Raw genomic sequence first — 60,948 nt, 5'->3', positions numbered from 1 at the left:
ATCTACTTTAGTCCATATTTGCTGTAGTTGATTACTAGAAGTTAGGAAAGTGTGAATTTGTCAATGAAATCCTCAATTCATAGGCATTTGGTTTATGAACAGAAATATTAGAACTATCTTAGATGCTGTACAGTGATGTTGTTATAAAGAAAGCAAAAATAAATTCTGGTTGATTTACCTGTCTTGGCAAGATTCTGCTCCAACTGAAGTCGGTAAGATTTTTTCCAACTTAATTAGGGACAGAATGGAATTGTATTCAGAGAAAAGCATACAAGAGAGAAAAATTAAAGCAAAGAACAATGCACCTGCTCTACTTTCAAATTCCAAATTTTTAAAAGCCTTTTTCAACTAATATTAGCGCACAGTAGACAATTGTGGTTAGAGATTTTAATTATGTTGACCCGCACTTTAAATCTTTTGTTTGTGGTTAAGAGAAAAATGGCTTCTCAACAAGAAATTACATCATATTCTACTTGGCCCAAAGGTGGGTTAAACTGTAAGGGAACAGCTGAGATTAAGTGTCAGTGTTGCTAAGCATGGCATTCACAATACTGGCACTATAAAGAAAAATAAATAAAAATAATTTATTGGACAGTTTTTCTACTGCCATTCAATTTGACGTGAGTGCCTTGAAAACTGATCTTCCTATTTGAGTCTCTTGAGACAAATGCAAAATGTTTTTGTGAAATGGAAAGACTTTAAAAAAAAAAAGTAAAACAAGAAAAGTACATTCTTTAGAAAAAAAAGAGCCACATTTACTTAAAAAAAAAAATACTGGTTGAAGATAGTGGACATGAAAATGCCATAAGACCCAATCAAATGAAGATGTATACCCAGCACAACTTCGGACATACATTAGCTGAATTATTCTCAGCCTTTTTTTTTTTTCAGGACAACGCTGCTTAGAAAATGGAATGGAAATGATTTACTGCTGAATTAAAACTCAAATGACACAAATTACAAGTTGCTATCATTGAATGAGAAAAACAATTCAGGAACAACGGCTAATTTTTTTTAAAAGTTAAATTTAGTGCACTCTGTCTTAAAATACGTTTACAGTATTGAATACATACAAGGGTAAAAAAGAAATTGTGTGTATGTGTGTTTGAGCAATCTTTTTTTTTTCAAAGTTTGCTTAATAGGTTATTAAAAAAATGCCATAATGGCCATGTGTATATTGTTTTCTTTTGGTGACGGGGTTTTAGTATATATTATATATATTAAAATTTCTTGATTACTGTAAAAGTGGACCAGTATTTGTAATAATGGAGAATGCCTGGGCATTTTACAAAACCAGAAAGAAAAAAAAAAAATTCTTTTTTCCTTGAAAATGTTGCAGTAAAATTTAAATGGTGGGTCTATAAATTTGTTCTTGTCACTGTAACTGTAAAGTCTTGAGTTTTAGTAAATTTTTTTCTGCCTTGGGTGTTGAATTTTTATTTCAAAAATGTATAGAATCTTGTATTCGGGGATTAAAAGGTGATTGCTACACCATGTAGAAAAAGTATGTAGAAAAAAGTGCTTAATATTGTTCTTGCTTTGCAGAAAAAAAAAAAAAAATCACGTTTCTGACCTGTACCTATTTTTCTCTTTTTTTTCTCCCCTTACCCCCTTCCCTTCCCCTTCTGGAATGGATATTGATATTGGTTGATTCATATGATGTAGGCACTTGCTGTATTTTTACTGAAGCTTGTAATTTTTTAACTGTACGCTTGTCCTTTTAAAGGGATTTAATGTACCTTTTTGTTAGTGAATTTGGAAATAAAAATAAAAACAAACAAACAGGCTGCCATAATATATTTTTTTAATTTGGCAGGATAAAATATTTCAAAAATAAAAAAAAAATTTGTATGTGAAGTCCTTATTGTACAGGAAAAAAGGGGGTTGTTAGACGACCTTTGAGTAAAAGAAACAAAACAAAATAATTAAGTGCTTTTTTATTTTACTTTTTTTTCTTGTTGTTGTTCACAAATAATTTTAGTTGTATATATATTTTTTTTGTCAGAAATGGCCTACAAAAAAGTGCTGTTCCCACAGGGCTCTAAATAACTTCAAAGTTGCCTGGACCCCTTGCATCAAGGTTTTACCAGGTATGGTTGAACCAGGCTGGATGGATATTGCCTGTTTGTGTGAAAAGAAATTCCGTTCCTGGAAAGGTGTCTGGGGTGACATTCCACAGCTTCCCTGCAGATTTGAGAGAGAGAGAGGAGATTTCTTCCCCTCCTTCCAAACAAGAAGATGTCCAATACATCTTCCTTCTCCTGGCCAACCCCCACTCATTGCTCCTCACACCCTGCCACCACCCTCTTGAAGAAAGTCTTTTTATAGCAAAAAGTGAGAGCTGCTGCATCCGCTTTGACATAAAATGGTGAAATGGCCTGCTGTTGGTACAGCTGTAATCGGATTGAAGTAAAATTAGTCCAGGCACAGCCCTCCTCTTCCCTGTCAGAACAGGACCAACTCCATGTACAGGTCTTGCCAGTCCGTGTTATTAGCTGCTTTGCTGCTGTTCACTTCTAATTGTACATTCCATAAATTTCTGAATGTTTGAGGACTGGGATGAAATCCTGTACCTTTTGATGTCTCTCTTCATTGTAGTTCTTTTTCTCTCTCTCTCTCTCACACTTTCTCCCTTTTGGGTCAAGGGGAAGACGTGGCAGAAGAGGCACTAATGTTTAGTGAAGGGGAAGAGAAAACAATCATGGCTCTTGCAGAAAATGATGGTAAAACTTAAAACAAAAACAAGAAAAAAAAATATTGCCATGCCAAATTATTCTGCTGTCATTGGTGCAGAACTGCTGGAGCAATTGGAGAGGCATGGGTGTGACATTAGGGAGAAGTTGGTCCACCAATTTATCAGATAGATATATGCCTTCCTGGCTTGAACGTCACACCCTTAAGTCTTCTGAACAAATTCTATATCTCAATTAAACTGATATAGATCAGGAATTATTCATCACTCTTAGTCCTGGATAATTCCAGCATAACTGAGGTTGGAATGCGGTCCCTTAAAGGCACATTTTCCCTTTTTGGTGAAAATTCAGATCTCTGGCTTTTGTATAAATCCAGTAATGCCACAGAACTCAGAAGAATCTCTTGGACTTGCATCAGTGCAACGAAGATCAGAAGTTAACTGCATGCTTTCAGTCCACAAATCATTGGTTTAAGAAAGAATTTCACTTTTCATTTTATTGTAAGTTGTTTAGGAGTTTCAGTCTCCCTGTAGTTTTTAATTATTCAGGATAGCTAACACCAGCAGTTGTCTAATTTTGTGACTTAGATCAGTGAAATTAACAAAAAGTCACCCAAAAGCACAAGGGTTGTGTTTCTGCAGACTGTAGTGATACTGAAATGGCCCTCCTTTTCTTCTTGCTTAGAAGAGCAGTAGTTTACTAGGCCATAAGCACAATATAACATGGACATAGCTAGAATGCTGTTGTAGTTCTTTTCACACTTTAAGTAGTTTGACATTTTTTTAAGGTTGAATTTATTTCTTTCATTGTATCCTGCTGCCACTGAAGTCCAGAGCAATACTCCAGTCGACTCCCTGGCAACAGGACAGGTGCAGGAACCTGGTTTTGGCAAGAAAAATAGAAATTTTTAAGGAAAGGGTCAAAAAAAGCAGCATTTCATCCCAGTCCTATGTAAAAGACAGTCCAAGGTTTTGTTTATCACAGGCAAACTCATTTTTATGGTGCTCTTTGTATTTTAGAACTGCAAAGCAAAGTAAAGTTGATTTAAGTTGTTTGCATTTGTACCGGCAAGGCAAAATATTTTTATTACCTTTTTCTATTACTTATTGTATGAGCTTTTGTTGTTTACTTGGAGGTTTTGTCTTTTACTACAAGTTTGGAACTATTTATTATTGCTTGGTATTTGTGCTCTGTTTAAAAAACGAGAGCACTTTTTTTTTTTTATTATGGATAAAATGTTGAGATGGCTGGAGGTCATTTCAATATGGCTTAGTGAAATATTTATTGTTCCTTTTATTCTCTGTACAAGATTTTTGGCCTCTTTTTTTTCCCCTTATTGTCACAATGTTGAGTTCAGCATGTGTCTACCATTTCATTTGTACGCTCGTTCAAAACAACGTTTGTTCCAGTTTCAAGTTATAAAAATAAATTGGACATTTGACTTGATCTCCAAATCTTGTCTTTCCTGTTTTTTTAACATTGTGGGGTGGGAAGGGGAAAAAAGAAGGGAGCAAGGGGTTGAAGCCTCAGTACAGATGACAGAACTCCTGCCATTTCTTCTGTCAGTTTTCATGGGAGTCCATCAGGAGATAAATCTTGTTTGAGACGGATACGTGAGAACCTTAATGGTGCTAAGCAGATGATCAAGTCCTGCCTACATCTCTTGGACTTAAATAAAATGAAAGGTATTTCCTGAATCAGGGTCTTGAGAGAAAGTGGTAGAATAATGCTTGAAACCGTCACATTTCTCATACAAAATTATGTTATGTTTTGGGGCCATTATCTCAGTTTTCTGAAGGTGCTGCGAAGTGCTTTGCTCATGTTTTTTTTCATCCCTCCCCATAAATGTAACGGTGTGGTGTATGCACTCAAGTTTGTTACCATGTTCTGCTTTCTGGATGCCAATGCAAATAGGGAGAACACTTACCAATTCAACCAGGACCTGCATTTGGGCCACAGACTGTATTATGTGAGAAGCACCAACATGTAACTGCAGCTAATCATCTGCTCCTCCTCCTCAGCTAGGGACAAAGACATGCGCATTTAAAGGCAGAATTTTGCACAATTTGCAGTTTGAGAATAAGAGCTGACAGCTACAGGGAGTTCACTGTCCTGATACTCTTTATCAAGCCAACATGTTAGCTAATGCATGGAAATCTTAAATAAGAGAATTTTTATTCAAACCATCCTTGGAAAGCATAGGAAAGATTTGGAGTGTTGGAGACCAGATTCTGGTTTCCTGGAGGCCCTGATCCAACAAACCATGCAACAGGCTTTTGATTCAAAGCAGGCGGGTAATTGAAATTCATTTCAAAGGAACTGGTCCTGGACTTTAAAGTATTTGGCTCAATTCAGAAGTCAGGAGGGGAAGCTAAGTGGTGTGTGCTACAGAAGAGCTCCTACAGATGGTCCCTTCCTGATCTCAGGCTCCCTGAATCTACAGTCTAAATTTAGGTATGTGTGTAAGCGCTTTGCTGGATCAAGGTTTCAGAGTGATATAAAAGTTACAGGCTTTGAAAAGTTGCACTCATGAAAAAACAGTGAAAATGAAATCGGAACCCAACGCTGACAATTATATTGGGCAAAAGTTCACGCTATAATTTCCAAAATGCCATGTTCATTTTGGATGCCTTCTGAAGCGAGCTGTAAAGGCTGTTACATTTTACTTCTAAGTTTTTGTACAGTTTGCATTTGAATGGGGTGTTTTTGACACCCCATAAACATGACTTCACTCCAGCTGAGCTTTACACCACCATGTCATTTTGTCAGCTGTAAAGACGCTGCAGGCCTTGCAGATGTTGATGTGGTGTTAGAAGGTTTAGTGGCAGCAGCCACTGCTGTGCATGGCAGCTTGTGGCTTGGATGGTTTGGAGGTACAAGGGGTCTCTGTCTACTGCCTCTGCTAGGGAAAGTGATATTTGCCTGGCAAGGAGAATTCTGGACCTCCTGGAAGTTGTAATGCCTTAACTCATCACCATTGGATCTGCTAGAGCTAGCCTGTCAGAGCCCTGATTACCCACACACATTGGCATGAGGGAAAAAGTAGAATTAGGCCCTTTTGACTGAGAAAATGTGAGAAATCACACAAATAAAGCTGCAAACAACTAAATCCAAATGAGTGTCTTTGTGACGTCCTTGGGTTGGATACTCCTGTTTCACACATGCTTGTGTAATCCAAGAACTACTGCATTATAATTGATAAAAGAAGAAGGCTTAGAAAAATCTTTGTGAAATCCAAGTGAAACCAATGGAAATCAAACTTTGGTATGAAAGGAGAGGTAATTAAACCCAGCATTGTAATTATAATGAAAAACTTTTATAAAGGAAATTTGATTTCTCAAGGTCCTTATCCTTCACACTGGTTGTACACCATATTACTTCTTTGGATTCAATACATTTACTCCTGATTTGGATAAGTATTCCATGGACTTGTATCTGGTTTAGTGGTTTTATGTACATGAAACTTAACGTAAACAATAGGAACATATAACAGAACAGCAGTGGCCATTGAACTCCAAGACAATAACTGAGATTTTTCCATAAGAAAGTAGAGTCCAAGAGTTACATTTAGCCTAGCAAAGGACACAGAAATGCCATGTGATCTGTACACCCAATTAAAACAGCTTGAAAACCAAGCACCCAAAATGAAAGGCTTGTGAACAGACCAATAATTACACACAAAAATCATTCAGGAAATAATTCTGAATAATGAATATATTTGAGAAAATTGTGATCTATTTGCAGACAACTTGTAAGCAAAAAAGAAGCAACATTTGCCTAATAGTTGATTTGCTCTGAATTATTCTCCTAGCTCAGCTAAACACTGACCTTTAGCTACTCAATGACAACATGCATTTCATTGTCTGGCAGATGACAGACCATTCTCTGGGATCACACATGTTAGAGATGGAAAAGGACAGTTAACTCCATTTGCCAATGCTTTACCAATGCAAGACTCTTTCTTTCAGTACATTTCCTAAACAAGCTGTTATGTAGAACAGAATCAAATGTAATTCTACACTGAAAGAAAAATGGCTGGTAAGAAAAGATTCTTCCTCCAGTTTTGTCACTGTCCATTTCCCTGTGTCTTTAACCACAGGTACTAAATTTACTGGAAGTGGACACACACTTCAGGGCTTTGTTGGACTGCAGCTTGAGTGTGAGACTAGTTTAAAAATTTGTTCTGATTCTTCAGCTTCCCAAACTAATGTCTGCGTTATGCAGTCAAGGTATTTATTCATAGATTACTTCCTCTGTACAAAAGTTACATGCAGGTTTCCATCTATGTGTATCTTTTAAATTATTTCTTATTCCGTCAGAATATTTGTGACAAACCTCCGGTGCAAGTGAAGATCACTTGCATATTTTCAGATACAGTTGGCAAGTGGCTGTGCTGATTATGGTAGAAATCATAGGTAACATCAGAGAACATAAAATCTAATGAGAATGTGAAAGAAAACAAGGATGGTTTAATTGTTCCGGAAAACTGACTAGGAATTGCAATAGTGCAAAAAAACCCCATTGATCTTCAAAAATGTTTTAAGCATAAAGAATAGATGTCCAACGAGCAGCATGTTACATGTGTGTAAGTGTGCAAAAACAATGTATACATCTCTCTGTACCTAACTTAGGTATTTGTGTACCTGTAGAAAGCTAGAGTATAATAGTGGTTTCATTTGAATTTCTCCTAATTAACAGACAAGTATAACAGCTCATTTTAGTCCACCACACTATGTTCTTAAGATTGCCAGTAACTTTAGCAAAGCTGATTTAAAATGGATATTACAATGATAAATAAAGACCCCTTGCTTCCCCTCTAGAAATCACAATTGGAGCACCCATTGCATGTGGGCAATGTCCATATAACATTCTACCAGGCACTATTAAAATATCTAAAATGCTATTTTTCACTAGAAACCAATAGATTATAAAGCAAAGTTCAATGATGAGCCAAGATAATCTGGTACATTCTAAATTTCCACAGTAACAAAGTTGATCACACTTTCCCCCTCTGTATTTATTAATTCACATGTGAAAATGGATAAAACTACGTAAAACTACATGTGGAACTTCACTCGCCCAACAGGGTGGGATGTAGAGAGACAAAGCGAAACTAAGATAAATTAGGAAAGCCAAGTAGACATGAAGCACAGAACAAAGAACTCAGGACAAACCCTCCTTTTTTAACTCTCCGTGATGTGATGGTGAGAATTGTTGGAGTGAGAAAGGAGGCCAAAAGAGTGGAGTCTTTGTATAATATATTTCCAGTGTGAACCAGAAGCAAAACCAAAGAAAATTGATACTGATAGCAATAGTAGTTTCTATTCAGGATGTGGCTGAAGCAATCTAATCAGAATCCAGACACTTATTACAGAATACTTTGAATTCTTAGCCATGATGTAACATAATGCAGCTTCACAGAGAAAAACATCATTCCAGCAAAATACTCCCAAATGACTGACAGAATGAAATGACACAATTACAGAATTAGAAGAGGAGAGGTAAGGAGATGCTAAGAGATATAAACAAGGGAGAAAATCATGTTTCACATGGTAATCATGTTCAGATGAAAGGAATGTGTTGGAGGATCATTGATGAATCAGGACTGCTAGACATTTCAAAATATCTAAGAGAAATGGGATTTCAAATCGCATTTTAAAGGTAACTTGAGTTCTAAGACCCACTGATTTTTAACAAGCTTTGCATTTCCAAATGAATATTGAAAAGAAGGCAGTGGTCCAAGGCTATTTTAGAAAAAAATTCTTGTCATAGATATTGTTCTGCTCTTATTCCAATGGCTTAAATTATTGCTTTTAATGTCTGAACATTTTAGAGAAATTGAAATGCCAGATCCATCCTGTTTCAGTTTGTGGCTTAACCTCATCTTTACTAAAGAGACACATAACTCCTAGCTCCCCATGTTTCTGGTGGAGAAACCCATCGCTGTACCCAACAGATAATGCAAATTCAGGGTAAGCAGCATGTGGCCAAGACAGTGTTTTAACCATTTCACTAGAAATGAAAGGCTGCAGAATTATCTTCAGACCAATGTGGCTTGTAAGTGTTCCAATAGTCCTATGAAACTCTTGGAATGACATCCTTGTGGATACTTCTCTCTACCTGCAGGAGGCTGAAATTTAGATGTGCAATTTGGCTTATTGCAGAGCCTTGAAGTAATTGTATGAAACTGTAGCTATTTAAAATGCCCAATCTACAAGTGATAAAAAACATGAACTTTCTTGTTAAGGGAAACACATTTTTAGTCAAAAATTCATGTCTCTGCATGAAAAATGTTCTCTGATGTAAATGTTGCTATGTATGCACCAGTTTTGAAGCTTGATATGTGAAATATTTGCCGTTTATTCCTCTGCCATAGTTTATTCTTTCTATAAAAGAGTGGCAGTATAGCATAGGTGCCCCTTGTCCCCTCTAGTGCAAAGTCAGGTAGATTAACCAGTTCTCTGCTGACAGATCAAGCTAATTAGAGACAAATAGAGAACTTCAGCAGTACAGTTTCTATTGGCGCCTTGTTCTACAATGTATGTGTGATGATGGCTGTAGAATGTCTTGTCCATCCATCACACTGGGATACTCCACAGCAGATGTATCCAGAACAGTGGGCTGTGTCTATGAAGATGGATTGTCTTCCCAGATGTGGATTTCAAAAGCTGATTTTTTTTTTCCTTTTTTAGTAGTAAGTTAGAGAGATAAATTTTCTAATTCCGCTTTGTGGGGGAGCAAACTAAATCATGTTTTACTGATGTAAATCTGCATCGCTCTCTTGTGCCAAGGCAGAGAGGCATATTTACTTAACAACTGAGAATTATTTTCCAAGTTGTGCTATCCAACTCAGCTTGGTAAATGGTTTTAATATTGGATATATTTTTTTAAAAGGGTGCCATGTTTTTCAGACTCTTTAAAGCAAGAGGTGTTTTAAACCAAATTACCTGATTGCTTTGTGATACTGAGTGTCAGTTCCCAATAAGTCAACCCTCAAAAAGAGTCGTGGAAAGCAGTAACTCTTGGCAAATTAAGTCTACTGTGCATGTCAGTAGGAACTTCTGTGAGGTATGTGAATGATCAGCCAGCAGAATGAAGTAACTTTTTTGTCATTTCAGTCTGATGTAATCTCTCAACCAATTTTTCCCAGAAGTATATACTTGTCTTGATATGCAAAAATCTTGGCCAGAGAGTTCACATGATTTTCCATACTCAGACTGCTTCTTTTGTAAGCTGATATTCCAATGTGATTTCATGTTACCTCTTTAACCTAGTGATGAATGATTCCTCAATGTAAAACCAGCATATTTCTCTTCACCATGCTGTTTTCCCACAGGTGAAGTTTCAGTCCTTCTTTCTCTGGCCCAGCAAGACTGGACATTGATTTTTCCCTAAACTGCTAATGTGAAGTAATTTGTACAGGTAATTGCGCCTCAAGTGAAGCTTCTTGATCTGTGAAACACTTCTGGCCCAGGAGTCTGGTGATCTGCTTCTGCAGTTGTCCCATATAATAGCTGCTTAAGTGAAATAGAAGCTTAAAGAAAAACGAATTCAGATCCTCTGAGCACAAAGGACACAAGCACAACCTGCAAACCTACAAGTAAAGTGTTGTTCAGTATGCCTCTGTGTCTACCAGCCAAATATCATATCTCAGTTTGCTTGTATTACTACACGCTCCCAATTTTCTTTTCAAGGCATGTTTTCTGTTCAGGAAGAGAGAGACACATACAGCTTGAAGGGAACAAAGTCATCTTGGAGGAGCCACTCTCAAAATAGAGCAGATTTTAAGAGTTCAGTACTAGGGCCAGTTCTGTGCAATTAAATTTAATTTCATGACATCCTTAGGTGATAGACTGAAGACAATTTATTATATTTGCACACCAAGCCAGGTTGTGAAAAGATCAACACTGTGTTGAAGGCTAATAGTGGTGTTCAAAGTGATCTTAATATTTGACTAATTTACTTAACAGCCATTGGTCAGAGAAGAAAAAAGAGTATGAAGGATTGTAAGTCACAGGGAGACAGCAATATGCTCTTGCAAAAAAGACAGATACCACCATGGTGTGCATCAACGAGGGTAGCCTGTACATGGTGTGATGTGCACTCTGCCCAGCAGTGGTGAGGGCTTTGGACATCCAGCTATGGGTTCATCTTATATGAATCAAGACAAATGCAGTCCAGTTGGAAGGCTGACCTAAAGGGAGCAAAGGAAACTGTGTACATTTGATGCGGAAATATTGAAATAATTTGGATCGTTTATCCAAATATGAGCAGAAGGAGCCAAAGTAGGGAGGAAGATAACTCTTCTCAAGTAGGAAAAAGAATGTTGTAAAGGTATTCTCCCCTTCTGTGGTTCCGTTTGATTCCATGATATCTGGAAGAAGAAACAAATCCACTGGATCCTCACAAGGAATTTCACCTTAAGCCACTCTCAGAACCTTTCCTTGGCAAACCTTTCCTTTTTTCACAAATCTGTGATCATGGCTCCCTTGAGTGGCATCTTAAAAGAGCAAGGTTGGTGTTGGTTTTTTTTTGCTTTTTTTTTACTGTTTACTAACCAAGAAAATTCAATGGCAACCTTGCCTTCACCCAGGCTTCATCAAACATAAGACCAGATTCAGACCTGGTGTAAGCTAATACTACATAACCTTTGAAGGAATGCTCCCTTCTTTCACCAGACCTGATTTTAGCCCTTAACCTGACACAGAGAAAAATGCAAATTAGCCTAATTAAACATACAGTTCAAGCAATCAAGATACTGGGTTTTACTATATTGATCTATTTTAAAATATCAACATAGGACAGTTAAAAGCAAAGGGGGCAATTAATGTCTTTCCTTGGAAAGGTGTGAAAGGTACCTGTCAGGTTTCATTAAGTCTATTTATTCTTTTCTTTCAAATTGTCTCTGCTTTGAGCAGACCACTCTTCTGGGTTAATGGTGACAGAAGACATCAGCACTGCTGTAAGGATTCTATACAGCAAATGTAGCCTATTAGTGAAAAATGGAGAATCTTGAAAATTAATTACTTCATAGCTGATGCCTCTGAAATGCCCCATATGCTTATAACTGTCCCAGAAAAGCAGTGCTGGAACTTGCTGCCTCTGATTCTGTGAGAGACCTAATATCTTTGGGCAGCAGGTATAAACAGTAAGAGAAAAACCTACTATAACAGCTTTATAAATGGGGTCTGAAGCACAAAAAGATTAACTTATTTGTTGAAGGTCATACAAAAAATTCTATGAAGCAACCAGAAATTTTGTACAGCTCTTCTGAGTTCAGCTCTTTGATATTATTCCTTTGGGACATCCTTTGGGAGACATGTTTTTATGGCATGGTTTTTATGTCTCAAGGTGTAAGAAATCAGGTTTTTGCACCAAGGAAAAAAAGTTTGCCTAAATCAGTGAAACATGTCCCGTTGGTTTCAGAGGGCCAGCTAAAAACTTCAGGGGGCAAGGCCATTCTCCACTTTTGGTGTGAGCACGGAGTGCCTGCATTGGACCACAGGGATCAGCCTGACCTTGGCCAACTAAGGCACCTGCCCTTAACCAGGAGAAGCTGACCTGCTGTGGAGAGGGCGGAGATGAGGGGAGTTTTCTAACTGGACATGCTGCAGTGGAAGATATGGGGCAGGCTAAAAAGGAAGGGAGAAGAGGCAATGGGCAAAGAGGAGGGTCTTTTCACTTCCCAGTGAAACCTGCGCTGTGTCTTGTGTGTGTTTCTGTCCGTTCCTCTGGAGCAAGAACTGTAGGGCTGTGATCACAGCCATACAGTTTGCAAATAACCAACAAATGTGAGCAGCCATAGGTCTCTGAGTTGTGACCTTTGATGGTGGAATAGAATTCCCTTGTGATGCTGAGATTCTTTGACAGCTGAGCCTGACTCTGAGTTTACATGTTTTGTCAGGCCAGCATCTCTCAGGGTTTGTGGTTAGGGTGGCCTTGGTGACAGTTACTGTTTTCAGTTCAAGATGTGAAAGGGATGCTGGGCTATAGCAGTAATTCTTTGGATATTTCTCCAGCTGAAAATCTGCACATCTCTGAGAACATTTCCTTCTCAGTAGCCTTTAATGTTATATGGATTTTTAAGAAGTATAATTTATGTCAGTGCCATTTAATGATGCACCTTTAACCAAAGATAAAACACTACCCACGTTACTTCTGATTTAGCCTTTTTGGCCTGGTTACTGCAGATCATTTTAGCAAGGGAAAGGTTGTCTGCAGTATGAATCCCCCAACCAGTGAAACTACTTTGTCTTAATTACCTCAGGACGAGAGAGTGCCCCTGAAGCAATCATCTTTGTTTGTTAACACACCCTATCTGCTGCGCTACTTCCCATAAATAAAACATGACCAAGATTACAATGTCATGTGCCCGTGGACTCTAGACCCTGGTAACTGCTCAAGTAGAATGCACAAAAACATCCCACAGCAACCCTGTGCATATTGGAGGGCATAGCAAAAGGATGTTTCTCATTCCTAAGCAACCACATGCATACCGGCTTCTAATATTAAACACGATGTTAGCTCGAATGCTAACAGGATGCATAAGGCATATTCTTTCTCGCGTTTGTCGCGGGAAAACAGCAGATCTCAGGCCAGATCTGTAGGTGGTAAAAATCGGCAGAAACTCCGAGATCCAGCCCGAGTGTTTATCCCTTGCAGATTGCCTAACTGGAGCCCATACCTACTGTGTTAACAATCATCCCGGAGCTGGTGGCAGAGGGTTGTAGGTGATGTTGAAGAAGATTAAAGGATTTGCAAGTGTTTTGTCTTGGTTTTCTTTGTAAGCGTTTGTCCATTAGTGCTCTGCCACTGTTGGTGCTCTCCCCAGGCAGGATAGTACTTGACTGCTCAGGCTGGGATAAATGAATAGTATAAATAGATTGGACTCTTAAGTATCTGTGAAGGCGTGGTAACAGGTACCAGCTGTTAAATACCTGTGAAATACTTCCCAGGCTTTGATTCTTAGAGGCGAAAGTGGAGAGTAGGGTCACTTCTGCACTGAATAGTGTCTTAATCTATGGTTGATCTCACTAAAATTAAGGGGCACTGTGGGGTTGAAGATGGTTTAATGGAGGTTAAGATAAGGGCAGTGCGAAATCGCCTCTTACCAAGATAGAGTAAGAGGGGAATGAAGCTACCCAAGCAGCTCAGAGGAAGGCAGATCTTGCTGCTATCCCCTAAGGGGCTTTGACTTTTGGTGCAGTGGCAACCTGGGCCGGTGTGATAAGACAGTTGGGAAGATGGGTTGGTCGGAGATCTGGCATCTTCTGCCTGTTCTGCTGGGCTGCTTCAGCATGATGTGGCTTAGTAAGAGTCGAGGGGACCTCTTCTGATCTCCTCGTTGTACAGAACATTTCTATTACAGAAGTGCTATTACACCTGCATTGCATTTCTACACTTATGTCAGGCCCAAATAAGTTCATTTCAGTGTACTCTCAAATCTTTCCTGCCTTCTTTTTCTGAAAGAAATATTTTCCATTTTGCTTCCCTCTGTCACAAAACATCCCTCCCCCGCATTAACACGGGTACAAAACTGCCTTCCACTGGTTGTCAGATCAGGTACAAGCACCATTGGTGCTATCTGCTTTTTCAAGTGGTTCATCATGGTTCTCGTTCAGAGAAGGTCTACAGGGAAGATGCAACATATGGAAAGAGAACAATTAAGAAAAAAATCTCTGCAGACCATGAAGAAGATATTTGAGGTTTGTTGATAAGGATGGATGAAGTGATGATGGCTGGAGAAGGTCAGAAGTAATTTTTCACCATAAGTCCAGGTAAGCCAAAGCACTCCTTGATTCATCCCTTTACAAAGGTTTACATGCCTTAAAGAGAAGGTTTTGCAAGCTTGCAGAAAGGAAACCTGAGGATTCCTGAATACATAGAAGCCATCTTTGGCCTAGGAGGTTGCTGAGGCACAAAGGGCTGGGGACTGGAATACGACAGAAATATTGTACGTGCTGTCTTGATCTTAGATGCATCACGTGCTCCTGTATTTGGGCACTGCTGGAGAAAAAAGGTGCAGACTTTTGTTCTGATCCATACATTGCTGCTATGGTCACACTTAGGGTCTGAAAATCAAATGTGGAAGGCTGGTGTTTTAGGCTGGTGTATGCACTTCACGGCAGCTTGCTAAAATTTTCTGAAACAGTCTCCAGTGGCCTTCCTAGTGGGGGTCATGCTGTATGTTTGTAGCTGTATGTTTGTAACTGTGATGCTGTATTTGTTCACTCAAAATATCTCTATGTCTGTGGCCCATATTATTAAAAAAAAAATTAAAATATTAAAAAAAAAAAAATCTCTGTGCCCAGTCATCTCTCAGCATCTTTGCTCAGAGAATCAGTTGTGCCAACTACCTTGGTATCCTTTGTAAGAGAGACAAGTATCTCCTGCAAGGGGAAGCAACAGCTCTTTTTTATACAGGACACTAAACAGACATCAGAAAGAGCACACTGCTGTCTGACAGGCTGTTGCATGGATTATCAAAGGCAACTGCCTGCCAGTGCCTTGACCTACTGTACGCTTTGGTCAGGCCACGCATTTCATTCATTTGTGAATTCAGAGGTGCTTTTTGAAGGCAAAAACTCTTTTCTTGGCTAGTTGCTATAAACGCAGGACTCCAAGTCTCTGTAGAATACTTCAGTTCTTTTAATGATTTGTGCCCTGTCACTTACAGAGTTCTGTCTTTTTCCCAGCACTGCAATAAAATGTTATTTCCCTCTCTTGTGCTTTCTTTCTACTACCATACTTTCAAGTGTTGTTTTGTTTGTTCAGTGTTGTCTTGATAAATTCCATATTGTTCTTCCTGTTTTTTTTTCTCTCATCTTTGTCTTGATATCTTTGTCTTGATTTACAAAAACCTGCTTTATTTCTTGAGCTTAAATCTCTATATCTGCCTTCTTATCTCTTGCAGTTGCCTTGTTTCCTCAGATACATCCCTGGCTTTTATCTGGCATCTCACAGCCTCTCTTGGCAACTTTCTGCTAAGTGTCTTCTTTCTTCATTTGTAGCACCATTGTTCATGCGGGTTTTACTTTGAGATTTGCTGGCTTTCATTAGTCAGGGTGGCACACAGAAAGTTATGTAAGGAACGATTTTTTTAAAAAAATTCAAAATCTATCAGGTTTAAATGTGTAAAAAAAAGGGAATGGAAAAAAAAAAAAGGGTGGCCGAAGCAAGAGAATAGTCTCTAGTCAACGTTTGCTGCCAGAAGACAACAGCTTTGTTTTATGGGGAAATATAGGGGGGAAAACTTCCCAAAACCAAACAAAACCCCAAATCTCAATATTGCATTAAATCAGCGTGGCTCCAAGTCTCCACAGCTGAGGGTTTGGCCCTGGCTCTTAACTCATTCATCTTGCTCAGAGACCTATCATCTGAGAATATTTCAGTCATTTCGCAGCTGGGGAGAGGAACCTGTCGGGGCAGGTCTGTGTGTCCGTGCAGAGGAGTGCGGATGTTGCGAACCGCCCGTGCCCAGGTGTGCGGGTGGAGCGCTCGGCTGCTCCCCGCTCCCACGGGCAGCGCCTCGGAGCCTAATGGGGCTGCCACGGGGAGGGCTGCCGGCAGCTGCTGGTGGTAGACAGAGCTTTCTGCCCCGACGAAGGGGCAGGAGCGGGGCCTCTGTGCTGCCGGAGCTGTCTCCGAGCAGCTCAGCCTCCCAGGGCTACTCCTGGGATGACTCGCTGTCATCACCCGCTGCTGTCCCAGGGCTGCGCCCGTGGCACGATCAGAGCCATAATCTGTTGATGAAAGGATCTCTTAATGTGGAAAGTCTGAGTAACTGACCTCTGAGTCCTGTTAATTAAAGTTTGGTAATCCAGGAGGGAGGAGAACCTGGAAAATCACACTTTGTCCTGCGTAAATGTTGGTTGCAGGAGGCCACTGCTGTTAGGTGCTCCACTGAGGGAGACTTCAAACTGAACAACGGAGCCAGCAGACAGAAACTGGCCTTGTAAATCGGAATTGTCAGTTTTTGTGACAATGAACAAAAATGTATTTTTTAACCAAATGTATGTGTCATAACTCGGTGACCTCAGTGAATACGCTTTAATTAAGTCCTTTTGTTGCTTTTTACCCTTTTCCCGCAAGCAATTCCAAGTTTTTGAAAACAGCCAAACAAAGTCTGTTGTGATTATTATGTGTCTGACAGAGTTGTGAATGACCTACAACTATAAAAACATAATATACTAGCTCCTGTCTTTGGCCTTTGGGCAGAACTAGCCATAGCCATTACTGGGGTAATGAGAGCTTAGTGTGATGTGGTGCAGTCATCCCCTTGGGCAAAGCTGCCTGTGAGCTGCTCAGCTGCTGGGAGCCCGCAGCCTTCCCCTGAAATCAGGAGAGCCAAGCTGATGCATATCAGATTCGGATTTGGCCCAAAGACATCTGCTTTTGTCTTGGGAAAAGGGATAATCTGTAACTCTACCATTCAAGTTGGAAACCTGACCTAAAGGCATGTAGCAGAGGAGATTGTGGGAGCTGCAGGTGGGATGGAGATATGGAAGCCTTTCAAACGAGTTTGAAGAACTTCAGAAAGCCCGGGTGATGTGGAGGATGCAAAATAGAGGATATGCCAAAAGAAGCAAGGAGAGAACAAGAAATGCATGGGAATGAAATCCAGGCCAGGGAAATGACGGGAAGGCAATGAGAAAGAGCGGGGCTTTGCAGGAGGTGAGGGTCAGCAGAATGGTTAGGGAGATTTCACTGCTGGACACCTGAGCAGGAAGTGGGAAAAGGGGGAAAGATTTGGAAATTGGAAGTACTCATTTTCATTTGAGATAATAAGGCATGATAGCACTGGGAAGACCCAGCAAGCCAGGAACCGATGTGATCTGAGCACAGGGCTATGACTGAGTCTGGTGAAGTGTGTTTGAGTTTACAATGCAGAAGCATAAAGAGAAAGGAGCTTGTCTGAACAGGCAATTATTCTGTTTTTGCAGACTTATGGAGAAATTTCTAAACTCAAAAGAGGACCACAGAGGCTCAGAGCATTGAAAATAACTAAGTGGATGATCTCATTCCATTATTTTTAACTCCATATACCATTGATAATTAATTTGTCTGTAACCATATTGATTTTCTGTCTCATGTTTTATTGTCAGTGTTTTGTTTGCAGTATATAACTGGTAAAATTACAATTAACTCCTATTGCCCTGTCCAAACACACCTTGGCATGTTTAGAAGCACAACAGGAATATGATGGCTTGGACTGGTGCTTGCAATGTACAGTAAAATGCTCGTGCCTGTACAAAAAAAAAGAAAAAAAAAGAAAAAAAAGGGGTGCTTTCATGGATGAAGGTCAATTTAGGACTAAGCCCTGGTTAGGGAACATAGGGTAGAGTACGTAATGAAATTATTCTTGTTTCACTTGTATCTAGGACAAAAGGTCTGTGCAAAATAGTCTTCTGTGAATTTTTACCTAATTGGTTAGTGTTTCTAAGAGAATACTTATGCTCAAGCCAAATCAGAATACTTTATATTTCTTGAAAGAACTTCCCCTCTGATAGCATTAAAAACCTTGATATGAATGTGCTAAACATGTGATTCTCCCTGCTATTCTTGATGGTCTGACATTGTAAAGCTTAAATGTGAGCTTTCTTGCTTCTAGAACAATTAACTTTGTTTCGAATCTTCAGAATAACTAGTATGTGTATTTACACACACACACACACACACACACACACTCTTCATTTTCTTTGACTTATTTTTCAATTGCACACTGTGAACCTCAGCCACCAGGTACAGCAGTTCCTTTGGGCTATTTGCAATAATGAAATGCCAAACCTAAACAAGAGCAATGCCCTCCTGTGTGCCTTGGCTTCTGCACTGTCAGTTCGGCATGTCAGAATGACTTTACTTTCCCATCAAAATTCACAGAGTCATCCAGAGACAGTCTAAGAGAAGCCTCTCCCAACCATGATGAGAGTATTCATAGACCCCTTGTCCTCTCAGCTGTTCAATCTTCTGCAACTGAGATAACTTCCAAAATGTTTAATCCACCTGCAATTTCCCTGACTGCCCAAGACTATCCCTCCCAGCTGCCAACACTCTCACTACATCCTGGACAAGCTGACTTAACATCCTCCTTCCTCTCATGATCAATGCCAGCAATCATGGCCATGCAGTGTTGTCACACCTTGCAACTGCTTCTCCTGAATTTTACATAATATCAAGGTCAGTAAGTCCTTAAATTCGTTCTTCTTTGTGTGTAGGTCTGTGGTTAGTGTTTGTATGATTTGTGTTCATGCTGGCATGAGGACACTGGTGTAAGAGCCTGGACATCTGGGAGGATGAGTAGGCTCCTAGCTCTGAATCCCCAGCCTATAAGCACATGGGTTTTTGGTCTTAGTCAGCAGAGCTCTCTCCTGAAGTTAAATAGTGTGAACATTTTTTGCAGAAGTTGGTTTGGGTGTTAAATAAAATCTACAGTACCTTTTGTTTTCATGGTTCATAGTGTGAGGATCATTAGACTTCGTAATTTCTAATCAGAAATGGGACCAAGCCACGACTCCTCTCTTGAGTTCTTTAGGGAACACCTGGGGTTTATTTACTGAAGTTTCTAGAAAACTACATAAATGGCATTCTGGTGGTGGACAGTGGTTGTTTTGCTTCTCTAGCTCAAGAGAACTGTCTTCCATTTGGATAAAACTTGTCTGGGAGGAAAACAAAGCCTTAGGGAAGTTCTTCATCAGTTAAAACAAAAGCCTAAGAAGCTAAGGACTATCACAAGCCTCACAGTCTTCCACTCCAAATGTGAGACATGCTTTGTGACCTTGCTTTATCCAGTATGCAGAAACATGTGCAGACAAAACCAGAAAAAACCCAACAATCCCTAGGAAAACAAGAGGCCTGGCGCAACAAACTGCTCCTCCATGGGGAGATGATGAGAGAACAAAGAGCATGTGATGGATGTGAGACACATCCCATATTGTGATGTCCTCAGATACTCAGATGAGCAAGTATCTAAGCTGCAGCAGGACAGAAAGACACCTGAATTTCTGCAGCAGATTTTAATAGAAAGTGAAGATGTTGTGGTGAGTGTTTCAGTGCCATGGTGTTCTTCTAGCAGTGAATGTTCATGAAATTTAGTGGTTAGTATAGACATGTTTTCTTCTGGACATTTCATGGCATTCCTGATTTTATTAAAATCATATGTTGTACTGCTGGAGTTTTTTTTGTTTTGTTTTTTTTTAATACTTTATTCTTCCTTGTATGTAGAATGTCCTAGTTTGACTGCTGGTCCGGTGGCTATTTTCCAGGAAAACTGTTTTGTAACAGCTGGCACACGTTCCTCAACTTTAGCTCATAGACTATCAGAGTTGAAAGTCTGCCTGTAATCATGTAATGGAGACAAGACATGTTTTTAACTTACATAGTGAGGCTGAAGCTATGATAGCAAATATCACTTTTCTTACAGAGGAAGCTATAGAGAAGCAGAGAGAGAAAAAATAATTGTGACCAAGGGAAGAAATTGTTCAGTTCTGCTCCCACACTGAGTAACTAGAAGTCTGTAGGTGCATATTGTTGGCACCTGCTGTGTTTGCTTGCCTGTGGAAGATAATTTTCACACAGAAGGTTTAATAATAAACAATTCCAATATTTCCCAAAATCAGGAGCAGTTTTCAGTGGGGAAAACAAATTTCTTGGTTGCTTTTTGGAAGTGGAGCTTTACTTCCAAAGTGTGACAATACTTCTGGAAATTAAACTTCAGGCAACCAACAGCCATCCTTTAATAATAGTCTCATGGAAACTATACATGGAGAATTGAAATGATAAAGGGATTTAGGAATTTTCTGCCCACAACCATCAGACTTATTAGGTTCAATCTTCAACCATAGTTATATTGTAGAGACAGTTGAATGTGATGCTTTTTGGAAGGTCTGATCATGGACTCATAAAAAGCGATTTTTCAAGTTGTACAGGAAAGATAGGTTCACTGGACAAGAGATGTCTGTGAGTTATTCAGGGGAAAACAATGGATTTCTTTGTCCCCCTGAGTGTTGTCTCTCACTCAGTGGGAATTTGTGTAATGAGAAGCCCTGATGAGTTTATTGTCTGTCAGAGTCTTTCCATCTTCTTCACTTCCTCAGCTGGTCCTTCTCACATGATTTATATCTTTCTGAAAGGACAGCCCAAAATTTCAGGACATTTGCAGCGGCTTCCATACCTGTTGTTCTGAATTTAAGCCGGCAGGGCAAATTCTGGCCTCAGAAGGCTGGGCTGGCTCTAGTCACCCTCCCATTCCAAGCTGTCCTTGCTGACTGGAGCTGAGAATGAGAGGCTTACCTCACCCGTGGCAATTTACTGCTCTGCAGGCACAACATACATATCCAAATCTGCTCACATTGTTTGCTTGTACTGAGGTCCTCAGCCCCTCAGCTATTTCTCTTGCATTTCATCCTTCTCTGCAGAAGGCAGCTTTCTGGGTGCCACCTCTCACCAGATACCTGCTGAAATGAGACATGCTGTTCTAGTGCAGATCCAGCCTGCCTAGAGCACAGATTCAATCTGGAAAGCAGGCTCCAAGGCACATAATTAAAAAGGAAGTTGAAAATTATTTAAACATGACTCTTAGAAGGGGAAAGCTGTAGTCTGAATATGTGTTTTCACTCACTGCAAATATTTAGTGGCTGTAGATACACGGAATGAATCCAATGGCTTGGCTTCCTTTTGCAGGTGGGTGTATTGATAAGGCGTGTGTGCTGCACACTCATTTGACACGTAGGAGGACATAATCCTGCTGAGCTGCAAAAAATGGAACATCACAAACAGTGGGACAGTTGTCTGCCTTCTTGATGTCAGCATATTTGGGTTCATTATCAGCTGGACTTAGATTTAATACTTTGTTAACTGTAGTTGAGTGTTGTGTGGTTGGCTGAGGACACTGGAACATCATTCATTTCTGCCCACATTACAGCATAGAGACAGGCTATGAGATTGTTCCTATCCTCAGTGGAAGCTGGTCTCAAAGGAAAAGTTATTTCAAAATACTGGCATTTTGTGATGTAGAAAATAAGAAATCAAGTGTTAAATTTTGGGTCACGGTGTACAAAAGTGCTATGGGAAAAACAGCATGGATCATTCCTGCAGATAAAAACCCAACAAACAACAAAACAAAGGCCCACTGAAGCCAAAGGATCTGCTGGAGACAAATGTGAAGTCCGGTTTAAGAGAAATGAAGCAATAAGCTTGCACAGCACTAACAGGTAACACAGAAGGTGACAAGTAGCACATCTTCAGAAGCTTAGACAATGTCTTCTCTTTTACAGCTGTTGTCATTTCATTTGAAGGACATTAGCAGCTTCATCTTTACTGCACTCTTGGGAAGAAAGGAGAAGAGACAGCAACTAGAAGTTATACTTCCCTGAAAGGGTGTGTTAGGTGTTATCTGATAAACTTAAAAAGGTGAGCTAAAAGTGAACTGATGTCCTTGGTGTTTGATGTTCAAGCTCAAAAAGAGAGAAGAGGCAAAGTGGTGCATAGTTCAGTTTTAGTCCTTCCTAGACATAGTTAGTGTCCTCTATCACTTCTTGAAAGAAGCGATTTTAAAGATATTATATATATATATATATATATGCACACACACACACACACACATATAAAAATAAAAGATACATAAACCTATAACATAAGCAGCCTATCAAAACACAATATCCCTTCTTGGGAAGCCACTTTTCCTAATGTGATTCTCACTGTACTTAAATTAGCAACATTAAATGTGGTTAGCAGAACTTTCTTATACACTTAAAATTCTCCTCAATTATATAACTTAACACTGTTTCACACCAAGTTCTTTCTTTGATAGCTTTTGTGAGCTTCCAGTTTTCTTGGAGAATTAATGTGTTTTCTTCTGGGTTTAAGAGAGTTACTTTCTCATGCCAGTATTGTACAAAGCCTTGTGTTTACCTTGCAGGCATCTTGATGTTGGTGCCAATGCAATTTATTCTTGTGATGATAAGAAGCTGGCTTGTACTTGGTTCTTCTGTTAGCAGGGTGTTTTGAAAGTCTGTTCTGATGTTTACTGGATGTTTTTCTACTATGCTCCTTCCCACATCCTGCAGATTGAGTCTCAGTACCACCTTCATGTTAATGTCCTGAGTTTGTAGTAAGTGTGTATCTGTGATTTTTGTGAATAATATACCCAGCCACTGCTGTGTGACATGATTGAAGCTTTATCTGTTCAACACACGGATCTTCCTCAGAAATATATTATTTCTCATGAGGTTGCATTTGGTCCCAACAGAGGCCCCTGATGGTAGCTTTGAGATGTTTCTGGTTCATCACCTATTGTATGCTTTGGAATCAGGAAGTCTCAATTTTTGTCTTACCTATCCTTTCATTGTTGGCCCTAATAAAGCTCTAACAACACAGGGACTGTTGGCATGCATCTGTGTATCAGCCTAGTATGATCATGTTTGTGAGAGATCCTCTGTTTTGTTCCTTGTTTAACTTTTCTGTAATAGGTTGGAAATATTTTCCTTTCTCTACTTGACCAGCTTTCACATTTCCTGGTAAATTGCTCAAACTCGTTGCTAACAAACTGGTGTCTATTGTCTGAAATTGCACACTGTGGGACAACATTCGTGATGAAATGCTTTACTGCTTTGTTTGTGATGGTCACTGTGGTAGTGTCTGACAGCTTGTCTTGGTGCCAGGAGGAGAGTTTTATATAAACAGTTTAGCATGAGTGTATCCCTTGTTTTGACCAGATCACTTTTTCTCAAGATGCTTCTCTCTGCAGTGCCCTGGCCAGACTCCAAGTCAGGGAATAATTTTCTCTCTATAAAAATCCCTCTCAAAGTTACAAACAGTCATGTCCTAAAGACTCTTGAATTTAACTTGTCAGGTTAAGGAAATGTCAGCTTAAGATAATGAGGAGAAAGTCTGAGATGTTTATTCCCTTTTTTAGTTTTTCTAAATTTTGAGGAAATTGAACTTCAGCTTTTATTAACTGCAGAACATTTTCAAATGGTGAATAAATGTCTCCTATTTTTTTGACATATCTTCTCTTTCGGGCAGCTGTTGGGGTGTGTCTCTCACAAATCAATCTGTACTTCTATCGTGAAAAAGATGTTATGCTATTGAACTCTTACATCATTCTGTAAATCATATTTTCCTGTGTAATGGCTTATCAATTTAAAACAGTTTTTTGATTTGTTTAATAGACATTTTGTTCAAAAGTTTAATTTTTTTGGAAAAAGTATTGACCAAGGAAAGAAAATTCTCACTTTTAATTTCCTTTTAAAATTTCTGTTCTCACTAACTGAACTGAGATTTTACTTCCATGCAAATCCTTTCAAAATAAGATTTTATCACTTTTCTTATTGCATAACTTAAATTGCCCAATCATCTCCAATATTTGAGCAAAAGGTTTGCAAAATTCCTGCAATGAAGGAGGCAGGTATGATTCATGAGAAAAATTTGGCTTGTACTTAGGCAAAGGTGCCTGTTTATGACAGTGGATGGAACCCCAAGACACTGGAAAAAAGAATCTCAAACAAATCCACCCTGGCAGTTTCACAAGAAAAAAACAAGGGTAGTAGAAAATTTAAGTATGTATTGTACTGCATGGAACAAAATAGTTAAAGGTTGACATGTTATTTTTTGGAACGAGAAAAATGGAATTAGTGACAAGTCCCTTTGAGATCCTTTGGGATGGAAGATGGCACATAGTGGCAGGATGCACAGTATTTGCTGTATTATTATAATCTTTCTAATTGTTCAGAGAAATAAAATGTACTTTGCTTGCCATCCTGTCCCTCAAATTTCCATCCCCTCTTAGAATATGCATTTGAACAGTATAAAATGATGTTTTGGCAAGCCCTGTTGAAGATAATTACACAGACACTTTATTTAGGTCAAAGCAACTGGGACTACAGTTTCTTCTTCCAAGTTCCTAGAGATTGTTATTTTTGCGGAGGGGTCATCTGCATAACTTAGAAATGAAGAGGCCCTTGCATTGTATATGAGGCATAATTTTGTTTTTTTCCCCTGTTTGCCTTTGATCTGCATGGAACGAGGAAAACCTCCTCCAGTCTGAATTTCAGAATTACACGAATTCCGAGTTTGGAGAATCACAGTGTGCCGGGTAGAAAGGGAGAGCTGGTTAATCCCCTGTAATGCTCTCTGTATGAAAGGAAGGAAATATCTAAATGGCATGTTGCAACAAGAAGTGAGCTTTGTGTGCGGGTGCACGCGGGTGGACGAGCCCACCAACACCCTCGTGGCCGTGGCTGGAGCTGGCACAGAGAGCCCAGCTGACACATAAAGCCCTGATGTGTTGTGTTAACCATTGCCACTCCTAGGAAACAGCTCCCATGGGCTTTGGTTTGTAACACTTCACGCAGTACTCAGGTGCTTAGTGGTCTCCTGCTGGGGAAGCATTTTGTAAACCACGTGTTATTTTGCTAAACAGAGGAAGAGAACCAAATTTTGCACTTGTCCAGATTTACAAGGTAAATTAAAAAATCTGTAAAAGCCAGTCCCAGGCTATGTACTAAAAGTTGCAGTTATGGATGCATCCTATCTAGAACATGAGGCTAGTTTTCAAATAAAATTGCCAGTAAGCTCTGAGCTCTGTGTGATGTGTGCGCATAGGAAAAGCTATGGCAATTCACCTATCATACAGTTCACAGATGTTCTAGACAAGACTAATTTGTCTCATCCTTTTTTTTTAAGAGAGTTATGGGATGTCATTTATGTTGATAGTTTCTAAATAATTTAACTATTATCTCTTCATACTTTTCCACTAGCTGTATATTTGATGTGTTTCATATGAAATTATTAAATAATAGAAGATCATGGGCACAACTCCTTTAGTCCCTGACATTACAGTGGATAATTTTCCTATGTTTTTATGTAGGACTTACAGAATACCTACATCCTTATTCATATCTACAAAAGCATAACCATATATTTTATGTGCTTGTTATTATATCTGTACTTGTAAAAAAGTAATGTCTTTATATGTTAGTTTAGATTATGTATTTAGAAATACAATAAAGGGTGTGAAAAGCCTTCATTGTCTTGAAAGTGGAAAGTGGAAAACAGTTTTTTTTTTTTTTTTAATAACATCACAGAACTCCAAAAATCCTTCTGTAAAACTGCAGCTGTGTGGTGTTCTTTGGCTGATAGCCTGTGCAGTGGAGGGATGGCATCAGGCTCCTGCCATTACTTACTAAATTATTCCCTCCTTGGCTTAGTGATTGAAGAATATTCTCTGTTATCCTAGATATTATTTATATAGAACATATTAATTTTTGTAAAAGAATGCATGCATTCTTTAATCAGAATGAGGAGAAATTTAACCTATAATTAAGTAAGGATATATGGAGGGTTTTTTTTTTTTTAAAACATCTGTGCCCCAGGGATATTGAGTTCCATAACATTTTATTTTATTTATTCAGAATTGTTTTTCATTCTTCTATTTCCTACCTTTTGATAGGTGCAGGAGCAGAGGGATCATCAAAGACCAAAAGGAAAAAAAAAAAGGAAAAAAACTTTTCCAAGATGATGGAAGTTTGTACAGTCCTTTATTTGCTCAATCAGAGAACTATATGGCAGTCCTGTGAAGTGGAATCATTTAATTAGGAGATGGTACAAGTATTCAACCGAAGTGCTACAGCTAAATTCTGTAATTGCCACATGGAGCATCAACTGTGTCTTCTTGTATGCTGTCTGCTCCTATAAGATTGCATCAGTATGATCTACTGTGCCATCAATATTGCTTCCCATTTTCAGTGGGAGCTGCAGTGAGACTGTGCAACATAGTCAGACTCTTGAATAATTTGGAGTTAAGTAGGATAAAATAGGATCAATTATTAAAAAAAAAAAAAATGAAGAGTTTTATCTACCAAAATTGTCTTCTGATAGTACTCATTTAGTAGCTTTGACCAAAGTATCCCGTGATCCAGAGGAACTCTGTTTTTAGATGGCAAATGAAATTCAATGGTGGTAACTGCAAAATAGTTACAGACAGGGAGAAATTCTCCCTAAAATCCTTGTCTGTTTATGTCTATATGTATCTATGGACAAGATTGTATAGCTGCGCAGAGATGTTTCAATAATTTCAGAGATCTGTTCAGAAGAGTTAGTTTAAGAAAGGCAAAGGGAAGCTTAGGAATATTTAGGTAAAGAATTGTGGGAAAAATAAGCATTGTTATGTTCTTATGCATGTTCGTGGCATATCTGTTTCTTAAATACTGAATGCAGTTATGGAGAAATGTGGTGTGTTTTACCAGATGCAGGAATACCTTCCATACACTGTCGACTGGAAAGAACTGGACTTTTTAGCTTGGAAAGAAACTTCTGAGGGTATATAATTAATATTGCAGAGAATATCATTAGGGAAGGATTAGTCTCTTATTTTCACAATTCAGTGAAATTGCTAGGTTTAAAACAACAAAGCCTTCCTTTTTTTCCCCATACATAATCAAAATGGAGAATAGGATATAGTGGAAGTGAAAAGCAAAAATGAGTTAAAAAAAGGAATTAGATATATTCATGAAATTCTGCTGGTGGTTGCTAAACCATATGTTTCAGAAATAAACTCTGCTTCATGGGATCTTTAGAACTGATTGAGGCAGGTAAACTGGAGACAAGGCCCAGCCTGGAGCAGCATGTCTGCTGCTTCCCCAAACATCCCTCACTGGGCACACTCTGAGCAGATTGCTGTCTCATCCAGGGTGAGTTTTATGTTATTATGTGTCCAGTGCTCAAAAAACTTGCTTACATTTATTCTGTATTTTAAATAGCCTTTTTTAACTACTTTGAGACCTTTTGTGTGGTGCTCTTCCCACCCTCTTAGTCCAGTCAAACAAACTGGGGAGACAGTCCCTGTGCTAATGGGCTTGAATATAAAAAGAAGCCGTGGGAGAGACCACAGGAGTCTGGAGAAGTAACATGTTCTTGCTCACACAAGCACAGAGGGCTAGTGAGGGATAACTTTATCTATCTCTGGTGAATTCTTGACCTTGTTAAAACCAATGGCATAACTACCCTTGGCTCCCAAAAAGTTAGCTCTTCACCCTTTGTAATGAAAATTCTGTAGACATTAGTTACTGTATTCTGAATTATGATATATATTAGAATAGGCTAGTCCAGGCTAGAAAAGTAATTAAAGAGTGCTCTTTACAATTAATGGAAGCCTATTTACCTTGCCTTCAGAAACTCAGAACTGCTTCCTGCACTGTGTGTGATACTTATCACAAGCTGCCTTGGTGATCATCCAGTAAGGGGCTGCAACTCACAGAGAGCTCTGAGAACCCAGGAGAGGCAACAGACAGCCCTTAAGAGACAGTGTGCATCTAGAAAACATAGTTTTAAAATTAGTTCATCCATTTTTTCACATGTATATAAATTCCAGCCCTGCATGTTAGTGCTCTAAGTCTCACTCTGTCTAAATTTTCTTCCTGCATAAGTAAACTTCAGCATGGAAAACCCCTGGGGAATATAGCAGTGCCTGTGAAAGGGGGACCTGGATATTCTTGATTATGAGATGTATATCTCAAATAGAGTAGGAACGATTTTAATCCAGATTATGACATTTGTATTCTTTTCAAGTTAGTCTGCATAAGGGAAAACTTATTAACATCTCAAATCTATGGTAGAAAAATTATTTTCCATACTAAGATAAAAATCTTCAAGTTAATTTTAAATGTTACATATTTGGTTTTTTTCTCAGTTTGTTTTTCCTTTATGAGATTTCTGTTGTCCCAGTGCATTTCATGAATAATAATCTTCAGTCTTCAAAAGAACAATAGCACTTGGATTTTCTTCCACATTAACTGGACTACATTTTTTGAACACATGCTAGAGATTTAGAGCCACATCCTTGTGAAAACTGAATCAAAGGAGCTTTGCTGATTTACACAGTCTGAAGATTTTTCTCTGTGTTCTAGGCTTTGCTGCTCGCCCTAGATTTCATGCTACAAGAAACCATGAGCGTTTCCATCATCACTGTATAACTGGCTCTGTGCTTCCAAAAGCTGGGAGAAGGAGAAATACAAATGATCTGGAGAATATTACTTCTAGAAATTTGTTTAAATTTAGTAGTACAAAGTGCAAAGTACTTCCCTTAGGAAACAGTAACAAGAATTTCTGCAAGAAAAAAGGAGACTCATTTAAACAGAAGACAAATGCCTGCACCTCAACCATTGCAATCTAATACACAGAGATGTGCCTGAGCCATTGGCAATGATGTGGTTGTAAAAAAGGCATGTGAAATCCCAGGTAAGACAAACCTAGTGGAAATAAAAAATTATCAATGATACACATGGCATAAAAATAATCTCTGGAATAGGGTGTACACTGCAATTTTTCATTCTCATTGACTAAAGATTAATTTAAGTGGGGGGGAAATGTATACATGAATCTACTGGGAAAAAGACAGAGAAGTAATCTGCCTCAGAAAAAGAGATGGAAAGATGTCAAAAGAGAAGCCAGTGTGCTGCCTCAGCCCTCCTACCTGAAAGCATTTCTACCTTCAAAAGCAAAAGTGGGAAAAAATACCCCAGACCACCATTTGATGGTTAAACAATGGGTGAGAATTTCATGTACACCCTAAAAACAATCACTTCCTATGTACTTTGAGATTTCACAGCTTGCTTTCTCACAGATGAATTTTAATATATCCGTCAGTCTTCTTTAGATAGGAAAAGTAGGCTACAGTATGCAACACTGAAACTATTTCCTATCCGGTCTCCATATGGATACCGTCAGAGTTAACTGCTTCACAAAAATATTCTTAGTGGAAGCATAACAGCATCCGTGTGAGGATCCAGTTTGGGATTAATTCTTCCTAACTGGAGGTGCCCTAAGGTGTTTCACATAGAATCCTACTTGTATCCAGAGGGCAGTCAGATCTTAGGTGGGTTGGAACACCCTGGGGAGATGTCTCTCTCTTGACTAGGTGGTAAGATTTGGCACTTGGGTTTGGTGTCTCAGACAGTGTCTCTATAACCTCTCATAGGTGAATCCTTGCCCTTCATGCAGAATTACTGGTGTGCTGCGAATTCTCATCTTAATGTGAATTTGCTTCTAGACAAAGATGAAGCCAGCATTAAAGAACAAAATCAATGGTTGCCTTGTCACTGATTTGAAGGCAGGAGAATTGGATTTAAATTAAATTTCAACTCAGAATATGGCTTTTTAAAATGTATATTTTTGCCATGAATCTCTTCCTCTCAGGGCAAGAAAGTGGTAGTTAACTCATTCTGAGTTTCTTTACTGGTCTCCTCTACATGATTAATTCAAGCCTCTGAGGAAGAATTACTTCCAGGTTGACTTTTCTACCAGTTGGAATCTCTCCTGTCAGGATTATGAAGCTGTCTCCCACACTATTCAAAAATCTCTTTGATGTAACCTGTATCTCGCTCTAGCTGCACAGTAAATATCTGGGAAATTATACTCTCCAGTGGGGAGGGTATCCTGTGGTTACAAGTATCTTGAGAGTTGGTCCAAGAATTATTATTCTTCCTTTCCTCCAGTCTTGGTGATCTATAGTGTTTACCTCCTGTAGATTCCCCTTTGATTTTCATTCCTTTTGTCTTTGTCCAAAAACTTCACTATCCTATTCTCCATTTTCATATTGTCATCTGCTGGCATTGGAGATGTTTTTCACATATAAAACCATCCCTCCTCTGTCTCTTCCTGTTGCATCTCTTCTTTATAAATTGAACCTGTCTGTACTGATATTCTGGTTGTGAGAATCCTTTTGCAAGGTTTCACTTGCTCTCATATATCCATTATTTAGTGATACTTCTAGTTCTTCTTGCTTGTTTCCCATACAGAATTTCCATTCACATAGAGCTACTTTATGACTTTAGTACTCTTATTATTCATCTCCGATTTCAGATCCTCAACTTCTGTCTTTGTGTGTTAAAAGCACACACTTGATTCTTTGCATTAAGTAAAAGCTTCTCCTTTCAGAGTATTTTAAAGCCCTCATAACAAGCCAATTTTGTACCTTGTCACCCTATGTTTTAGTGGAGACCATCTAAACAAAGCAGCCATCTCTCACCGCAGAAGATACTCAAATGCTTTTTGGTTCTAAAACCTTTTCTCCTGTGCTGAAGGAAAATACAGTGATCAGTGTCTCATACCTGTCTTTGCTTTTCTTTGCCAATGCTTTGTATTGGAAGGCTCTGTAAAAAAAAAAAAAAATCACCTGAGCTGATTTCACCTTTGTTTCTTTCCCTGTTTCTTTTCCTTGATCTCTGAGGAGGTCTTTCATCTTCCCTAAACAAAAATTATAGCTGTTCCTTAAGTCAGAGATTGCTTATCAGAAAAAAACCCCTTGCTTCTAAATGAATAAATAAATACAACGAAACTAGATGAATATGAAATAAATATTTCACATTGCTGTAGTTATCAATATGTCTGTGCTCTGCAGTATTACTGTGGAAATACTGTGGTATTACTGTGGAAACAGTGATGTGGGTTACTAAAAGAAAGATGATCTACTGTCAAATGGCTGCCAAAAAAGAAAGAGGGGTCAATTTCTTTATGAGCCTTCCTATTAAAAAGAACAGCAGAAAACTGAAATTGCAATCTGATTCACACTGCTGCAGATTTTGAAACCTGAGCTCAAATCATCATAACAAAATTGCAGCCCAAAAACTTTGGGAGACATTCTAAGGGTATGCAGGAGCACTGAAGGGATAAACAGAAATATTATTTGTATTTTAACAGATAAATGTCATTTAGCTGTTTTCCTGTTTTAACAAGGAATTTGAATGATGATTCCTGAGTTTCTCTGAGGTTGGTTCACTTTGCAGCACTCTTTGATATTTGTGAAATGCCAGCTTTCTATGAATATAGGAGTTTGGCAAAGAACGAGAGAACTATTCATTAAAATTCAAAAGTACATAAATGACAAATAAGGAAGTAATTTAGAGGATGTATTTGGCATGTGGGGTGTGGAAACCAACCAAGTAACCTACTGAAACTTTGACTATATTTGAAGTTATGTATTTATCTCATCCTTCTGATCCCAGGCTGGCTGGAGTCTGCAGAGGAAGTGCTTTGAGTCCTGTGAGAGGCACCAGGTGTGCTTTGTACTGAGGTCAAGTGTTGGCTTGACATGGTGAGGCCAGGGTAAAGGCTGCCTGTGCTCTGTGGGCTTCACAGAAAGTGACAACACTGACACAACCAAAGAACAAATAGGGTAAACACAGTAATGTACCCAAGAGCTCAAATTTTTAAATCTATTGCCACATGAGGCCATAAATGGTTGTTGTCCAACTGATGGCAATTTTTCTCAAGAAAGAACAAAGCACTCTACATCTCTCCGCAAGGATTAGAAGAGCTTGTTTTGTCTCTACAGTGCATAGAGGTGGATACCATCTTGAGCAGGGCAACTTGAGGAGAGGTTTTGGCTTACCTGGGCTAAAAGCCTGGGATGCTGAATATTCGTTGCTATGTGTAGTTGAAATAGATGAAACCTATACTGGGATCACCTGTGCATGTAAACTGCACTGTCAGCACATAGAAACAGAGTGATTTTCACTCAAGCTAATGTTGTCTATGAGACAAAACACATCTCAGAGACGTCAAAGCCTCCTTTGCACGAGTGATTCTCTTTGCATGCCACAATGATTGTGCAGACTACATTACAGATCTGCTGTTGCTGCCTGGAGTTTGCAAACATGCCTTAGCCCCCTTTTCTCAGGGAGTTGCTTGCATGGGGAAAAGCTAATGAGTTCAGAGGCAAGGTTTGAAAATATATAGTCCCATGAAAAAATATTGCAGAAGACCTCAACCCTACTCACAAGGAAGGAGATATTTCAATCTATTACTCCCTCTAATAAGTTCCATGGTACACAGTAAAGCCAGGAATTACCTTTACTAGCTTGTGAGCCATTTTAAGGTGCACAAATGGCACGGTAACTTCATTGTTCACAATGGTAATTAAGTCACTACATTATCTCATCACAGTGAGTCACTTAACTGGCATCACTGTTGCAAGATGGGAAAATTTACCAAGGTGGAAAATTATGGGTCAGATTAACTCCTAGTGTAGCATTCAGAAGTATTTTGCCCTGAATACATTTGGCCCACCCTTTATAAATTAGATTGTGTTTAATGTGCTTTGGAGAGGAGATGAATCAGATCTGCTGTTGGGGGAGGGAAAAAAAAAAGGAAGAAAAAACCTGTCTCATGCTTTTAGCTTGCCCATTCCTTAGGGCAAAAGGCAGTTGAAGTTGTGGAAATAATCCCTTGTTTTTCCAGAAAAGGCCTACCTGCAGCTTCAGCAGTAGATCACCAGGAGAATGTATCTTCTGTACCAGGTCATGGGAGTTCAGTGCAGAGTTGTACAGTAGAAAGAGCATGCTTGAAGTCTCTTAAAGACATCAGACTGCTGCAAGTCAGCCATGCACATGGCCCTGAAGGGATATCTACAAGGTACTTGGAGCTATAACATCACACAGAAAGGTCTGAGATGGGAACTGAGTCTAAAATTTACAATTACATTTGTAAAGTGTGTTAAAACAGGCCACGAATATCTGGTTTTGAAAAGCCTCTGCGACTGAATTTTTCTTTTGACTGATTTTTTTTTTTCCTAAAGAAAGAAGGAAAACAGGAACTGTTGGTACAGTATTATTTTTTACTGATGATTCGCATTATCCCTGAGTGACAGCTCCTTAATTCAATTGCAGGAAAATACGGACATCATGCCCAGGTAAACACTCATTAACTTTTCTTGGCAGCCCTATTTAAATTAAAGGAAAAAAAAAAAAAAGACACTCCAAGTTGCTGCCAAATCTGGCAGCTCTGATCTTGTCCTGACTCTAATCCCAAGGAACTTTTACCAGGTTTCCTTTCTGAGAACACTGGTGCGCTCAAAGCAAAGTGTGTGCCACTGTCTCTGGCAGGCTTGGGGCTGTGGTGGCCCCCACGGTGGTGATGATCCCATCTGGGAAGTGAGCAGAGCAAAACCCCTCAGTGTGTGGGGAGTGCTGCTTGCAGGTTTTGTTCTTGCAGAAAGAGTTAAGCTTTTAAAGATGAGGGTTCAGGGGAGGAGAGTCTGAGCCTGTTTAACTTGTTTTTCTCTCCCCCAGCTGCCCAAGTTTACAGTCTGTGGTGCTATCTGTAGGGCTTCAGACAGGAATAAAAGGGAGGCAGAGAGGTTCTCTGACAAAAGGCTGAAACCCTGGTATCTCTTTTGTTTTCACCCTAGTCTATGGCCACTGACATTACTCCCTTACACCATGGATGGGTAATAAGCCCCCTTCTCAGGAATAGAAAAGCTCTTATACATTTTAATGTGACCTTAGACAGTGCTTTTCAGAAATCACAGGCACATCTGACTACACTTGAGGTTGAATTGAGCTAATGGCATTCACCTCATCTTTAGATGCAAAATTGGAAGATAAAAAGACCTTGATGTGAAAAGGAAAGGGGGGTTGTGGGGAGCGGGGGTGGGGGGAAGAGAAGCAGATTAGAGATATTGCTTAAAAATCTTATGATTGCTAGTTGATAACGAAATGTCTCCTTCTCTTTCTAAAAACCCTATGGGCTTGCAAGATGTCCTTGTGCTTTTATTTTTAATGATAGAATCTTTTTATTCCCTGGCCAAGGAAATTTCAATGTTGCTGCATATGTGGCCAGGAGATACGTTGACCTTTAGCAAATCTTATTTTTAAAATCAGATGGAACAGTTATTGCAATATTCCAGCCCTGTAAGATTAAAAAAGAGCTTTCTTCCTCTGTAATCAGACGTGGATTAAATTTATTAAAGGTGCAGTATCTCTTTTTTAAATGACACTTGCCAGTCATACTGAATTCTAATAAGCCATTTGAAGATTTTGTATCCTCTTGCTTTTATTTTTTTAAAGCTGTAACCAAGGCTTTATAAAAAGAGTGTGATAACTTATTTGACTAGCAAAGAAACTTGATGTTAACAGGAGAAGGGCAGCAGACAAAAGAAGGCAGCTGAAACATTAATGAATGATAATGCTGAGCAATGAAACATGCAAAGGAGCATGCAACATGGAAATTCAATGAGGAAAATATAATTTAAAGACCAAAGTAATTCCACTCAGTGAAAAGGTGCAAATGACACAGAAAAAGGCTTTAAAAATCAAGTGGTGAGTTGGTTATAATAATTTCAATTTTATTCCTGAGCAGAACTGACTGCCTATTGGGCACATGTGCGCATTCGAGAGTGAGAGGCCAGTCAATGCTATTTGAATGTATTTTTATTTTCTAAGTATGAAGAGTTCCTTGGGGTCATCCAAAATATAAGTCAAGCCATAATCCTTTCTCTTGGGAGTATATAGAGAGACTAAATTGGTTTCTTGACACTATTGTTGAAATTTTGGGAGAAAATTTGGGGAATTATTCAGCCGCTTCTATGAAAATGAATCTATCCAGAGTTTTTCTTGAAAATCATGTAATTGTTTAGGTTGGAGAATAATATGCTGAAGATCATTAAGCCCAACTGTTAAACCAACACTGCCAAGTCCACCACTAAACCTTGTCCCTAGTCTATGCTGGAGTAACTTTAGGCCATTTCCTCTTGTTCCATTGCTTTTTACCTGGGAGGGAAGACAGACGCCCACCTGGCAGCAACCTCCTTTCAGGTGTTTGTAGAGAATGATAAAGGTCACACCTGAGCCTCCTTTTCTCCAGCTTCAGCCAGTCATCATCAGACCTGTGCTCCTGATCCTTCCCCAGCTCCATTGCGTTTCTCTGGACATGCTCCAGCACCTCAATGTCTTTCTTGTACTCACAGGCCCAGAACTGAATTTGAAGACTGAACAGGATTTGAGGCGTGGCCTCATCAGTGCTGAGTACAGGGGCACAGTCCCTGCCCTGGTCCTGCTGGCTGCACTATTGCTGACACAGGCCAGGATGCCATTGGCCTTCTTGGCCACCTGAGCACAGCTGGCTCACGTTCAGCTGCTGTCACCAGAACCCCCAGGTCCTTTTCCATTGAGTCACTTTCCAGCCACTCTGTCCCCAGCCTGTTGCCCTGCAGGGGGAGGTTATGACACAAGTTCAAGGCCCAGCCCTTGGCCTTGTTTAAGCTCACACCATTGATTCAGCCTGTCCAGATCTCTCTGCAGAGCCTTCCTACCCTCCAGGAGAACAACACTCCCACCCAAACTGGTGTCATCTGAAAACTTACTGAGGGTGCCCTTGATCTCCTCATCCAGATCAATGATAAAGATATTAAACTGGACTGGCCCCAACACTGATTCCTGGGGAACATCACTGGTGACCAGTCTCCAGTTGGATGTAAATCCAGTCACATCCACTCTCTGGGCCTGGCCATCCAAACAGCTTTTACCCAGGGAAGAGTAGACCCATGCACAACATGGAAAGCCAGTTTCCCCAAGACAGTGCTGTGGGAAAGTCAGCTCCTGCAGTAGCCTTTGGTGGATCCCATCCAACACCATACACTTGTTTGTGTCTAAGTGGTGTAGCAGGTTGCTGACCAGGTCCTCTTGGATTATGCTTTTTTTTTTCTGCTCCCCATCCCTGTCAGCTCAGGGGGCTGACTACTTGGAGAACAACTTATTTTACTATTAAAGACTGAAGCAAAGAAGGCATTAAGCAACTCATCCTTTCCCTCATCATTTGTCACTATGTTTCCCCTCACATCTAGTAAAGGATCAAGGTTTTCTTTAGTCCCTCTTTGTTAATGTATTTACAGAAATATCTTTAATTGTATTTCACCGCAGCAGTCAGATTAAATTCTAGTTCTGTCTGTTCTTTATCTCTAAGTGTGGGTGCAAAACCACTGATAGCAAGGTAATGTAGAGTGTACAAAGCCACTCAGCTAAGTTTCTTGTTAAGCATATCCATCCTTTCAAAATAATTAATAGAGTCCTAATTAGGAATCTGATCTATGCTCTCTGATTGTGCCTTGCAAGGCACAACCTATCTGACCTTCCCAGTCCCACTTAGCCAAAATTTCCAGTGGTTCTGAACATGCGTTGCAGAATCAGTCCACATGTGTGATAATCCCAGTGGGAATCTTCACAGCTGGTCTTCTGAAGAAAACAAATCCCCAGCTGTTCTTGGCTGTACCCAGAGCCCTGGATCGTGAGCAGAGCCACAGCCTCGGGGTCTGGCTGGGGCTCTTGGCTAGGCTGGTGCTATGGTGCACTAGGGATACTGCCCATCCACACCAGCACAGGGAGATGTCCAGTGCCAGGCACTGCCAAAGCATGTGCCAGCATTCTGCCCTGGACTTCCTGGTTCTCCTTCTGGTTTCTATCTCTTATTCCCCAGGAGATGCCCATTATTGGAATTATATATGATAGTGTGATACATAGAGCCAAACGTATCCCCAGGGTAATTTTGCTGACACTAGTAGATTAGCATGTGTGATAAATTTGGCCATTCCCATGATACAAAAACTCTTCTTTTTATCCCTAAATAAACATTAATTAAAAATTCTACATACATAAAATACATGAGAGGAAAAGAAAATACCCAACTGCTCCTGCATTATTATAAGGAATACCACTTACAACAATGAAAGCTAGGAAATTAAGTAATTCAAGCTAGTCTGGAAAATTGAAGCATCAATGCCAGCTAGCAGGAGCTGAGAATTAACTACCTGACTGTAATTTGTTAGTCATATTATTCCCTTATGATTTTCATTATATGTAGGAAAACAGCGCTAGTTGAAATGTGTGATTTTTTTTTTAACGTAGATGCTGACAGGAGCCTTAAAATTTGTAAATCAAGACCAGAAGAAGAGATTCTCTCTCTCTCTCTCTCTCTCTCTCTCTCTCTCTCTCTCTCCTTCCTTCCTTCCTTCCTTCCTTCCTTCCTTCCTTCCTTCCTTCCTTCCTTCCTTCCTTCCTTCCTTCCTTCCTTCCTTCCTTCCTTCCTTCCTTCCTTCCTTCCTTCCTTCCTTCCTTCCTTCCTTCCTTCCTTCCTTCCTTCCTTCCTTCCTTCCTTCCTTCCTTCCTTCCTTCCTTCCTTCCTCCCTCCCTCCCTCCCTCCCTCCCTCCCTCCCTCCCTCCCTCCCTCCCTCCCTCCCTCCCTCCCTCCCTCCCTCCCTCCCTCCCTCCCTCCTCACTTTCTTCTTCTCTCATTTTTTCCTCTTTTCTTTTTTCCTCTCTCCTCTTTTTTTCTTCTATCTCTTTTTTTCTCTCCTCTGCTGTAGCTGATGGGAGTCTCTAACATCAGGCCAGTGTTCTTGTCATAATTTTACAAATAAAAATTATTATTATTGGAGGGTGGTCCATTATTTCCTATGTTTTAAAGTGTATTTTAAATTGCTTTTATGATATTGTACAATGCCCCAAGCACTTCAGTGGGGGAGCACTTTATAAATAAAATTATTATTATTATGCTCAGTGCACATGTCAGCAAGTGTTCATAAGAAATAAGTGACTGGTACCCTTGCCCTCCAGAGACTGAGAGCCTTATTTCTTTAACTTGACTTTCACCGGCCTGAAGTCTGGGTAAGAATTAGAGTCACTTCTAATCTTGTTCTTCCTATTGGCACAAGAAAATGAGCTGTCATTGAGTAGCATTGGCAATGAAGAACCATTTTTATAATTCCTTCTACATCACATGCTATAACCACATTACCCCTTTTAATTTGAGGATGTAAAGTTGTCAAATGGGGGAAAAAAAAAGAGCCCTTTAAAAATTCAATGGGACCTTCTGGAAGATTCATGTGTGTTGTGTGCATGGAAGAGTGGGAGGACTGGCAGAAAGGCAAAAATAATTTTAGATTGTGTTAAAATTAAAGCTTAATAAGAAGTTTGGTGCAGTATATGGAGAAGGTGGTCGTCCTAAGTTTTGATTTTGAAATCTACAGTTCTTTAATAGATATTTTTTTTTCCTTTAGATGAACTTTAAAGAAAAATGATAATGTAAGCACTGCTAGTTACTCTAGGTTGGGATTTAAGATTACAGCATTTAGTAAGATTATATATTTGATGAACAAGGCGAGGTGGTGTGTGTCAGCCTTTGAAGGGGTTACCTCGCTTAGGAAGTGAGTATTAACAGCATCTCAGCCCTACCAAGATTAATGTCAGTGGAATCAAAACTGGCATTAGCAGAGCACTGTTGTCAGGAAGCTCGCAACAGTTCAATAACTTTAACACACTGGGTAGATTTCAGTGTGTGTGTCAAAGACTAGTACTGCTTAAAAAGGCATGTGGCAAGTAGGCAGTTTTAATATAAAGATCATAAAAGATTTGAATACCAAATGTACAAATGCTGAGTATTACTTGTGGGTACTTGGAAAAAACTCAACTTTTATTTCTTTTATTTCTGCCCCCCCCCTTTTGTTTTTGTTTTTGTTTTTTTTTTTTTGCCATAGATTTCCATCTATGAAGAATAAGTGTAGAGTTGTAACCCAACTATATCTACTTTTTTATGCATATATAGCTGTCAACGAACCTAATGAAGAAATGGGGTTTATTAGCTACTGATAATAGGAAGAATGTGTAAGAGAGGGACGAAACTGCTTTTGATGGTTTTGTTAAACATGATACTGTATGTCTTGGGTTTGATTTTCACTTAGTTTTATGTTTCTTTACTTTTTCTATCACTCACAATATTAAGCAGTTCAAGCACCATAAAAATCTAACTGTAAATGACCCTTTGTTAACTATAAGATTATTTATAGTTCTGCACTGATCCGGGAAGGCAGAGGAACACTGATGAAGACCAGTGATCAGTATATATAAATGTACCTTTGAGGGCACTAAAAGAACTGGATAAAAGGCCTGTCCTCTTTTCCACCTCCTTCCCTGAAGGGAGAAACAGCACAGGTCTACACTGCCAGTTAATATGTGTCCAAAGGCCAGTGCCACCCTTTCAGCACTGGATTCAGTAGTGATGCACACTAGAAAATGCTCTCTTTTTTTGCTTTCTCTGTCAGAGCTTCCAATCTGAGAACATCAGATTGTGCTCTGTGTAAAGGCTTGGTTTCCTTCAGGTTCACACATGGCTGTGCACTGTGCCATTCTTATCATGAATTGGGAACTGCAATTTGGCACAAACACTGCTGCTCCTTGGGAGGGACTCATGATTGATTTCTATGGAAATGCAGTTTAGTTTCAGATCAAAACCAGATAATATATTGTGCCACGTAAAATTATAGAAGTGATACGTTTAGGGAAGTTGTCTGTGTCTTAGGGGGGAAAGAAAAAGATTATTTTGGAGTAAAGGGTTAATTTGTCACTAAAGTGTGAAATCTTAGAAAACTAAAAGGAAATGATAAAACAGTATAGTGAGTTTGCTTCTGCTACAGGCCTTTTTATAAATAAAAGAATTTGGCTGCAAACAATTTGAAGTAGTATTTTAGCACAAGACTTAAACCACACACTATTATTATCCATTCCCATGATTTTCTCTCTATGTATCTTAAGATATTTTTGCTGTCCTTGCTGTTGTGGAAACATAGTCCTTTTCACAACATTTTCCTTTAGAAGTGACTAGGATTTGAAAACCTAAATCTGATTTCTGGTCCTCCCTGATTCCTTAATAGCTGCTTCTGCTCTGCAGTTTGCTGCTGAAAATCCAGAACTACTGGGAAGGAAAGATAAATAAATATAAAAAAATTATTGCTTTAAATGTGTGAAGTGTTCCAATAATTTTTAACAGTTTAATTTAAATTTTAAACTGCAAATCTTCAACCTCTAATCACTTCTAAACTGAAGTGGTTTTAACCAAATGTGAAGTGCTGCAGAGTTTGAAATGATTATGCCTGGAGTAGATGGCTGTAAACTTTGGAGAGGGATGAAAACTATGTTTTAATTTTTTTTTTCCAAATACACACTTGTGCTGCATTGAACCATTCCTGCTGAAGAGGACGAGGGCCTGACAGGGCAGTTCTGTTAATTTGCAAGGCCAGTATAGTGAAAGCATCAGAGCATTTGGAATTTTGAGAAGTAAAGTGTCTCAACACCAGGCTGAGGCATACTTGGAAAGCCCTTCCCAGCCTGAGAGCCCCAGGCGTGTGCCAGGCTATGGGTGCATGGCAGGGAGGACACGGGGGTCTGCAGCCCCTGGTCCCCGGTGTTAGGGACTGGCAGACCTCAGGGAGGCTCTGGGGAGAGGAAGGTATGTGTGCAGCAGGGGGATGGTTAACACTTCCAAATTCGCAGCTCTGTTTTTAGGACTCTTTCCAGCATTAGTTTCTCTTCAACATTTTTATTTTAGGGCTTTCAGTCTTTGAATTATGTGTTTTTCCTGTTTGAGGGAGAGAGCAAGAAACTTAAACTAGAATTCAGAAGCTGGTCCAGGACTCGGCTCCAGCTGGAAAAAACACATGTGCTGGCATTCAGCTCCTGTAAGCTCCTTTCTGACTATTTTGAATGCTGGCATTGTTACAATAGGCAGGGGAACAGCCATGATAGCCCAGGGTGACAAATTGCTCAGCCTTGTGCATATATGTTTTTGCCTGACTGGTTTTTATTAGCATGTAAGCATCATCTGTGGACTGTGCATTCTTTTCCTTTCATTTTCATGACCCTGTCCAGTTCAGAGGACTGACAGATTCACTATGTGATTTCCAGCTTCTCGTGATTAACTTTTTGACAGCGGTCCTTATCTTTTATTTAATATTGTTATGATGATTATAACAAAGAGCTGCATGTTGGGTAGCGTGGAAATCAGACTGGGTGCTGCCTCCTGGAGTGCTAACTCCACTGATAACTTTGTGTTGATTTAGCAACAAAACAGAATACAACTTTAAAGATTAAATGAGTAAAAAGGGTGACAACTCCTGAATCTGATTATTTGGGTTATTATGAGAGGTAATTATTTTATCTCAATAGGTAGGTATTTTATGCTCTGCTCCTTCAAGGGCTTTCCTACTTATTTAACTTTTCTCAGGCAAGTAATCCCATTGATTTAAGTGGGACTATACACATTTGTGAGGGCCAAGGCCTTATTATGCAGAGAGGATGTAAATAAACATCAACTTTTTCCCCTTTGGTTAAAAGGAGACTCTTGTAAATGAATGAAATCAAATGAACAAAAAGAAAACAGATAAAAGGGAAAACATCCCTTCTTCCTGAAAGAAAAATGTTACATGCATCACTTCAGACTTGGCAGGCTCTTGTCTCTTGCAGTCACTGTTTTGTTTGCTCAGAGATGGCTGAATTACTATTTTTGATACCACTTAGGACCATGTGCTAGCAAAGGGTTTTTATCAAAGCCTCCCAGTGGCTCTAGACAAGATCTCTCAAGCATACTGTGTGCCCTCCAGCAGGGATGATGGGGAACAGGGGACAGGGGTAATTTTTGCTCTGAAGCTCCTCTTTTGCATAGGAATTTCCATGAAAGATATAAACACGCTCTGTGTGTGCAAATCAGGAATAGCTACTTGTTGGGCATCTGCCAAGGAGAAAGGCTTTGACTTCAAGCTTGCTTTTGCTGCTGGTTCAAGACCTTAAATCTCTCATCTTCCAAATGTTTATTAAATTATCCATGTCTATTGCTCTACGTGATTTTTGCTAACTTCTGCTCTCCTTGCTGAAGGTGGAGGCTTGTAGAGGGACACTAGATGCAGAAGACTGATTTCTTTTCTACTCCAGGATCCACTTGGTAAGAGACTAACTCTTGAATTTACTGGGTGTCTTTTCCCTGTGTTAGATGTTGCTTTGTTGCTGTGATTTGAAACAGCTGCTAAGGGAATCTTTGCCACTGAAGTTTGGGGACAAAATGGAGATGATATCCTCAAACACCCTCCAAGACATCTCCTTCTTTCTCTGCCTTGAAGGGGAGGGAGTTTGGCATCAGGAAATGCCTCTGGGAGTTTTATGTCAGTAGAAAATATTCCTTTGCTTTGAGAATCCAGTACTGGCAATCAATGGAGGCATGATATCCCCTTTTCAATGCTGAAATGTAGTGAAGGGATTGAGTCAGGACAGAATCCTGTATTCCTGTTTAGCAGATGTTCCTCTTTCATGCATTGAGATTTTCCAATCAGTACATGTCATGGTTGGACTCAAGAATTACAAGATAAAATCAGTCCTTTCAGTGGGTGGAAAAGCAGTCATGAATGTGTGAAAACTGTCTGGGAACATCCACGCTCTTCATTAAGGTCTTTCTGTATAGTGAGGCTGATGGAAAATCTCCTGCCATTTTCTCTCAACTTTGGATCAGGCTTATAGATGGATTTCTGAGATCAGCAGAGGTCTTGTACAGGTTGTTGTCTTGGCTTAATGCTGGAGGCTGACCTATAGTAGTACAAGGTGTGAGCTGAGGCACCATAAGTCTAGAAACTGGGCTTTTATTTTTCTGGCTAAAGCAGACTCATATCCTATAGATGGCTGCTGAGGAAGACGTTTAGCAGTCTGTGCTCCTCTGTGAATCTGGTCAAAACTTTTGTGCTGAAACACAAATTCTGTAAAAAACACACTTGCTTGCTGGCACCCAGTCATTTCAAAAGAACAGGCCTGTTCTAACACATCTTCCAAAATGATTTCAAAACTGGACAGGGAAGCAGATTTCCATCAAAACCAACCTGGGTCCTCATTGCTCCTTTTCTACTATCCACCCTTTGAGCTGTCTGTGCAGGGGGAGTCCTGGACTGAGGGTCTTGGTGGTGGGACCCTCATATGGCCCCACAAAACCCTACAGCTACCAGTGCCAGGTACACCTCCGAGGCAGCAGGTTTTGGGGCTCCCAGACACCTTGGCCTGTTTATGGGGCCACAGCTGACCTGGAGGTTTCTGTTCTTAGGCTTCCTTACACTTCAGTACTTCTAGCCAAAGTATTTAAATCATTTACAGTGGTTTGTATTTTCATGTCCATACCGAGCTTTGAAACCTCTACTCTTGACTCTGATGTGTTTTTTGATTCTTTCAAAACTGCAAGGTTTTACTTAAAAAGATCGCCCTGTAAGCCAGCTCTGGTCATGGTATGCACCTGGTTACCATGGCCTAAGAAATGAAGTGAGAAAAGTGTGTGAGAATGGGGACTGGCAAATCAAGAAGGGAATTTTCTGGTGTCAGAAAATAGGTAAGTAGTACCTCACTCTGCAAACATTTACTGTGAAGTGCTTATTTTAGGGGCAGTATAAACACCTAAGTGAGACTGTGCCCTGGGAATAAATGTGGGACTTTGGACCATCTCTTTGTATAAGTCAATATTGCTCCCTCTGGGTAAACAGAGTAATGAACTTCACTTGTGCTGGATCTGGCTCTCTGTTTTGTGGGAGGCTTTTGCAGACCCTGCCTTTCAGTGAGATTTCATCCCTTCTCTAGGGGCTACACTGGCAGTGCATCATCTCCTCCTGACTTCTGCCTGGCCACAACACCTGACATCCCTGGCTCTGGGTTCACTGGGGCTGAGGAAGCTGGTGCTGGATGGCACTGTGGGCAGGAACAGCTCCAGGAGCAGGGTGAGGGCACTTTCCATTGCTGTGCTTTTCCGACAGGGAGATTGAGTTTAATTTGCTGGCTAATCTCTGGTGGTGAAATTCATTTCTGGTCTGTCTGTTTAGATTGCTGTGACACCCACCCGTGCAGGCATCTGTGGCACCCTTTGCCTGCCAGGGCTCTGGGTGGGTTGGAACAAGCAGGAGTGTTGGCTGCTAAGAGCTGCTCCCCTCCACTTTGGTGTGATGTAAAGGGTCTGCTGTGCTCAAACATACCTGCTGCCTGTGCAGAGCCCCAGTGAACTCACCACAGTGTCTGTAACATTGGAAACCTGCGATTGCCTGGGTTTCCTCCTTCCCTTCAGAGATTTTAGCACTTAAATCCATGCGATTGTCCCAGTTCCTCTCCTTTGTTGTTTTATTTTTCATCTTAAGTTTTCTCACAACAGGCACAAGGATACAAACAGAAGAATAGAAATGAAAGGTGAACACTTTCTAGTGCTGCTCACATAGGACAACATTTCAAACCTTCCATATCTTCTTCAGTATTTTGGCTTTGGTTTTATTAACTTTTAGTCACTTTTCTTGTTAACTTGATTGTTCATTTCTCAATATGCTCCTTTAACTACTTACATACCTCACAAAAAATAGTGCAGAGAAAGCAAACTAATTTATTAGACAAGCAGAAGCACATGGCATTCCATATTGGGCAGATTTGTGATGAGCAATTAATTATTTCTATTTTCTTCCTTCCCAGTTTAAATACAGTCTAAGTTGTTGATGTTAATATTATCGAACCAACATTTTTATATCATTTGCCAGGCTTGACAGAATTAAGTGGATTTCTTTGAATGATATTAGACATAATTAATTTTGTGTATAAGTTGCTTCACTGCCTTTGAAGTTAAGTAAAAAATGAGATGTTAAGACTGAATTAGTGATATTTAATTGAAACTGATTATAAAAAATAAACAAGATACAAGGTAGTTTTATAAAACAAAAAAGAAAGAGTGTGTGTATAACTGCAGAAATTAACAATTTGTGGTTGAATGTTTCGCTTTAATAGGGTGGCAGCAGTGACTGTGAGCACAATGGAGACAAGAAGAGTGACACAGAAAGGGCAGGGCTGATCTATTTGAACATGATTGACAAGAATAGTTACGTGGAATTTCTTTATAGGTCATGCAAACAGACCGAATGAAACCACTGCTCTTGGAGATCATGCAAGTGTTTCATTTTCCTTATTTCATCTTTTGTAGTACTTTAATAAATGATGGAAATATGCAATGGTAATACTTTGCAAAGTTTTTAGGTTCAGCCATGTGCCTCTGCACCTGGCTTAGCAGATATTAGGAAGATAGAAGAAGGTGTTACTATGTTTAATGGCTTTTAACATACAGCACTGCTTATCAGGAACCCATTCTGAAAAATGACATGTCAGAGACCTGGCATCCTCCTGTGCATCAACTGGACAGCCTGGAAAATCTAGTCTGTGATACCACTATTATAAATTAGATATCGCTCTCAGATGTAATCAACTGATTATCATCTCAGTCCCATGTAAAGTTTGGCTGTTTACTAAAATGGCTATGTTTCTGGTCCACTTTTTTTTTCTTTTTTTTTTTTTTTTTTCCTCAGAAATAAACCAAATTAAGACTTTGGCTGTTAGAAAAAAGTTCTATTTTCTCATAAATCCACAGGTCGAAACAGCTGCATCAGGGGTGTGTGTATGGAATGAGAGAAGAAAGGATGAAGTTGACTTTCCTAAAGTGGAATAGAGTGACTAATAGTGACTTCCCTAGAGTGGAATACAGTGAAACCAGTAATTCCTCCCAGTAACAGGGGTTTAGGCAGGGTAAAAAATGTGTGAGAGATATATTCCTCTACCATTGTGGTGAACTGGATGAGCTAGTTTTTATTGGACGCCATCTAGGTGAAGCCAGCTGTGTAAGTGAAAAGATTACAGTGATGCCTACAAAAGGATGAAAACGAAAGCATTTATTCCATCTGAATTTGCAGGAAATAGTGGGGATTATAACACTGTGGTTCCCTTTTCCCCCTCCTACACCTTTGTTGACGTGAAGACACACACCAAGTTCATTCTTGGTCAAGTATGTGCCCACAGACCTCTCCAATCTGGGAGGAAAAAAGATGAGGTACTGTTGAGAAGTAAACAGAAGATGCCTGTGGTCACCTTTAAATTACTCTTATGGTGAAAGGTGCAAATAGCTGCCATCAAGTGAGCCTTTGATCCAAAGATAATAATAGACCTCGTTAAAATCAGTGGGTTTGCCAGCTCTGAAGAAAAACCAACTGAGCCTCTTTAAACAGAAGAGACAATGGAGGGATCTCAGACAGCACATGTCAGGTCAGACCTGAGCATGTAGGCAGGGGAATTTCCTTGGTAGCACACAAGGGATGTGATGTTGGGTTTGCAGTTGCTGAGCAAAGCCATTCAAAGCCCATGGGAGCAGCAGCAAGCAGAGCTGGGGTGGCAGGAGCAATACCAAGGGTCTGGAGTGCAAAGGAAAATGGTGCTGGATGATGCATTTGAATATAGGTACAGATAATGTCTCCATGGCCAGGGAAAGACCCCACTGGTTTGGTAACAAACAAACAAGCAAACAAAACCCCCCACAGCCTAGGGAATGTTGTTGAACTGTGTCACTCATTACTCAACTGGGGCAATTCTGAGGGAACGGGACCCTGTCTAACTCCTAAGTCCAAAGGAGCAATAGTGACGCACTTGAAAACCAATGAAGTCTAGGAAAAACTCCTTTTGCCTTTTGTGAGCTCTGGATCAGGTCAGGGTCACCAGGAGTTTGATACTGCTAAGATGATTATCTCAAGGGGATGTTTCTGAAGGAGCTATACAGTGGGGGAGACAATAGTTGCTTTGCCTGGTTTTGACAGCATGTCACATTCGATGGATGCTCTCTTCACTTTCCAGCTTTTGACAAGCCATAGAGGCTAATTAAACAAAACTACTAAATTCGCATGCTTCCCTCAAAGGAGCACACATTTATCCTGCAAACAGTTAATACCTACTATCATGGGTATGTAACTAGTCAATATGATATAACACATTGCGGAGCCTGCTGAAGGCAGATATTGCCAATTAACACATGGTATTACCAATCAGCGCTCATGCCATTTATAGAACACTCTGCCTTGCTGCTACTGGAGATTCAAGACCCACAACTGTTTGAATGCATTTTTGAAGTAGGATTTTGTGTCAGAGAGGGAGTAAAACTCTGAATTGCTAAAGAAATGGAAGAGCAATGAAGGACTGAATTCCAGGGAGAGGAGCAGCACCTTACAAACACACAAAAAAGACAAGGTCTCTGCCTGGAGGGGCTTACAGTCTCAGGCCAACAAAATTCTGTGTATGAGACATCAGAGGATGGCAGTGGGAGGGAGGAGGGAGAGGGAAAAGGTTGTGTGATAAGCACAGGTGTGTACCCTGGAGAACAGCTTTTTTGTATTGTGCTTTGTCAGCAGGTTACAGAGGAAGTTTCCATCTCATGGGCAGCATGGAAAGGAGGCAGCAAGAAACAGAGCAGAGGAACATAGTTTGAAACAGATACTTAAGACAGGACAATGAATGAATAAAGTGTCACTTTCTGCTTCCTCAGGCAGTTTTGGGCTGCCTGGGGAAAATTTGATTCATGAGGCCCAGAAAATACTTTATTATGGGCATCTTCTGGCGTTCTTTTCATTCCTCCCCACTCATGAAAAGGCTGCATCCTTACCTTTCCTTCCTGTCCCTTGACTACTATAGCTGTCCACAAATCTTTCATAGAGTCCTACCAGTGTTGGAGCTAGAGTTTGATGGTTTCTTCTGTCCCCAAGCTGTTCTCAGCAGCAGAGAGGTTCCTGTGTTTGAGGGACTGGGAGTAACATCTCAGGCCCCTATGAGAGAGAGCAATAGGCTCATCAGCAAGGAAAAATAGGAGAGAAATACATATATGCATGCACACATACCCATGTATATGTAGATACATATAGATAAAACAATCAGAAAATAAAGACACCACAGGGAAAGAATACCTCGTAAAAGTGGTTTGACATAAAATTTCTCATGAGGTGTTAATATTTGGTTGTCTCTAGTGATGCAGATTTCATGCCTAAAGGAGTAAAAATCTGGCAACACCTTCTTTTTCTTTGAAGAAGAGATTTTGGAGCCTTCTGCTGCAGTCCAGATATTTGTATAAGCTAGTATTAGCGTCTCACGAGGAATGTATTTTTGATGTGGTTTTCTTTTCAGCTGAGGTGCTGTAGTATTAGGTTTTGTATTCCCTTGATGCTAAGTTATCACCTTGTTCTCACTCAGCTTGTCAGGAGGTTGCACTGGAGCCTCTGAGGTGACTGGACCTGGAAAGTTGCTAAAAAGAAAGATAGGTGAATAATTGCTAAGGGTGTTTTAGGGGTGCTTTAACCTCTTCTGTAATTAAGAAAGCACAGCTTGGGGTTTATATAGATGCTTGCAGATTTCTTTTTTCTCATCTCACTTATTTTTAGAAGAGAAATCTGAGAAGTTCTCCCTTCCTTCATCTTCTTGTCGAAATGCTATGGAAAAATGAAACAGAAAGGAATTGGCAAATTCACCTCGTAAAATGTGCCTCTCCCCTCAATCCAAACACAGGAGGTAACCAGCACCCTGTTCCTGATTAGCTCTAAATTCAAGAAGAAAATGAGGGGAAAACAGATGATTTGTAGTGCAGTTATCTTCTGAATCCTGGTTTTCAGCAGTCACTTCCTCCTCGCGTGTTTTACATTAAAATACTGTGTCACTGTTCAATTACCTAATTTAATTCCTGAATAAGATTCCTCTGGACTCCAACTACTTGTCTTTTGAATCATCATTAGGAGTTTGCAAGAACTGGTGAATTTTTTCAATAAGTATTTTCCGTTTCTTGAGGCAAAACATGGTGTTTCCTCTTCATGGTCACAATGGAAATTGACGGAATTTCTGTGAGTCGAAGCAGATTCCAAGGATGTCTTCAGTAAGATGATTTCTTCACAATACCATTCTTGGAAAAATTATACAACACGATGTACAACTCAGACTGTTTTTTCCTTTCAGTACTACTGACTTTAAAAAATAAAACAGACCCACTAAAATCTTTTCCAAATAATGTAGTACTGTAGTAGAGCTTCACTTTTTTTTTTTATTGCTGGTGAATGTAAATGCTGAGGTAACACCATGTAAAAATTTGAAATGGAAATTAGAGAAAAACATGGAAATTTTATTTTACTTTCAGGTACTTTTTTCTTAAGTGAAAAATCAGAATTGCAAGGCAGCTTGCCTTTCTAGGTTTTACGTGAATTCTGATTCAAATGAATAGCTCTTTTAAAATACAAAGCTGTTTGCTTTCAGCAAAATTCACAAAAGCAGCAATTCTGTTTAAGCCTATGACAACACAGGAAATTTTGAAAATCACAATTGTCCGTAAGCCTAAATAGCTGGGGAAAAATGATAGACATTTGGTTAGCTTTACTGAGCACATAATGCGCTGTTTGGCCTTCAGTACAATGTTTCAAAGCACTTGGATCCAAAATACCTCTCTGAGTCACACTGAATGTTTTATCTTCAGTGCAGCGGCCCCATTTACAGGAGTGGGAGCTATGATATTGATCATTAGAAGTTGCATATTGCTAACGTTTTAGCCATAAACTTATTATAACCCTAAAAAAAATATATTATCTTCCTTGGAGTGGATTGAAATGCCTGTGTTACAGATGCTGGATAAAATTTCTGAAGTTGCATGAAGTTTCTTTTTAATCTTGAACAGAAAGGTTCTTTCTGTGTTAATTTAGGAACTATTTTACTTTCTTTTGTGCCTGCCATTTAAAGGCTGAGGTGCACCTTTGTTTTTCTTCCACAAACCCTCCCAAAGTGCAGAAATGCAGTCAATCACTTTCACACACCCACAAAAAATAATGGCTTGACCTGCTCGTGGCCAGATCTGACATGCCCTGCTGTGGTGGGAAAATTAATTCACCTCACTACACTGCAGTCACCCTCAGCTGAGTCCTTCAATTATTTCATTATGATCTAACTAAGGCTGATAACAGATCTCATTTGATACCGCGAATGGCTGGGGGGGCAGCATGGGGGTGGGAAGTGGATGCCCTCACATGTCAAGCCCTCGCATCTAACTAACTGAGCTTTGTGAGGTTTTCTTGCCTGATGGAAATGGGGGTGATTAAAGACATGTTGTGCCTGTCTGTGTAGCTTCCACACGATTTTTCTCCCTTAGATGATGTTCTGTGCATTTAGCATATTTGAAAACCTAGCGGCTTTTCATCTTCGGCAGGGGAAGGGAAGGATGTTTTTGATGGACTGGCTGGAGGAGCACACTCAGAGTCCAGTGTTTGCTGGAGAAAGGATCCGTTATCATCTTTTCTTTCTACCCTTTTTTTTTTTTTTTTTTTTTTTTTTTCACCTGTGCAGTGACAGATGGAGGAAGGAAACCCTGGAAAAGTGTTAATTGTTCTTTTTTTCATTCAAGTGGTTTGGAGGTTCCGGAGACCCTCTAATTAAAGAATCTGTGAGTGAGCTGGGCATCTGGCCTCTGCCACTTCAATAAACTTTGTAATATGAGGAGAGGGCAGTGATTGTCTAATTACTTGACAGCTTGAAGAGGTATAGGTAGTAAGCAAACACATTTGCTCAGAAGACACCAAATTGTTATGACAACAAAATGCCTGTTATCCATTTTGTGTTTATCATTAAAAAAAAAAAAAAGGGTAAATGTACCCCATCTCCATCCACTGAGTGGATCTGTGTGGGTTATAGGATTCTTTGGCATGATTTTGAACCCACAACACTACTGGTATGCAGAAGTTTTGTGATATATGCAAGTATCATGATACTTAGATAAGAGTTTCTCTGATATGACAAAACTACAGAACTGAGGTTTTTTATTTCTGAGTCTGGTGTGAAATATTTCACCCATTTGTCTACGGAGAGTTGAATGAGGAACATAGCTGCTTTCCCCCCATTTTTCAAAGCATAGAAATCCTAGCTCACACACCTGGAATTTATCACGGAGTATGACAAGGCTACTTCATGTTATTGAACATTATGTGGAGTATAAAATTATGTAGTGCTTTTTCCCGAATCTGATGACAACCTGGAATAAGTGCTGAGCAATGTGAATTTTGAAATTCTTCCTAAATGCTGTTAGCTCTGCTGTTAGTAGAGATGAATGTTGAAATACCATAACTATTACTTAAATATACATGATCTTGTTGAATCAGCTGAATTCACATTATATCACTGTTTGTCTTTTTAAGAGAAAGAACTCATAAAATGCTTATCTTGTTAAGGCGAAGTACATCCCACATTCTTCAAGGTGAAGCTCTAGTGTCAAAGTAAACAAGGCAGATGCCTCTTTAATAACTGTGTAATTCAGACTTATATTTAATTAATTAAATTGTCAGCATGAAGCTGCTGTAGGTTTTAGAGTTTGCTGCAGAATCCAAAGGACCTTGCTGCAAATGCAAATCTTGCATCATACGTGTTCTTTGAAATATGGATGGCTTAGCTGCTGGCATCTGGTCAATGAAGCTTTTCTTTGTTAGTCTTTGAATCAAAGTTGAATATTACATAATAGAAGATGGCATTTTTATTTTCTACAAACCCGTCAAACCTATCACCTCTAAAACTCATTTTAATAACTCTCATCTGTATTGGAAACCTCAGCAGAAAAGCCAAAATTGAATGGATTGTTACTCAGCATGGGCTGCTCTGGAGCCAAAATTAGGAGTCTTTGGCTGACAAGAGGAATGTCTCTTCAATCCCATTGTGGTACTTCAATTGCACTTTTCCAGGCCCATGAATAGACAGAGCTCCCCACTTCCTATTTTTTACATACCTTTGCAATTAGCTTTATTTTAAAATTTCCTTTCTCAGGGAAAGTCTCTATCCACTTCCTTGCACACCACATAGAATGCTGGCAACCATTGGTACTTTTATAGCTGGCCTCCAAACCATCAATTTGAATGAACAAAGCAGACTATTTTCTCACACTTATAAGACCTACATTTATAGTATCCACATGCTGGGGTAATTACTGCTAAATAATTTAATACTGTAAAAACTGACATATCCATTTAGGTGTATGCCTGTTATATTGTTAAACTGTATTGGGGTTCTGACCTCTATTAGACAGCAAATAATCCTACTAAAGACTGGTCATTCACTCTCTCTCGCTCTTATGGTGAATTTTATTCATAAAGCTTAGGGCTTTGCAGCTATTCTCATTGTGAGATTAGTAAGTATACACTTGTGACAGCACTAAAAATTCAGTGCAATCACAATCATGTTTGATTACCAATTCAGAAGGATCTAGCCATCTAGCTGCAAGGATAATTTTGCTCACTGTAAACAGCTTGGAGAATTGTGTGCGATCATGTTGTGTGACCAAAAAAAAAACCAACAATGAATTAGATTATTTGCTAAATGCCAAGGCACATTAAATATTTTTGACAACAATGAAGATTCTTTGTAAATTTTAATTAGACTGGAAATTATTGCACAGAGCCTGCTTCTCTATAATCCTTTTAAATCAGAGTAGTTGTAATTGGCCTTAGAGACTCAAACTGTTTCGTGTTTTATTTTCTAGAAGTTCCGCTTCTGCATATGTAATAACAGAATCCTTTGTGGATACAATACAATAGACATGTGTGTAGGGTTATTTTAGTTTATTTGTTTTGGTAGTGAGTCAGATAACCAGAGAAAAGGAATATAGAAAAGAAAACATGCCGAATACTCCTAGATATGAATGGTACTTACATGCAAAAAAAGTTGCATAGAAATCATATTGGGCCAGATGAGGCTTAGAAAAGAAGCATAACCCTGCTGTTCAACATCTGTCAAGGACCTGGACCTATATTTTGCCTGTACTGTCAGAGGCTTCAGGAAACCTAATAATGTGAGTTTTCCTGAACACAAAGCCATGGATTTTTAGCAATTTTAGCAGAATCCTCACGGATTCCTATTCAAAGTTATGATTTTACATTATTCTTCTGGTTTTAAGTTCAGAGGAATAAAAACTTCAGGAGAGCCTGTAGGAGAGGATGAATTCTGCTGCAACCTTTCTACATCAAATAAAGACCTTTTTCAGCACAAGATCCTTATGCTACTACTGAAGTGCAAGTATGTCTGTGTGTTTGTATAAATAACAGCTATAATATAACATAAATAATGGGTGTGAGCAGTGGCAGATAGTCAAGGAGTTAAGTGGAAGTCAAAATTAAGTGGGAATTTTGAGGTTTATTTGATGTAACACTTGGCTTTGAGGATGGAGGAAGTTGGACTTGAGGCAAACCTGCAAATTACAGCCCAACCCCATTAGAAATTAGCTGGTAATAATCAGAGCGCCTTAGCTGACTGCAAAAGTACCTTTAATCCAGAGATGTGGGATTCTGTTGGGTGGCTGTTCATTCTCTCACAGGCTGAATTAGCCTACAAAACCAAATATGTCAATACATCCAATGTAAAATTTCATCTCTGCTGAGCTTTGATTTATCACCAATATCCAAAATGAAGCAAGGTTTGCCTTGGAACTGTTTGCACAGGATTAACATTCATGTGATCATGTGTTTCACTGAAATAAGTCTAATCTGGGGACATGCTGAGCCACCTTTGTCCACTTCATGTATGAAAGTTACAAACCCCAATCTCCAGTGTGGCTCTAAGCAAATTTTAGATCTATTGAATTACTTTAGTTTTCCTTGATCTAGTGAAGGGTAAACATTGGCCTACACACAATCCTTTTATATTTTTAATATTAGGTTTACATCCATTACTCTGAATTATAAAACTCATCTGCTAATATTAATTTATTAAAAATTGCTAGAGTCCAAGGATGAGATTTTTGTAGCATTAGTAAAGCAAATGGAAAAAGGCACAGAAAGGACTAGAATGTTACTAAATCATCAGTTAAAAACCTGACTTTAGAAGATAAAAAACTTAGCATAAAAACAGCATAAATATTAGTCTTAACTGTTTCAAGGAGATAAGAGTCGCATGAATGAAATCCATCCAAATCAGTGAAAAAAAAATCTGTTATCTTCAATGAGCTTTGTGTCAGATACTCTGGAAAAAAATCTCAAAAAAATCTTTATCAGATTGACAATTTTTTTTATTTCTGTAGCTTACTTTTGGATCAAGCTAATTTCTTTCGATAAACTAAAAATATCTAACCAGGAGAGAAATTTACAAACCAAGCTTTTATCCTAGGCCCTAGCTTAACTTACTCTCCTTTTCTTTAGGAAAACCACAAACATTTCTGTATAACGATATTAGTGATTCTCAGTTTGATTATATGCAACATCATGAAGTTTTAAGGGCATCTTTGGCAAAGACTATTCCCTTTTGTTCCTTCAGGTCTCCCTCATTGCGGACTGAACTAATGTGCTGTAGAACAGCGAAGACATGGAAGATGTTGAAGGGTCCAAAGCTGGAGGGGCTGGATGTAAATAGAGGGAAATCTATACATTCAGATGGGGCATTGAAAGAGACTTCTGACTCATGCTAAAGGGTAAGACAGAATGCACGGTTCTGAAGAGCCAAAAATATAAACTGCTGGTGAATTCTGCAAGCTGGAAGAAGAGGCCTTGGGCAGCTCATCAGTTTGGGTGAATGGGGAGGCTGCCCTGGCTCTCAGCCTACTGCCTGTGTGGCTCACGGGGCTGACGGTGGGGCCAGGAGCAGGATGGTTGTGGCAGGTGGGAGCCCTTCCCCAAAGCCTCTGGCCAGTGAGAAATGGTTGATTCATGGTGTGTTCCTGGGGCCTGTGCATTGCAACCTGTTGGCCTGGCATCAAAGAGAAAGGCTTTGCTGTCTGCATCCTCTTATCAACATGCTTTACTGGCCAAATTCCATGGCCTTTGTCTAAGCCTTACAGAGGTGAACCACCCATGGAGACATTGGAAGCCTTTTTTCAGCAGTACTTGAATAAGGAAATTGAAGGTACTGCCAAGGGGAAGGCTGGACTAGGTGACCTCATTGGTCTTTTCCACCATAAGGTTTATTAGAAAAATACTGCGCAGGGGCCTGCAATGTGCTGGGAGAGGAGTAAGCATGCTCCCGAAGCAGCAGTGCTGGAGGGCATTAGGGCTTAGGGTGGTTTAATTATCCCAGTGCTGCTGCTGGGAAGTAATTCTCCATTTATCAGCACGTGGGTCCTTTCAGCACAGGTCACTGCAGATGGGCAGCAGGGCCATCGCTGTGCACTGCCCCAGGGCAGCACAGTCCTACAGCTGCTCATGCCAGCTGCCTGGCCAGGCTCCTTTCCACTCCTTGTCCTCTCAGTCCTACAGCCACTGTCTCTCAAAAATGGAAAAAGCCTTTGAAATAGGACCCTGCTTTTGAAGCAAACAGAGTTTTAATATGAAGAATGCTACATTTTACAATACATATTTGAGCGTTGGGCAAGTATATCCAAAGAGGGAGAAAGAGACTTTGTATGTACACATATGCATGCACATATTTATCAACAAAGCCTGCATCTTCTTAAAGTAAAGTAGTTTATAAAACTGGCAATGCGATGGAGTCAAACTTCGAGGTTTAGCACTTGAGCACTGGTTTCCAGCATCATGTTTCTTATTAGTCTCAGCGTCTCATTTAAAAAGTCATTTATATTGATACTATTACCAGACACCTGACTCATAGCTGCAACATAGAGGTTAAGTAGCTATGAAGTTTGGAAGCTCCTGGAAGATGAAAAGTGCTATAGTGTTTTGCTGCTATGTTGCAGATTATTTCTGTGGTAGGTCTGGTTGAATGTGTGTCAGTGCAAACACAGGTCCATGATGCAAATGCCACCCCTGTGCTCCCCACCTCAGAAATGCTGAGGTACTGATGATTACTCACAGGGATTTGATGATAGTACCGTGAAGAACTGGTGGGTACCACAAAACATCAAAGTTACTGCAGGTAACATACTCTTGGTTTTCCTTGATTTGCCATATTTACCTGCTGACCAGGTGTGTGCTTTTGCCAGCTGCAAGGTAAGGCAGCACAAAGCAGAATGTCCTGGCACCTTCTTTCCAGTTAATTTTCTGGGGGAGAGAGGACTTGTTTTTCTCCTTCCTGCTCTCTTTGCTTGCTGCTCCTCTGGCCAGGATGCCTGGTGTGGGCGGCATGTCCCCTTGAGCACTTTGAGACTTCCCCTGACTTCCTCCCCCTGAGCTCAAACGTCTCCTTTGATTTTCCTGATGCCTGTCACCCTGCCTCTGCTGCCTCTGATGTTCCCCGGGATGCTGCAGATGCAGGAGTGCTTCATGAAGCTTGGGGGGTCAGAGAGAGCCTTACTCAAGCCTGAATTCACCACTGTTCTCTGCAGCCCCAGCACATGAAGACCAGGGTGAAGGGTTGAAGCTCAGCCAGCAGTGGCTCTGCCCTGGCTGCCCTCCTTTGTGCAGGTGAATGATGCCTCATTCACCAGCCTAATGCTCCTAAATATATGACTGCCTCCATCTTGTCACCCTGCCACAGCTCACCCTCTCACTGATGTGAACGGGTACTATATTTACCCAGGAGAGTCATGAAAATTGCCATGACAATGATTGTGGTTGCTTGGGAATGCAAGGAGCTAATTTTGCCTGAATAATAAGACACAGAGTCATCTGTCTCCCTCAGTAAAGCAACAAGGAGTTTATGCAGGTGAGAACAGGTAATCTTCGTGAGGGCATAATTGCAAAATGCAAAAATGTTCCTGCATCAGTTCAGACCAGTGACTAATAAAAGGTCCTATGTGCTAAATGGCTGAAGTTTGATGCACTCCCTCATTGTGATGAAGATCTGTAGGAAAACTGAGCTTCCCTACCCTCCTCGTTTCACCACCGAAGAGGAAAAAAATCCCATTAAAAAAAAAAACCAAAAAACTTTAGCCTGAAAATAACTCTGTACTGTACATCTTTGCCTAGGGCAAATTTTTCACTGATGAGTAATAGCATTTTCACAATTCACCTTTTATATTTATTGATCTAATGCTATGTAGTATGCCAAAGTTCATTTAAAGGAGACTACAGCTTTTGGTTTTGGGAATCTGAAGGAGAAGATAATTACCAAAACCTAAAACTTTCTTAGCTGATGCATTTACTTCTCCATCACCCTCCATCACAAAACCTGTGAAGACCTGTTTGGCAAAATGCTGACAAAGATCCCACCCTAACAAACTAAAAAGGCACTAAAAAGTTCCGTTTTTGTTTCAGAAATGTCCTGGCATCTCTGAACAAACAGAAAAGCCGGTCCCAGTAATGCAAATTCCCCGGAGGCACCGAAGTTTGGGAAAGGACCTCTGCCTGGGCAGGTGCCCCCTTTGCGAGCGCTGCAGCCGCTGGCTTAGTGTCCCAGGGCACACCTGCGTTGTGAGCAACACGAGGGGCTGACTTTGTGCACGGTTCAGAAAGACGCCATTTCAGGCGTTCGCTAGCTTTCCCCGAGCCGGACAGAGGAGTTCCCCCGGAAAGCTGAGGAGTGTTTTCTGCCGCACCTGAACGCAAGCGGCACCAAGTGAATTCGCCCAGGCACAGAGAGAGGCGCCGACGGCCGGCAGCTCTTCCCGGGCTGAGCACAGCGCTGGAGGCAGCCGGGCTCGGGCGCGTCTCCGCTCCGCTTCAGTCTGCGGGAGCAACCAGCCTTCTAAGGCGCTGGCCAGACTCAGCCAAGGGAACTGAATGGCTTTAAAACTGCTCCCAGGAATCAGATAAACAGTCTCTCAGGGCTCAAAAGAAATCTCGCTCTCACTCTTAAAAAAAAAAATTTTTTTTGGTGTCTTGCACTTTTAGTAAGTGACAGTTTTGCAAATTGCTAGTAAAGAACTTAAATGTCTAATTAAATCTCGAAGATGTACAAGAGTTTGAAGAGCGTGATTGATGCCCACAAAGGTATGGCTGTCTAATGGAGTCGTCCTGACAGCAATCGCGAAAGCCCATTTAACGGCTGATGTCTTGTTGTGATCCATGTTGTCATTTTTTCATTACTGATTAAAATTAAAAATCTGCTTGGCAAATCCATTGTAAAAATTTCCTTCATGAAAATCGACGGGTACAAATTATTTTGTCAATCGTCTGGCAATCAAACTGTGACTGAAGACTGTTTCATGCCCATAGATTTTTTTTTCCTTTTTACTCATGCCAGTGAGTTTTCATAGAAAAGTTTCTTAAGTGTAGGTGGCAGTCTTGGCAGTTTTTTTTTTTTTTTAAGTAAATAAACTGCATTTCTATATGTTAATGAAATGTTTTGTTTATGTTGTCTTCCCATTCCCATTTGAAAGCAAATGGGAGTGTTCCTCACTCTGAAAGTTGGGCTATACTACTGAATTGTCTAATGCCATGTAATGACAGGTGAATAATAGTTATAAAAGCCTTTATTAAGATAAATTCTGTTTTGAGACTTGAAGCGTAAGCTGTCTAAGATGTAAAACTGGAAAAAAAAAAGAAATTAAAAAACCTTGTAACGCTTTATAGCTAGAATATATTTATGGCTGCACTTCTTGGTGGGGTTTCCAGCTTGGCGTTCCCATGTACGGGTGCAGCAGACCTGGGTGAGCTGCCCTGGGGTGAGAGCTGCAAATTCACTGCAAGGGGTGATCCAGGATAACAAAGTGGGGAGAGGTTGTGAATGAACAGTAATGGACTCCTTGCAGGAACAGCACTGAGAACTCAGCAGTGTGTAGTTCACTGTCAGAGGAAAGTAATTTAGAGCTCCTAATTTCTCTGTAAAATTCAAAGATGCTTTACTCTGGCTAGAAACAAACTGACAACTCAAGCAGCAAGAAAAACATTATTGTCCCATTAATAAAACTTTTCTCTCACTTAATTGATATTTCTGCTTCTCATAATTGAGTCTCATCGCTGAGTATAAATCAAAGATGATAAAAATAGCTCTCCATAGCTGATACCTGTGCTGGTTTCAAGTTTGATCTCTGTTGCTGTTCATGCTTATCTAATCTAATCAATGTATCTTTTTCTGCAGGTTCTTATATCATCACTGAGGATACTTCTTACTTCAGAGAACAAGAGAAAGGGAATGTTTTGTTTTGCAGATTTGTTTCTTTATTTTGATATTTAAATGAAGATGTTGAATTTTATTGTGTGCTTTTTATCTTCTTTTTAAACCCTTCTGAAATAAAGAGTGTATTGTTCACTGTGGATGAGTAAAAAATTGTCTGAATAATTTTAGCCTTTTTTTAAGTCCATCATATTTTGATGAGCGTGAGCATTTTATTAGTAACATTCTCAAGGTTGTGAAATTTTTAAAACAAAGATTTGCAAGTTACTTTACAGTAAATATATTTATGTTTCTATGAAATGGGCTGCAGATTTTAATGTGAAGATCTTGTCTGCTTATGGCAAAATGTATTTGTGTGATAATGATTTTGGAAAGCTGATGTACCATACCCCAGAGTAAAATAATAGAAAATAATTACTGGGAGAAAACTGGCTGCCCAAGTCACAGATTTAAAAATTGTTCAGTGTCTCTGGGGATATGCTTTAGGCAGTTAGAACTTGGAACTGGTGTCTTTTTATTGCTGCTTAAATTTGGATGTAGCAACAACATTAATAAGAACAATAACTTTCTTTTTTATTGAAATGTTAATTTCCAGAATAAAATGTGTGCTTTGACCTCTGCTATAGAGAGTTGTAGAAGTATGTGCTTTCAAAAGTTATGTACTATACATCTGCACAAATCGTGGAAGAGCACAGTATACTCAGGAACCACGTGCTGTTTTCAGCTCGGCTCTGAGCTCCTGCTGGAGGATACTTGCATCTGTACTAAGAGTTTCCCTGCACATGGTAGTTTTTAACTATGAGTTTTCCCAATCTTTCTAGATGGGAGAGGTAGATCTGAGCTATTGCAGCCTGTTTTTGGTAGCCTTGCATGCTGAACTGGTACTCTGGACTGAAATCCAGGCAACACGACAGGACTACTGCTGCTCCCCAAACAATTGCACAGGGCTTTTGCTGCTTCATCGGTTATTGTTTGCAGCATGGGTAATAAGTGAAAACAATGGGTTGGAGTAGAATAAGGAAACAAACAAAATAACAATGTGAGTACCAAAACAACAGCAGCAAAACCCCCCCCAAGTTTACATGTTTTTAATAATGTTTATGTGACAGAGAGAAAGGCCGAGGAATTTTAGCCATGTGGGATATGTCACTCTTTATTTCTGCCTCTGAGGCAAAAGCAAAGCAAAGTGCTTAATAGTTTGAGCTTGGAGCAGGGTGTCAACCTCAGTTTATGAAAGCTTATTATTTATTTTACAGTAGTGCCCCACATGTGCCAGCTGCTACATAAAAATACTGGGAAACAGGCTTTTCCCCTGAGAGCTGGTATGATGTGACCCCTCTTTAAGGCTGTCTGCAGGGTTTGAGCCTGAGGCTCACACGCATTCAAAACGTGCACACACTGAGAACTTTCCCACTCTGCTGTCATATCATGTCTCTATTACAGGATCAAATCCTGGCATGTACCATCCTTCATCCAATAGCCCTTTTTCATGGAAAGGAAGTGGGAGCATGGGTTTGGAGACTTGCTGTGAGAATTAGATGACAAATTCCCCTGGTATGCTACGATGCTCTTTGGGCACAGAGAAAAGTCTTTACAGATTTCAGGGTAAAAAATTAAATTTGGAGAGCTAAATCCTGAAACAGATTTCACAGAGTTATCACCTAGCTTCATACCTTTGTTTAGTATACAGCTACCTGTATTAAAATTGCAACAGAAACTCAGCAAAACTGACATCTTTGTAGGTCTGAAATTGTGTCCAATAAAAGCAACAAAGCTGGTGAAGGGTCTGGAGCACAAGTCTTATGAGCAGTGGCTGAGGGAGCTGGGAGTGGATAGCCTGAGGAAAAGGAGGTTAAGGGAGGACCTTCTCACTCTTTTCAACTACCAGAAAGGAGGTTGTAGCAAGGGGGTTA

At 39.8% G+C, this 60,948-nt stretch overlaps 1 long non-coding RNA gene across 1 annotated transcript; it reads left to right on the top strand.

The window, feature by feature from the left end:
• The first annotated feature begins 18,805 nt into the window (after positions 1–18,805).
• Positions 18,806–26,523, top strand: LOC136291815 (uncharacterized). Its single transcript, XR_010721748.1, has 3 exons — positions 18,806–18,869; positions 21,965–22,100; positions 26,140–26,523. It is a non-coding gene; the product is annotated as an uncharacterized lncRNA (long non-coding RNA).
• The last annotated feature ends 34,425 nt before the right edge of the window (positions 26,524–60,948 follow it).

The sequence above is a fragment of the Chamaea fasciata genome, unplaced genomic scaffold (assembly GCF_029207755.1).
Source record: "Chamaea fasciata isolate MVZ Bird 193981 ecotype frontalis unplaced genomic scaffold, bChaFas1.0.hap1 SCAF_7, whole genome shotgun sequence".
Classification (NCBI taxonomy): domain Eukaryota; kingdom Metazoa; phylum Chordata; class Aves; order Passeriformes; family Sylviidae; genus Chamaea; species Chamaea fasciata.
This window is presented reverse-complemented; position numbering and strand designations above follow the sequence as displayed.